At 39.1% G+C, this 72,089-nt stretch overlaps 2 protein-coding genes across 2 annotated transcripts; both read right to left on the bottom strand.

Annotated features, from left to right (window-relative positions):
• Positions 1-26,137: 26,137 nt before the first annotated feature.
• Positions 26,138-50,069, bottom strand: LOC134667717 (outer dynein arm-docking complex subunit 4-like). The gene is made up of 13 exons (XM_063525139.1): positions 49,992-50,069; positions 48,550-48,619; positions 46,737-46,830; positions 46,191-46,348; positions 42,717-42,866; positions 41,983-42,189; positions 37,912-38,090; positions 37,387-37,510; positions 36,689-36,825; positions 33,635-33,780; positions 33,055-33,221; positions 30,459-30,610; positions 26,138-26,288 (listed from the first exon to the last, which is right to left on the bottom strand). The coding sequence occupies exons 1-13, from the start codon at positions 50,066-50,068 to the stop codon at positions 26,138-26,140; spliced, it is 1,812 nt and encodes a 603-aa protein (XP_063381209.1). The 5' UTR covers position 50,069.
• A 5,420-nt stretch (positions 50,070-55,489) lies between these two features.
• On the bottom strand, positions 55,490-69,975 carry LOC134667716 (uncharacterized). Its single transcript, XM_063525138.1, has 2 exons — positions 69,226-69,975; positions 55,490-55,666 (listed from the first exon to the last, which is right to left on the bottom strand). Exons 1-2 carry the CDS (start codon positions 69,973-69,975, stop codon positions 55,490-55,492), a joined length of 927 nt encoding a protein of 308 aa, XP_063381208.1.
• Between the last annotated feature and the right edge of the window lie 2,114 nt (positions 69,976-72,089).

The raw sequence follows: 72,089 nt of genomic DNA, 5'->3' as shown, positions 1-72,089 counted from the left end.
TTGTGCGCGAATCTGACCGAAAATATCAACACATTTTATATCGGTCGTCCGTTGACGAGCCGATAAAAGTCTATGAGTTGAAAACAATAACATATGGCGTGAGTGCGAGTCCATTTCTGGCCATACGCACTTTACTACAATTAGCCAGTGATGAAGGTGAACGTTTCCCTTCTGCTGCTGAATATCTATCTCTATATGGATGATATCCTGTGGTCATGCGCCACCTTCTCTCAGGCATGTGCATTACAGGACGAGTTGATTAATATGCTGCAGTGCGGAGGACTTGTGCTTAAGAAGTGGTCGCCGAGCAACTCTGAACAATTGTTTGAGCGCGTCCCGGCTGAACATCGTGAAACTACTGTCACTTTTCAGAAGGACAGGGATGACGTTTCAATTAAGCTTTTAGGCTTGAAATGGTCTCCGGTGTTTGACGCGTTCAGCTTCTCATTGAACAAACAAGATACCGTCAATACTAAGCGATCTGTACTGAAGACTCTTGCGTCAATTTATGATCCTGTTGGATACATTGCTCCATGCACATTTGTTGCAAAGTGCATTCTTCAGGACCTTTGGAAGGTGGGTCTCGGTTGGGATGATCCACTTCCTCAAGACGTATGCGAGCAGTGGTTGACGTTCATTGACGAACTACCCCGAGTATCCGAGTTGCAGATTCAACGGCATATCTTGCTTCCAAATGTAACTGAATGCGAACTTGTTGGATTTAGCGACGCGTCTTCTCGTGGGTACGCCGCCTGCATCTACGTCATCTCACGACATCTGTCTAACGTTAAGTGCAGATTGTTGATGGCAAGGTCAAAGGTAGCACCTGTCAAAGTTCAGACTATCCCGAAAATGGAACTTATGGCCGCAGCACTTCTTGCAAAACTAATGAAGTACGCGTGTGAATGCTTAATTCGGGTTAATGTGACAAAAATCACAGCTTTGACAGATTCGTCTATTGTCTTGGCGTGGCTACAAACTGATGCTTATAAATTAAAAAACATTTGTGTGTAACCGTGTTACACAAATAACAGAGTCAATACCTCCTCATGCGTGGCGTCATGTGAACAGCGAAAACAACATGGCAGACGTCGCCTCGCGAGGTGTTTCTCCGTCGCAGTTCATGGCTGGTAGCTCTCAGTGGTTTGAAGGGCCTGCCTGGATGTATGACGATTGTGAGAATTGGCCTGTTTCCACTTTCATAAACAAATGTGATACACAAATCCCAGAGATGAAATTAAATACAAATACATTTAATTTACTATCTCAACAAACGGGAGAAGAAGGTAAACTGGAATTCGTTGATCGTGTTTGCAACCAGTTCTCTTCTTATTCTAGAATGCAAAGAAGCATCGCCTGGATCTTACGTTTACTGCGACGATTCCGTGGTGACGTTTCGATTTGCGACCAAGTTTTAACGACTAAAGACTTGAATCAAGCCCATGATAGCTTGGTTAAATTAGTACAAGCAGCTTATTTCAAAGAGCAAATTGAAACTTTGAAAAAGGGCGTAACGTACATCCCTTCGTTAAGGAAGCTTGCACCCTTTCTTGACGATCGAGGCTTCCTCAGGGTAGGGGGTCGTATCCCGCACTCTGACTTGCCTTACAATGCGAAGCATCCTATATTGTTGCCGAAGCAAAGTAGGTTTACAAAGCTCTTGGTGGAATATTTTCATAAGAAATATTTACACACAGGTCCGCAGACCTTGCAGAATATTCTCAACCAGAGATATTGGATCTTGTCGGCTCGTAGCCTAATTCGTTCCATTCATTCAAAGTGCAAGAGCTGCTACAAATGTAGACCCACTCTGCTGCAGCCTAAAATGGGTGACCTTCCATCAACTCGTCTGTTACCTAATAAGGTGTTTGAGCATGTAGGTGTGGACCTGGCCGGACCCTTTTATATAAAGGAAAGCTTACGGCGCAATGCGAAGATAGAGAAGGCTTATTTAGCGGTCTTCGTTTGCTTTTCAACTAAAGCCGTGCATTTGGAAACGCTCTCCTCTCTATCTGCCGATTGCTTTTTGGCTACTCTAGACAGATTCGTATCCCGTCGCGGTCTTTCGGCATGCTTTTATTCCGATTGCGGGACGAATTTCACAGCAGCCAGTAAACATCTTGCTGATCTTCAGAAATTCATGTCTGACAAGAGCACTCAACAGGATATTTTTAACGGCTGCGCTCAGCGCTTGATTAACTGGCAGTTCAATCCTCCTAGCGCCCCTCACATGGGTGGTTTATGGGAGAGTTGCGTTCGCATTGCGAAATACCATCTTGTGCGTGCTGTCGGTGACAAAGCCTTGACTTTTGAGGAGCTGACAACAATTTTCTGTAAAATTGAAGCCATAATGAATTCACGGCCATTATGCGCTCTGCCAGCTAGTGATAATCCTCATGAGTTTAATGTCCTAACTCCTGGACACTTCTTGATAGGCAAGAGTCTGACAGCTGTACCAGAGTATGATTTGCAGTCTGTACCTGTAAATCATCTATCACGTTGGCAATATTTGCAAAATTGCTCTCAACTGTTTTGGAAGAAATGGAGCCAAGATTATTTACATACCTTACAGCAAAGGTCAAAATGGTTCACCTCGCCTCCCAATATTAATGTAGGAGACTTAGTGTTGGTCAAGGACGACCGAGTTTCTCCTTGCAGTTGGCCACTTGCAATTGTCCAACAAACACATCCCGGTTTAGACGGCATTGTGCGCAAGGTTACTCTGCGCACAAGAGCTAACAATTCCTTTTTGAGACCTGTTAATAAACTGTGTCCTCTGCCTTATACTCACTAAATCCCCTTCTTTTATCGCATTAATTGCATATATTTTATTTTTTTTCGCGCCTATACATGCGCAAGTTCTGTTCTCTCTTTTTTCATATTATGAGAAAGCCACATAGTGCTTTCGGTGGGGGGTGTTTAGTATTCAACGGGTCCATATTGGGTCGCATAATAATTGATTGTCCTAATGTAATGTTACGCATAAAACTCATTTCGCATAATTGTTATTGTGCTGGAAATATTAACATTTCTGAAAAATTATAACACAAACCTAACCTAACCTACCCTATTCTACACCACCTATGCAAAATATTTTCGAAAATACTTTCTGTTTCAGCCGGAGAAAAAATATGCGAAAAGAGATTTATGCGTAACATTACATTATGAGTATTATGACAATCAATTATTATGCGATGAGATAGGATCCCGTATTCAACCTACTGCTATACTGATTTATTTGAGGTAGCGAGGCTACTGGCCGGCGACACATTCGCAATGGTCTAAAAAGTAATAACTAACGGTGTCAGTGTCATCAAAACATCGTAACAGAAAGAATATCTGAATTAGGATTGTTCATTTTTTTTGGACCTCCATTTTTATTTTATTTTCTGAAAATATAGGTTAATTTAAGATATCAATTTGAATAATTCGTGGCCCGGTTGAATATTTATAATTTATTGAAAATATGAGATACGACTTCTCGTAAATTACATGTCGTCGGCTGATTAGGATAATGCACAAGCAACAACAAGCATTAAAAAAATAGTTGTCATTGTCAATTGATTGTAATGTCACCTGTCGACAATGTCAGTGTCACGTGTTTCTATAAATAACAATCGTCTGGAACTCGTCTGGAATGGAAAACTCGTTTATTTTGAATCATTAATTTCAAAATACCTACGCTATAAATTTGAGAAAGCTGATTCCAGAAATCTGCCTAAGTTATATAATATAACTTAGTTTTATTGGAGTATGATGATGGCCAATTCAAGCACGACGATGCCTGGTTTTCCTCTTTAAAAGAAAAACGCTTGAGGCGCCACGAGCAGGCCTCCAACCCTCACCCATCTGGGGGAGCATACACCTGCCGCGTGTGTGGACGAGGAATCCTCTCCCGCATAGGGCTATACAGCCACGAACGCAAGTGTCGTTACCGGGATGCTGCTTAAAACATCTGACACAGATGAAAAGGCCTATTATAATTTGAGTATGTATCCATATAGCATCCAACTCCAACCATAACTTGGCTGAAATCAAGGAGCAAAGATACAAATGTAAGTTACCTACATCATATATATTTTAACTGATTCGATTTGTAAGAAGATTGGATTCATAAAATAGTTACAAGCGTCAGGCGTAAAGGTAGCTTAGCCCAGTGGGTACTTTATACCGGCTTGTCACCATAGTTTGGATATTGTACTACTTATACTACTATATTAGGAACAAGCCAATTTTGCTAATTATATCCTATTATTTCAGGTCATCGTGATTCCTATTTAGATACAGCTGTGGGATATGTAATGTACAAATGAGGTTGATTTTGTTAAGGCACTTGGGCCCAGAACAAAGTTGAGCATTTTGTATTGAAACGAACGTCATATTAATTATTAATCGTCGTAATATTTTACGACCGTAAATAATGCCTGGGAACAGAGTAAATAACAAACCATACACTTCTCTTCTGGATGGTCAACAAGAAGCCATCATTATCAGATGCTCGTGCAGAACTTGATAAACATACATATATGTAAAGTTACTATTTTTTTACATATATGCATATATTTCCTAAATTAATACAAAAGTAGGTAAACAAAAACATGTTTTATTATTCACAACTCTTTATTAACTTAAGTGTTGTCCACCATGATATCAGCAGCTTGAACTGCAACATGTACCTGGAGATCAGAAATTATATCTTTTTAAAGCAGTTTCAGGCTGAATTTTGAGTATGGCTATGTATTCTTGTATATATTCTTTCTTTCTAGTAGGCACCATCTCTGTTTAACTCTTTTACCTTTAGATACTCTGGCTACATTACCACAGAAAAAAAATAGATACCACGACCCTACCAATAAAGTGAGCTTTTAAATAATTGTAGTAAAATAATATTAATTTTATACTTACATCGACGTGATCCTACAGCAATACCGCCCACAATCTCTTTGCTTTGCCTTAAGGTTGACTGGTAGAGAATGCTTTTGGCATTAAGTCCGCCTTTTGTACGATAAGTTTTTCTTTTGTGCAATAAAGTTTAAACAAATAAATACTGTGTGTAACACTTGAAGTAGGTAGGTATTCCAAGTTTAATTCACGGCACCATCTTTCACGTCGTAGGTCTTCGTGGATTCGAACTATTATTTTTGTGAATCATTCCCACACGTAGGAACAAGGTTTTTGATATATTATTAAGCAATGAAATCTATTCTTTAGGTATTAATTATAAATCAAATCGTAACAAACAAGCGCAACTGTTTAACTGAAAGTTTTTATTATGACAATCGATGACAATGATAACTTTGACAATTACGCGAGTGACGGATTTATTTACTATGGTTCGATAACTTTTATTATGCGACGACTTTACATTCAGCCTAGGAGAAGGTCAAACTAAGGTCATAAGGATATTTGTTGAAATATCTTCAATCCTCAATTATTATATCGCAGCAAATGTCGGAAATTGTTTAGAAACCTTATATCTCGAAATGGTTTTCGAAATAGAACATTTAAAAAAAAATGAACAATCCTAATTCGCGAAATATACCAGAAAACAGTGTGCAGTGCCTTGAAATAACGAGGAAGCCACCAGCGAGCAATCCACCCGCAGAGGCCTCTGCCAGCTGCAGACCACAAAATACCGGTAAGCCCTTCTACCATCAGATAAAGCAGTATAGTGTCGAATGAACTAACTTAAAAAACTACAGTCCACTGGCTTTACGCCACAGTAGGTATCTCTCTCAATTACTTAAAGGTTAGCTAGAAGAGAACCCTTAAGGGTCTAAGTTCGCCTTTGTATATCTCTGTTATTATGTACTTGTTTTGTGCAATAAACTGATTACTACTACTAATAATTAACCTTCCATATATCTGTGGTGGTCAAAAATCGTGAAAAAGATAAATAAATAATAATAAATAAATAAATATTATAGGACATTTTTACACAAATTGACTAAGTCCCACGGTAAGCTCAAGAAGGCTTGTGTTGTGGGTACTTAGACAACGATATATGTAATATATAAATACTTAAATACATAGAAAACAACCATGACTCAGGAACAAATATCTGTATCATCATACAAATAAATGCCCTTACCAGGATTCGAACCCGGGACCATCGACTTCATAGGCAGGGTCACTACCCACTAGGCCAGACCGGTCGTCAAAGATATCTTTGAAGTCGACTGTACCTAAAGTAAATTTAATATTCCTTCAATATTTTCGGCCCTAAATCTTTTTTGTAAAACGTGAAGTGGCGTATATTTCACAGACAAGAACATTACATAACTGTAAAATTATGATCATAAACTTCGTTCTGCCAGACAAGAGATGCTTATCATCTGCAGCTATAAAAGCGACCATTAAAGCCTGTCTAGATTCTAGACTAAATTATTCCTAACTACAGCGTTTTCCCATTTTTCAATCCGATATCGGATGGAAGTAAAATGTATAAAGTACTTATGTGTTTTCTGTCTTTCTGAGGTATTCAATAAGAAATCATACTTGCTAAAAACGTTAGGCAACGCAAAAAGGCGGCCTTCATGGCACAGGGCATTCTCTGCTGTCTTTCTCATGTTAGCGGCATCCGATATACGATATTGGATACTTCCGATAATTTCAGATATGTCGGAGCCCCCGTCGGACCGATAATTTTTATTTTTGTGCGTATACAGGGTGGCTAAAAAATGACTGCATTCCCGTTGCCTGGGAGGTTTTGGAATTATACTGAGCAACTTTTACTACGGGACCAACCCCAAAATCGCGAAAAGAAAATTTGGCTGTTTCATACATTTTGGCTGGTCCATTTTCTATGGGAGGGTAAATTTTTTTTCGTGATTTCGGGGTTGGTCCCATAGTAAAAGTTGCTCAGTATAATCCCAAAACCTCCCTGGCCACAGGAAAGCACTTATTTTTTAGCTACCGCGTATACGCATTATGTTTCATGTAAATCATGTACGTAGTGGGTGGTGTGTCGTTCCTAGTACACCCCACGGCATTGCGGCTGTAGGATCCTTAATACCTAGATATACATTGCCGTGATACATACATACGGTGTACGATTATGCTAGTACCTATCGCGTTACGTCGCATCATGAAGAATTTATACAACCGCGACGCAGAACCTCATACCTATGCGGCAGATTATATAAACACTCACAGATACACCAGAAAAAAATCACCCATAAATTGTAGTCTGTCTGGCGGCTTAGGGGTAAAGAGCCAGCCAGAGAAAAGTTAATCGGTCATCTATTGTAAGAGCGTAAGTGATTTTTTACCCGACTACGGCAACGCAAAAGGAGGGTTATGATTTTGCCCGGTATGTATGTGGGTATGTATGTATGTATGTATGTTCATCTGTTCCCTCATAACTTCTAAAGTACTTATTATAATTTAACAAACGATGTGTCATTCGAATCGTCTTAATCGTCCGCTGGTTATAGGCTATATGGCGTCCCAAAAAAATGAACACTGCGCTCTCTAGAGGTCATAAAGTCACGAACCAAAAAACCAAAATTAAGTAATGATGATGTGTTATACATCATTGGAAAGAGCTCGATTAGCACATTTCAAATATGTAAATATTGTTAGCGTTTGCACCCGGCTTTGCTTGCATGCGCCAAATAAAACATTAAATTTTCGGTTAGCTACAAGCGCTCTGGTTTCTATCCGCGTGTACGCGACTACGGCGATACAAGAAGGTTTTTGCAAAAGAAATTTGTTTGGCCGCTATACATGGTGTTTTTTTAATGTCCTGCAACATTTTATAATGTGAATATGTAAAGAAGTCTTGATCAGCCAAAATGTATGAAACAGTCAATTTTTTTTACAAGATACGTACGCGTTCCGAAGCCGGGCGCCTTCGGCACCCTCATACTAAAAGAGTCGGGCGGAGCCCGACGTACGCGTTGCAAAGCCGGGCGCCTTCGGCGCCCTCATACTAAAAGTGTCGGGCGTAGTCCGACGTACGCGTTCCAAAGCCGGGCGCCTTCGGCGCCCTCATACGAAAAGAGTCGGGCGTAGCCCGACATACGCGTTCCAAAGCCGGGCGCCTTCGGCGCCCTCATACTAAAAGAGTCGGGCGGAGCCCGACATACGCGTTCCAAAGCCGGGCGAATTCGGCGCCCTCATACTAAAAGAGTCGGGCGTAGCCCGACATACGCGTTCGAAAGCCGGGCGCCTTCGGCGCCCTCTTACTAAATGTGTCGGGCGTAGCCCGACGTACGCGTTCCAAAGCCGGGCGCCTTCGGCGCCCTCATACTAAAAGAGTCGGGCGTACGCGTTCCAAAACCGGGCGCCTTCGGCGCCCTCATACTAAAAGTATCGAGCGTAACCCGACGTACGCGTTGCAAAGCCGGGCGCCTTCGGCGCCCTCATACTAAAAGTGTCGGGCGTAGCCCGACGTACGCGTTCCAAAGCCGGGCGCCTTCGGCGCCCTCATACTAAAAGAGTCGGGCGTAGCCGACATACGCGTTCCAAAGCCAGGTGCCTTCGGCGCCCTCATACCAAAAGAGTCGGGCGTAGCCCGACGCACGCGTTCCAAAGCCGGGCGCCTTCGGCGCCCTCATACTAAAAGTGTCGAGCGTAACCCGACGTACGCGTTCCAAAGCCGGGCGCCTTCGGCGCCCTCATACTAAAAGAGTCGGGCGTAGCCCGACGTACGCGTTCCAAATCCGGGCGCCTTCGGCGCCCTCATACTGAAAGAGTCGGGCGTAGCCCGACGTACGCGTTCCAAAGACGGCCGCCATCGGCGCCCTCATAGGCACTAAAGGAGTCGGGCGTAGCCCGATATAGGCGGCGCTCTGCGTGCATTTCTGTACTGAGGACGCCCTCGCAAAAGTAATATAAAGTGACTTCAAAAAGTTAGTAACGAAATCATGACCCCAAAATTAATTAAATAAAAAATAAGTTTAAAAACTAAAACCCGACTACTGCAAATCGCGCTCTAAAAAGTATGAAACAAGATAGAATTCTTATCTAAAATTATCAAGCAGGAAATATTATAAATGTTACCATATTTTTTTTATAAAAATATAACGTAATATAATTTACTGAATTTTTTATATATTTACAGAGATTCAGAGGATCGCCGTGGTCGTATGCAACGATTATAAACTTAAAAGTAATGGGGCATACGACCACGGCGATCCTCTGAATCTCTGTAAATATATAAAAAATTCAGTAAATTATATTACGTTATATTTTTATAAAAAAATGCTTGATAATTTTAGATAAGAATTCTATCTTGTTTCATACTTTTTAGAGCGCGATTTGCAGTAGTCGGGTTTTAGTTTTTAAACTTATTTTTTTACATATATAAAAGCTAAATATTATCACTAAATTTGCAAAATGCAGTAAACAACATTGGACTAAAAACTAAAATATATCTATTATTTTTAAAATATTGGCTGTATAATATAAATGCAATACCTACATATCTATTTGAAATATCAGCGGAATTTCTATTTTGACCCTATCCGCCCTGTGCAAACAATTTGTATAATTGGCATGGTTGCCTTTACACATTCGCGGACACGAATGTTTTTGTTTCATTTGGCCTATGACACAATCATGACGTTACTTAGGTACCGTCCACGAACATGTTGCTGGAAAAACAGCCGGCCTAGCCGAGGTTACAATCGCTATCGCTTCGACAACGAAAAGCATCATGTCTCTCTATCACTCTTCCGTATTAGTCTGACAGTGACAGTTGCGTTTCGATCGCTACGGAGCGTAAGCGATGTGCATCTTGGCTACGCGGCCAGGGTCTCCTGATAAAAGTATGACCTATACTCTATCCTATAGTATTTACCAGGAGGTTTCCTTTGACCAATGTTTTTGATTCTTTAATTGTTATTTTTCGTGTAGCGTATCTGTAATTATTTTTCTGTGTGTTTACATACGTAACACCGTACTTTATGCAAATTTGCGCCGGCATGTAATTGCAGTAGCAAGCAGGAGACAGTTTTAGTGCTGAAATAGGCATAATTCCTGAAATACCGGGAGGCTAAACAACTGGTTGGATTCGTTGTTTGAAACTGCGAACAGGAGTTTTAGGCTGAATTTAATTGGTTTAGCTTTGTCTGTACAGTCAACAACAGATATATTGGAGTGGCCGAGGTGCACAAAAATATCTGGACACGCACTCTAACGCTTTAACAATAGAGGTGTGTTCAGATATTTGTGACCACCTTGACCGCTCCGATATATCTGATGGCGGCTGTCAAACATCAAACATCATCAAACATCAACATTTATTCAGCAAATAGGCCACAAGGGCACTTTTACACGTCAACATTGAATTTACATAAAAGCAAAAATAATAACATCAACAATTTTATAAAATAAAACTAACAATTCAATCTAACGTATTACAATTACTAAGAGATGTATATGGTCTCTTAATGTCGAATTACATACAAAATACAGATAAAAAAACACACACAAAAAAAATCTATAATATTTAGAGGTGTAAATGTCTCTAGGTGTCAGAACTATAAGATTATATAGTTTATCAAGTTATCCTTAGAGATGTATAGGGTCTCCAAGAGTCAATATCCTGTATAATTAATACATTCATTAAAAGAAAAGAAACATACGAGAACAGAATGAGGCGTCTCACTGTAATTAATTAATAAAAGTTACTAAGTATAATAGCTCGTGTTAGCTTAACAGACCAGTCTCCACAAACAGCACCCGTACACGAGTATGACGCGTATCTCAGCCATCGCCTCCCTCAACCTTCATTCGGGAAAGTGGCGACCCGATCAACAACGCCACCGTAAGCAAAGACTTTTAAGCGAGCATGACATGTTCAAGCTACCGGCCTATATTAATATTAAAATAGTAATAACATGTAGCTGTAAGACACGGCATTTTGTGCTCATATGTTACATAAAAAGACAGTAATATAGCTTCACATAATTACTAGCCTAAGTTGACTTAGAGATGTAAAGGTCTCTAAGTGTCAGAAACATTAAAAATATAGGTAAGTATGTACAATCAAAAATAATAATCAAATAAATAAATATGTACTTAGAGATGTATAAGGTCTCCAAGTGTCCAAAACTAAAATTAAATTAAACAATATAATCAAGCGAGAACATCATTGTCTCATGTGTCAATTCTACTGGACACTAGCATATTTAATTCACAATGTAAAAAAAAAAAACAATATGTATTTAATTCTTATTATACTAATGAAATCAAGCTACCGGCTTAAAAGCATCTCTATCGTTTATAAAATCATTTACAGTGTAGTACGCCTTACGTAACAAGGAGTGCTTAATGTGCGACTTAAATTTGTGAAGTGGTAAATTCACTACATCAGTGGGGACTTTGTTATAAAAACGTGTACAGTTCCCGACGAAAGACGTACTAACCTTACGGAGGCGGTGGGCGGGCACAGCAAGTTTATGTTTGTTTCTAGTGTTATAGTTATGGATATCACTGTTAACCTTGAATTCGTGGATGTTTTTCCGAACATACATAATATTCTCTAGTATGTATTGAGATGCAACGGTAAGAATGTTAACTTCTTTGAATTTCTCTCTTAGGGATACTCGAGCGCCCAGTCCATAGATGGAACGTACAGCTCGTTTTTGCAGCACAAATATTGTCTGAATATCTGCCGCTTTTCCCCACAACAGAATTCCATAAGACATAACACTATGGAAGTAACTAAAGTATACCAGCCTGGCCGTCTCTACGTTTGTCAGCTGTTTGATTCTCCTCACTGCATAGGCTGCTGAACTAAGTTTTCCGGCTAGAGTGCCTATATGTGCATGCCATTGCAGTTTGGAGTCTAGAGTGACTCCCAGGAAAACAGTTCGGTCCTCAAATTCCAGCGTATCACCTTTTATTTTAATCTTGCTGTTATTTACCTGCTTGACGTTAGGTAGCGTAAACTTGATGCATTTGGTTTTCTTGGCGTTCAAAAGCAAATTGTTTGCCGTAAACCAGTTTACAATGGTAGATAGCGCTTCATTAATGCTCTCGAAGCTATTTTCCTTTCTGTCCACTTTAAATATAAGGGAAGTGTCATCTGCAAATAACACTATATCATGTCTATCTTGCACAACTTTTGGTAAGTCATTAATGTATACCAAAAATAGGAAGGGACCAAGAATTGAACCTTGAGGCACTCCGAGGGCTACCGGGGACCCCGCCGATTGAGTTCCATTAATAACTACTCGCTGAGTTCTATCCGAAAGGTACGATGAGACCAGGTCAAGGGCACTAGCTTTTATCCCATAGCGGCTTAATTTTCTCTTTAAATTTTCGTGATCAACGCAATCAAATGCCTTTGACAGATCACAGAAAATTCCAACAGCATCTTGAGCTTTTTCCCAAGCATCAAAGATGTGTTTTAGAAGTACCGCACCGGCGTCAGTAGTCGATCGACCTTTGGTGAAACCAAATTGATTGCTATCAAGCAGTTTGTTTCTGTTGAAATGTGACAATAGTTGATTCAGAATAAGTTTCTCGAACACTTTGCTTAATGCCGGTAGTATTGAAATCGGTCTAAAGTTCGTGGGATCTGTTCTCGTTCCTGATTTAAACAGAGGGATAATTTTGCTATGCTTCATAATATCTGGAAAAATTCCAGCATCAATGCATCTGTTGAAAATCTCAGCTAAGTATGGTGTAATTGACTCAATGATGGAATCTAATACTTTGACAGACAGGCCCCAAAGATCTTCTGTTTTCTTTAAATTTAAAGACCTAAAAGTCTTAAGAACTATATTCGATGAGACATACGAAAATTTGAGGATTTCTGTACATTCTGCCACATTTGTCTTCAAAATTTCTTCAGCGACGTCTGGCGATGAATTAAGGGATCTTGTTGTTTCTACCGGGATATTCGAGAAAAACCGCTTGATCTGCCACTTCACGGTCGGAACTTACTAAAGTGTCAGCAATTCGTAGGTTGTAGTGCGGATCCTTCAGTTTACGTTTTCCAGTTTCATTACTGATAACTTGCCATACAGTTTTGACTTTATCGCTGGAATTTAGGATCTTTTTCGACAAATAATCAGCTTTAGCGGCGACACACAACATTTTAAAAGATTTAGAATAATTTTTGACGTACTCCAGAAATTCCGGTCTTTTATCAATTGCCTTTAAATCATATAAGTCGTAGAGCCGGCGTCTTTTCTCGTGAATATCCGGTGTAGCCCAGTCGCTAAATTTAGTCTTAGCCTTGCCTTGCACCTTTTTCTGAATGAAACAGGCATCAAATTCCTTTTTAATACAATTAAACAACTCGGAACTCAAACAGTCAGGGTTTTCCTGGGTACATGAAAGACAACATAATTGTTTAGTAATATTACGATTGAATAAACCTAGGCGACTGTTGGAAATCGGCCTGCACAAAGTGTCTTGAGGAATTTCTTCAGTTTTCCCGCTGAAAGAAGCTTTTAGTCCACAGTGGTCAGAACTTAGGTTGTTAATAACAGATTTACTAATCGCGTCATTATTACTAAAGATGTTATCTATACATGTAGCACTGGTTGCTGTGACTCGAGTGGGTTCACAAAATAAATTGACTAAATTGAAGGATTTAAAAGTATTTAGTAACCTTCCACATAATGGCGAATTTTCTAGCAAATTAATATTGAAATCACCACATACAATTATATTTTTATGACTTCCAAAAACACTACTAAGTACTTCATCTATGACCGATTCGAATAAGTTATAGTCTGCCGATGGGGGCCTGTACACGCATATAATTATAAATCGTTCCAATTCAACACAAGAAAGTTCTATAAGGCGTTCCACAGACATGTCAACAATGTCTTTACGCTCCTTACTTTTTAAATTATGTTTTACCATTATCAATGACCCGCCGCGATTGCAAGATCTCCTAAAAAATGAACTTACTATACTATGATTATTGAAATTAAACATAAATTCATGACCTTTAAGCCAGTGCTCAGTTATACAGAGAATGTCAATATTCGAGTACTGTATAAACAAATCAATTTCGTGTTCCTTACAGGTAAATCCTTGGATATTTTGATGAACTAAGTTCAATAAATTGGTTTTACCAAACATACTAGCATCACAGTGATCAATATGAACGGAGCCGGCTGGTGCACACGTTGTCGTAGCGATTAGTTTAAATTCAAATCACCAGGCGGCTCCATCTCAAACCCTACGCTACCGAGGCGTAAAATACTACGCGACTTAAGGCTATTAGACGCCGTGCTAGCCACGACGGGGTCTTCAATATTATATGCTAACAGGTTAGCACACTCTACAAGACATCTTCTCGGTAGGTAGGTCCTCTTATGGGGCATAACAAAATCTTCTATAAATTTATTCGTATCAAAATACGAAATCGTACTACTGTACAAGGAAAGGTTATACAATAAAGAATTGTAATGAAATACCCTCTTATTGACCTTGCTCGACATTCTATAAGGGAGCGCACAGATAATTATTTTAGCAACCTCTCCCCGGTCAATCGCCGACAGCGTAGCGGATAATTTTAAGATATCTCGCTTAGTACAGTCTAAACTATTCCCTAATAAAACTACAAGCGTCGAGTCGCGGTCAAACTCGCCCGCAGAAATAGATTCGATTAAACGATCGACAGAGATAGCTGTATATGGATAGTTGAGCAGTTTAATCAATCGTTTTACTTGGTTGTTGTATTCATGATACTGTAAAATGCGCCTACTTTGCTTCAAAATTTAAAATATAATTTAAATTTTAAAATTATTATATTGTACCGTGGTACAGTCGACGTCAAAGATATGTTTACACATTTGCACCTTACTCCTTTGTAATTAGGCGACAAATGTAGACATATCTTTGACGTCGACGACGACGTCACACTACAACTACTCTTTGACGTACATCACACTACAACTACTCTGACAAGAGTGTACGATAGACGAAGTTCGGATACGTCTGCGGTTTTAGTAGCCTAGTATTTTCTTACATTTTACGTTCATCTTCGAGTATGGCCGAAAAGTTATACCAACCGCTAGTACCTATAAACATTTTGCGGTTTAAGATTTTGAATTATTTTGATTATCACATTAACTACACGGCCGTCACTATCAGCATAAAATTTCATCTGTCAGTAGGTAAAAAATTAAATTCTTGTTTTTTTTTTCATTTAAATCCATCCAAATCATTTTTTACCTACACTTGAAACACAAAAAGCGTCCTTTTATAATATCTGAGAATATATTAATCTCAGATCTCTATGATCATTCACCAAATACATTTCTGATATCTAATAAAAAATGGCTGAAAAGCTGTCATTTACAAAATACTTTGAAATATATTTGAAATTAATAAACGCCTTTTAACTTTACAAAACTACGAATGTAATAAAAAATGAAGAAGGCACGTGTTTTCATCAACCTTTAACTTTGAAAGGTCAATAATAAATACTTCAGAAAGTTAATCAGTGTTTCGATTTTTCCAAGAACGACCACACGTCTGGTTCTATTTCTAATGTTCACACACTCTTTAAAGCATAATTATGTGTTCGAAACACGTTTATAGCTTACGATAGTAGTTTATGTGACTAGTTGAAATGGAGTTTATTAACCAATGACCTTTTATTTATGTAGACGTGTGACGTTCATAGTTGACAAAACTAAAATTTGATCCAACGATTTTGACAACTTGACAGGTTGGCGTCACCCATATAGCGGAGTCAGTTATGAAGTTGACCCAAAAAATTTTTATTAAGCTATGAGCTTCATCACATATGATCTCTGAGTAATTCGAAGCATTTCAAGCCTGGGAAGCAATAAGGGGAGGGGGGGTACAAAGATGTCCGCCACCCGTCATCATTCAAAAAAATCTGTTCTAGTCCTGGTGGCTGCTAGGGCAAGTTTGGTATCATTTTCGTATAAACCGGAGACGTAGAATTCATTGCTAATATTTGTTTTTTTCAGCTTCATAGTAATTTTACAAGATAAACGTAAAAATATGAAAATTTAGGATGGAGGTTTTTGCTTTGAGAGCTAATAACTTTTGTATAGTGGCCAAAAATATCATATAAAAAATACTATAATAAAGCGTAATTCATGCAAATTCTAAACATATACACCTTGAGTAATATCCTACTGCAAAAAGATGGTGAAAAAATTATTAAATGACCGCAGCGCGGGTAGTTGGACTTTCGTTTATCTTGCGGACCGTCGTTTATCTTACAAAATGATCGAATACGAGTATCTACGTAGGTATGCTTACTTTGCTAGATTTTATGATGACGAATAAAATACTTTCATGCAGACATAATTCATCATACATACATAATTTTATGCACTTTAATTTTAATGCACTTGCAACGATTTGAGTGGGGCCTAGTGTTATTTGACCGGTGTTTTCTGTAAGGTGGAGGTAAGTACGTACTTCCCCAGTTGGGCTCTGCTCGGATAGATCTGGAATGACATCCGCTGTGCTGTGCCCTACCACACAAAGCGAGATGACATTCACAGTGCCCATACCTCTCTTTTGAACGTAGTTTAAGGATATACCCGGGTCCAAAATTGGGTCCGAGAAATAACTATTATAAATGAAATTATTCTAATAAAATAGCGCTCTTATTTTTGCTGATAATATTAAAACACTATTTATGAGAGAAATTGTACTATTTAGGAAGAGGCAAAATATTTATTTTCACGATAATTTTCATGCTATAACTCACTTTAAGTAATTTTATAGGTACTTACTTGTTGTTTTTAATAAATAACTTCAACCTGCACATAACATTCATTTGGATTTGATTTGGTTTGATTTTGTTTGATATTTTACATTTAATATTTGCTTCAGGTTGGTGTGGCGAAAAATTCTGTGTTTCACTCGGCGGCAAATTTTGTTTAACCCTCGTTCTTTGAAACCCTTACAACGCTCAAGATTCCATTTTTCGAACCACTCACTACGCTCGTGGTTCAATTTTGAAATCTTTCGCTTGATCGGGTATCAATATTAGCACGAGCGGTTAAACAACAACTTTGCCCCCTTGGAAAACAAATAACTATTATGCGGAGAGCTTACATTTAGAAATCATAACAGCTATGTATATTTGTCATACTAATATAGGTTATGCAAGTATGACTTGGTGACAAACCAACGAAACCCCGCCTCGCGGGGCTTCTATTTTCTGCTCTGAGGGATAAAAGGTAACTAACGAACCTAACCTAACCCAACCTGAAATTGCGGTTGTACATGATCTTATTTGTTAAGCGAGACGCCCTCCTCTTTAGACATGGGGATACCTGTGTGTATTTTTTTAATCTATACCAGAATTATGTCTGTGTACTGGAAACTGCGGACATTAAATATACAGAAAGCATTTTATTCGTCATCATAAAATCTAGCAAAGTAAGCATAGTTACCTATGTAGATACTCGTACTCGACCATTTTGTAAGATAAACGCCGCCTAGCGAGAGTCCAACTACCCGCGCTGCGGTCATTTAATAATTTTTTCACCATCTTTTTGCAGTAGGATATTACTAAACATGTATATGTTTAGAAGCTGCATGAATTGCGCTTTATTATAGTATTTTTTGTATGATACTTTTGGCCACTATACAAAAGTAATTAGCTCTCGAAGCAAAAACCTCCATCCCAAATTTTTATCTTTTTTACGTTTTTCTTGCAAAATGACTATGAAACTGAAAAAAGCAAATATCAGCAATGAATTCCACGTCTTTAGTTTATATGAAAATGATACCAAACTTGCCCTAGTAGCCACCAAGACCAGAACAGATTTTTTTGAATGATGACGGGTGGCGGCCATCTTTGTACTCCGCCCTCCTCGACTAGACGCACGCTTCTTATCGCCTCCGAGGCTAGAAATGCTTAGAATTACTCAGAGATCATTTGTGATGAAGCTCATAGCTTAATAAAAAAAATTTGGGTCATATATGGCAGCGATCCGTAACTGACTCCAGTAAAGTGTGGCTGCGCTACTCGTCATCAGCCGCCATGATCGCCTCACTACTTGTGGCCGCGCCAAAACGAATCGCAAGTAATACTTAAATACCTGGTGATTGTGATGAACCCTAACAAGCAGAATAAAATTAATAAATAACTAGAGTGCGAAATGATATCATTACAAATAGCGACATTATTTAGTGAATTGTTCTTTAAAGTTATTATTTAATAAAGAAATATAAGTACTGATATTTCTTACCGTATTAATACCGGTATTCCAAGAAGTCCCGGATTTGAAAGCCCTACTCTGACCTATTAAATTAGTCTTATAAATAACTAGCCGCGACGGTGGTTCTATTTGACATCTGAAGGTGTCAGGAACACTGGGCGACGGCTATTTATGGCGTACGTCACACAAACGACCGATTACGTCGCTCCACGTCACGCGACTTCCGCATTGATATTATCCCTTTAGTCCGTAGCGGCAATATACTTGCCATCATACTTAAAACAAAAAAGCATCTCTACTAATTTGTTTGAAATCGAATGACTAGAAAGGAATGTCAAATGGTTAAAGGGTTATAGGAATAAACGTACCCTCAATCAAACCTGCTCTTATAAGGCTTTAGGTTTTTTATTTTATTAATTTTGACTTGTATAATAAAGTTCCTATCTGGGAAGTGACCATTAAGTTATAATATTAAGCACATAAAGCCGTATAAAGCACAACTATAAATAGCAGCAGCAGCCTAGAGCATAAAATAATTACTAGAGCACAGAATAACTAATAGTACTTACTACCCTAGAGGCAGAGGCTATATTTGACGTCTGAAGGTGTCACGAGCACGGGGCTACGGATATTTATTGCGTATGTCACACAAGCGACCAATTACGTCGCGCTCCACGTCACGATGTCACACTCAGGGACATTGTTCTCTTTGATATTATAGGAATAAACATTATTATCAATCGATCATATAAATTAGCCTTTTGTACCTTTATTTCTGTAAATATTATGTAAACCCGTTGCAATAAAGCTATTACTACTACTACTACTACTACTTAGGTACTTAGGCACAAGGCTTTAGGTATGTTTAAGTGAGACTCACCTACACATTTGAGGTGACCGTTAATGAATGTACACTTTAGCAGCCAAGACAGAGGCTATATTTGAATCCTGAAGGTGTCACGAGCACGAGGCGACGGCTATTTATTGTGTACGTCACACAAACGACCAATTACGTCGCGATCCACGTCACGCTTGACACGCTTAGGGACAGTTACCGTGCTGTTACTGTATACAGGGTGATCAATCCAAATGGGTCAATATGGAAAAGTCAGAAACTATATGAGATAGCGAAATCTGTTGTTAGGAACCATGGCTTCGATTTTTGATTTAATAATAATTCATTCAATTTTTTTTAATCTATCATACATAACCGGGATTCGAACCTGGTCAATATTCTTTATGTAATCGCGTGTAATATTTGTTTGTATGGCAACTTTTAAACGATGCGTGATAGGTGGAGGGTGCGCGACCAAATATCATAGAGGGCCCCGAGACAAAACAAAGGCAAATCAATGTTTGACCGCTATGATAAACAAAATTAAATTCAAACAAAATAATTTAATCAAGCATAATTTTAGTCTCCTTCATTACCTATAAAGCCATTTTCGGATGTAGCAGGGCTCGGAAACCATTTAATTTTTCAAACCGGTTTCGTTCATTCACCCGCGAACGAAAAGGATTTCGTTTCCGTTTGCGGTTACCGGTTAAAGAACTGGGGTGGTATTCGACAAGCGACGTTTGACGTATCGTGTTGATCTCCCGTTGATGTGGGAAAAATCATAAGTTCTCGAATACGTACAATGTCAAAATTTGACATTAACAATCCACAGTTAGGGTGACAAGCAAACCAAACCGAACCACCCTTAGTTTAGAGTTGAGTTTTGGATGGTTTTGGTTGTACCAAATGATATTATCCACCGTTGATGAAATCAACACTCAGTATGCAATAAAATCAACTGTTGATTTGACATGGATGCGAAATCTGACAGTTGTACGTGTCGAATTTGGCCCCTGTTCTATTAAGATATTGATTTATGCCTAATTCGTTCGGCTTCCGTTTTTGTGGAACGAAATTTACCGGTTCAATTGAAAATATAGAAGCGATATAGAACGAGTATGTATTGCTATCTGTTTCACGTATGACAACGAATTTAACGGAGAGTCTCCGAAAGCCAAAAGTACCAGTATTATAATTATGGTTCCCTACGAACCATAAAGTTCCGTTCCCTCTTCTTACCGGTTAGGAGAGCGAAAGTATTTTTTTACTTCGCGTTCCATCAACTAACCGGTTTTTGATTAACGAAATAATATAACGTTTTGGAATGATATTAACAGGAATTTCAATACCTTTCCGAGCCCTGGGATGTAGGTTTATTTTGGGAACATCACGAATAAATTTAATTAACGTTTTCCCTAAATAGCTTAAAAATAAATAACCTGTCCCGTATATCTAGAGTAAAATTATTAAACAAAGGATTAAATATTTATTTACACTTGGTGCAAAATTTTCCGTACCTTTATCAATTGAATTTAAGAAACTATCCCATTCAATAGTTTAGTATCAATAAATTGTCCGAATTGCCCCTAAAATTGTCTCCTAGCTCGTAAAATTAGCCCCGCACGGAAGCGGAATTCCAACTTAAGAAAATTTGTTATTGACTTGTTATTTATATTGTGCATTTCTCGAGTCATTACGTTCTCCGTTTACTAAGGGAATTATTCGCGTGCGAAAAAAAATTAGGCTGAAAAAGTTACTAAGTATAACGCCAAAACCTCCCTCGCAATGGGAATGCAGTTGTATTTTAGCCACAGTTTATAATATATGTACAAGAGTCGTTAAAACTTTATTGTATTGTTTACAGAAGTGACCTTTCTCTAAAATGCGTTTGACCCATCTCTCCAAATTAGCCATGGGCCCTTTTAAACAATATCCGTTACACGTATTTCAACTAGAACCGGGGTAAACAAAACAATCCAACAACCCGTCCTAATGAACGTCACGATAAACAGAACGAATGGAATAAAATAACTTACGGAACACACGTAAACAACAGTGTCCATTCATTTGTAGGGAGACTGTGGAATGGCAACGACATCAGATATATGGACATGGGGCCCGATTTGGATTTTGAAATAGATATCTATTAGATATCTTTTAGACATCACCAAGATACGATAACGATATGTTTAAGACCTAACCTGTCCAATTTGACATTTGCGCGATTCTGGAGATACTCTTGAACGATTTCCACAGGATATGACTTAGAGTACCAATTCACATCTAATAGATATCTGACTCTATCTAACGTAAAAGTGACATTGGTTGCCCGAATTGCGCTGCAAAAGAGAACTAGTTGATATCTAAACTATAACGTATCTAGAACGGATCTAGTACGTGTCGTCTCTTGTGAATATCTTGAAGTTCGAATACGGCAGATGATCAGCATCAATAGGTGCAGCTCAGACTACGTGTCAAAATTAGTCATTCTCAAATAGCTCTTTAAAATAAAATATATATTTTTAAAGTGTCGTTCTATGGAACTTGCTAACTATGTAAACAAACCGCCATACTGAAATCATATTTTAGTGACAGTTTCAATATGGCGATTTTTACATAGTTAGCAAATTCTATAGAATGATACTTTATGTAGAACAATAATAGCATGTGACAGATACTTTTTCACGCGAACTGTAGAGATTTATTTCTATTTTAAAAAGTTTCGGCTAGATAGGTCGAACTGCGTAAAGGATGACGATCACTTTATACCGGGCCGGGTCCGGGCCGCAGCTTCCGGCGGCGGCGCTTACTTTTCTATGCCTATGATAGGCGATCTCGTGATGCTTTCCATAGAAAACGATGCTCTGGAAGCTCCAACCCGGACACCGTCCGGTCTATCGTGAGTCATCCTTAAGATTGTTTCCCAATATTGAATTACTTTTTTTTTCTGAGCTTAAATCGGGCTACTGTTCTTGCCAAGTAACAAACAATATGACGCATTGCGTAGCATTATGTAAAATATTTTGTCACCCTTGCCCCACGTTATCGCGTACATATCAGTTTGCATACATAATAATAGCCCCAGCCTATCCACCACTTTTGTTTCCCTTAGTGTAAGGCCTGAGTGGACGTTCGAAGCGGAGCGTTCGGCGGGGCGTGCAGCGTGGCGTCGGGCTCACAAGTGATTTGAGCAGCGTGCACTAAGGGCCCCCCCACATCTAGCGTCTTTCGAGCGTCGGCGTCTGTCGACGTCTGGTCAGCGCTATGGAAAATGACGTCGCTGCGCAGTTGCGTCGACGTTGCGTCGAGCAGCGGCCATAGCAGGCATAGAATTGTAGACGCCGACACTCGAAAGACGCCAGATGTGGGGGGGCCCTAAGGCCGCTCCTATACGTTTGCATTTGTTTAACATGCACGCCGCACGCCCCGCCCCGCTGCACGCCCAACTCGAGCGTCCACTCAGGCCTTACACTTGTAGAAAGTATTTACAAGGATATTTACAATATTATTTACATAAATTTACAAATTCTACTGATGAAGGTAGAGAGGCAATAGAGAGTACTCTCTCCAGGCGGGTGTTATGCCTGGGGACCGAAGTCCACTGAGAGTTGGTCGGAAGTAATATATATGGAAACTGACATTATAACTCCGTCAGCGCGATGTAGGTCTTACATACTAATTGCCTTCTAGACGTACTATCTTCTTAGTAGTTTGTGCGTTCTTAGCTTCCTAACGCCATCTCTTAGAATATTGTGGCACGGCGTTGGCAGTGACAGCTAGAGGAGCCGCCACATCAGCCCCCCTTTGAGCGGAGGGGTCAGCGACGACGTATGAAGTGTGCAGCGAAACCAAGTGTGGCGAGTGAAGATGCTCAGAGTCACAGGCGAGCAGAGCGGCTCAGAGCCAGTGTGACGAGCTTAATTGCTCAGAGCCAGAGAGGCGAGCGGAGAGAGAGAGAGAGAGAGAGAAATGGCTTGCTGCGAGGCGGCGTTATCAGGATCTTGAGGTCTTCATGGCTGTCCGATGTCGGAAGGTCACCAATGTAGACGAGATATGTACAAGTATATTTACAACAATTATTTTACATTAATTTACAAATTCTACTGAAGAAGGTAGAGAGGCAATAGAGAGTACTCTCTCCAGGCGGGTGTTATGCCTGGGGACCGAAGTCCACTGAGAGTTGGTCGGAAGTAATATATATGGAAACTGACATTATAACTCCGTCAGCGCGATGTAGGTCTTACATACTAATTGCCTTCTAGACGTACTATCTTCTTAGTAGTTTGTGCGTTCTTAGCTTCCTAACGCCATCTGTTAGAATATTGTGGCACGGCGTTGGCAGTGACAGCTAGAGGAGCCGCCACACACTTACTGCCCTATTCGAACTTTAAGATACGTCAGCTAATAGATCTTGAAACGATATGGATTAGATATATCAGTGTCAAAAGTGACATTTTTCTTTGAAGAAACGTCACATTTGACACTGACATATCTAATCCATATCGTTTCTAGATCTATTAGCTGACGTATGTTAAAGTTTGAATAGGGCCGTTAGCCTGACTAGCGGCGTATGCGTATTCGCGTTCATTACGCACTGTAAACAAGTCTGAGGCCGACCATTGATTTTGAGAATCCTGAGCGCTTTTTTGCTTTGCGTTGGCGTCATTAGATATTTTCGAAGAATCTTCAAATCTTTGCTTCTTCAAAGAAACAAAGCCGTCTTAAAGCCATTCCATCTGTAGCAAAAAATACAGTACATTTTTAACCGACGAAAAAACACGGAGGAGGTTCTTAAGTCAATACCTTTGATAAGTGACGGAAAAAGGACAATACCTTTGATAAGTGACGGAATGGACGTCATAACCGCGGCGCGGCAGTAATGCAGCATCGAACGTTAATCGTTTTACAGTACATCAATCGACGTAGTTACGTAATGTGCTTTTAGCACAGGGTGTCATAATGGAGCACCATATGTACTGTAATTAAACTAAACTGTCCAATAGCCTATCCCTTTTAAACATTGGTTCTGGGCCATAAGAGAATATAATTTAGGTAGATCCATACATTCTGTTTGTCTCCGTTATGCTAGGTTAATTGCTCGTTCCTCGTCAAGCATAGGGATCGGGTATGATTTAGGACACTTCCAACGCCGCGGCGGTTAATTCCGCATTTAGCGTTCCAATTTCAAATTGGTTGCGGCTGCCCTGTTATTGTGAGGTATGACGCCAAAAGGGTATGGAATTGCTACACAGATTAGGAAACTAATGTGACTTTAATTGAGGTTAGGTGGGGTTAGTGCAATAACGGGGCATAAAGAACACTAATTTTCTAGTGTTCCGTTTTGTAGAGAAAAAGGACAGAGAGTGATTCTGATTTGAAATTTGTTTTGTTATTACCTATACCGGGTGTGCCCTGTAATATGAGCAAAAAATTGTAACTGCAGACTGTACTCCTCATACTGACCAACATTTGTTTGTTCAGCTTGTGGTTTTGATTTTTAATACACTTTAAAATTTATTCTAACACGCAATGTATTGCGAATTTTGTTACCTATGTTTAAGGCGTGACAAGCAACATCAATCACAATGATATGGCGCGGCGATGGCGTCCATTGAAGATAATATTTATTTTGTATGAAAAATATGGAGTCTAAATACCTTATAATTTTTAATAATTGTTGAACAAAAGTGTCGCCGTTTGAGGAGTACAATATATGTTTTAATTGTTTGCTCGTGTTATACAGGCCACACCCGGTATATTATTTTGATACGACCTCGAAGATCACTGGAGCTGACTGGTGCATGCGAAATGAATTGAAAGTCTTATTGCGTGTGATGCAACAATAACCAAGACGATCATCAAGGTCGTATCATAACCAGTTCAAAAATATAACATTTTTAAATATTCGAATCGCCCTCCTGCTTTTCTTACCACACTTGACTTTTGGTCAAATCCGGACGATTTCAAAAAGCTGTCTGTTAAAGTTGACAATGACATTTCTGTCAATAAAAGACTCGTTAAGTTTACCTTTTTATAAAATTTACAAATTCTACAAATCTTGAAGAAAATTGTAGCATTAGTAATTTTGACTTTTACACGGATTGTTGACTATAGGGCTATAGTCAACAACTGAATTCAAAATAAATCAAATGCCAATTTTATTTAAATGAAGGAACCTTTTCCCTCCAAGGGTTTGCATAGGCGACGACATAGAATTTGCTAAGATTCGCAATAAATTTCGTCTAATAGGTATCGACTATTTTGCAATGAAAGAAAATTGCAAAAAATTCAAATACGGCCCCAACACTATCATGAATAATGACATGACTTGTCATGATAATCCAGCGTTTGGTCCAGTTGGGTCATGACATTCAATCTTGACGTGTTATTTTTAGACTTGTCAATATCAGTATAAAAACAACACGCAATAGTTATTTACGATACAAGTGCGTAAAAGAGAAGAGAATTATCTATTCGCACGTGTATCGTACAACGTTTTACAGTACATATGGCCCTTTAAACTTTTGACATCGCACGAAAAGTGCTATTTTACGCACAAGTGCGGAAAAATAGGACCATATGTACTGTAAAAATATTTTTCTCAAAAATGGACGGCAAAGTCGACTTTGCCGTCTAAAAACTAGGTCGCGAAGCGCGTAGTTTATGGTCAGTCAAAAATTAAAAAGTTAAAAACATTGCAGTCTCGATTTTGGGACTGCAATGTTGTATACAAATTCCATTATTTGTCGAGTTCCAAACTTTTTAAAAGTTGAAATGACCATATCAAATGAAGGCACAGGCCCATTAAACAGCCAAACAGATGATTAGTACCGCGACTATTTAGATGTCTCAAATAGGTTGGCGTATTTTTGGCAGAAAAATACACTTCAATTTTTTTATTAAAAAAAATAAAATGGCGGCATGGGCTTATTACTGTCAAAATATATATGTAAGAACGTTGCTTTTGTAAAATATTTCTATGATATTTATATTTCTTGCACCATTTTTGAGAAAAGCACTATATATGACTCGGCTGGAAGGCTACTTGCTGGCTTCGGATTCAATTAAACGGACTCCCAAGGTCGTCCGTTTAAAACGAATCCTCAGCCTGCAAGTAGCTACTTCCGAGCCTCGACAATAATGTACTATTTTAGACAAAACAAAATTAATTGTCGAAGTCTTGGAAACCGAGCGGTGTTGAGGTCTTGTAGTGACGCACGGCGGGCTGCGCGCGCGGCAGGATCGACGCGCGCCGCCCGCCCGGCGTCGGCGCCGGCGCAGCCTCCATGCGCGCTCCGGGCATTATTGAGAAGCGCCTGGAACCATATATAATAGGACTACCGAACAGAAAGGACACTTCCTACAAACCCGAGGTTTGACAGCGGTTCAGGGTCGAATCATGCTATCCCTTTCTATAGTTCGTAGCATTAGAAAGAACTTGCAAGAAGGTAAGCGATCTTGACATGTCTTTTAATTGAAAAACGCTTTTTAAAAATCAATAACTATTACTTATGAAAGCAGAAGAGTATAAATGATCGTATTAGATTCATAATTGTTACATAATTGCCGTAATTTATTTTTAAAATGTGTTTTTCAATTAAAAGACACATCAAGATTGTTTACCTTATTTCTAATGCTAAAAAAACGAACTATAACACATGGCACTATCCCTTTCGGCTATTTAGGGTTGTCAAAATTCAATTCATATATAGTGATAATCTTATCTGTGGTTGTGCAAAAGGAAGTCAAGTGGTGCCAATCCTAATAATTGCTCGGAGCAATGCTGAGCCGAACGGAGCCGAGTTAGACCAAAGTGAGGAGTGTCTCCCCACTGCTAGAACCATAATTAAGAGGGTCACGCTGAATTTTTTTGGATTATAATATTTTGTGAAATTGATCGGACAATGAATATGTCGTGCGCGGGTAATTTTCTATGTAAGAGTTTCTGCAGCTTTATGGCGTATTTTTTGTATAAATGTCTAATTATTTTTTACTAATTACGGCAAAGGAAAGACTGACTAAAGTAAACAATAATATCTTATAGCAGCGCAAGGTTTTAAAAGAATATTTATTTATTTATTATAACTTTGTCATTGTTAGATATTAGGTAGTGATTTATTTGTAGAGAAATCCAAACCTGTATTGGTATAAATCCTGTTTGAAATTGATTTAAAATATTTCCATTTTGTAGCGTGCATGTTTTAATATTTACCTACCCATATATAAATATCCACGTTTGAATAATTAACATCAATCTATCGAATAAAAAGAAAATCCAGAAAAATATTTCATGCTAGAATGCTAGAATTCCAATGATGATCGGAAATGCAATACCTATTGAGTTTTGATCGTGGAAACTGTTTGTTTTGCTGTACACAGTAAAGTGACATAAAAAGTTACAGATTTTTTTGTGTAATACACACACTTCAAATAGCGTTATGTTCACTAACATTTTCAGCGCGATTTTCATACTTTTTTTAGCCTTCCCGCTCAATTCCTTAAGAGGAAAAGGTACGAAGTCACATGAAGGTGTCACCATGACCACAGAATAAATAATAGTACTAGGTACAGAAGACTCACTCTGTAACAAAACGCGTCTGTCATGATCAGCACAGATTATATGGCCGCTAGGTGGCGACAGCGCCACGCGCGGCTTATGGCAAACACCAAAATTGGGGTCGAACGGACGGACTATTTTTTTTTTTGTTTAATTTATCGTTTGTGTGAGTCAATCGGTCCTCGCTAGAAATACGGGCGGCCGGTTGCTCTTTGTCGGATAGAAGCTATATGTGATGTGTCTAGTAGGTGCAGTTAGGTCTTGTTAAAAGTTTTTAAGGTGTCAATTTTATATTTTGTATATTTGATAAAGGAATTGAGTGTGTCTTCTTTTCCGATAATATGTTGTATAGTGTACGGTTCTATGTCCTGGTATTTTCCACAGATAGATTCGTGGTCACATCTGGCATATGCATATTTGGGACAATATTTAATTAAGCTTAGAATAAATTTAAAAGTGGAAAAATTACTGTCTTGGGTGAGACTTGAACTCACGACCCCTGGATGTTCAAGTCTCACCCAAGACAGTAATTTTTCCACTTTTAAATTTATTCTAAGCTTAATAGCATCGTTCGCAGACGTTTCTGCTTGTTAAAAATTAAAATATTTAATTAGATGTTCAATGGTTTGTATGGTGTCGTAATCGCATGGGCAGGTGGCGTTATTAATTATATGAAAGCGCTTTAAATAATATTTTGTGTAACCATGGCCTGTAAGTATCTGTGTTAACTGAAATGTGATATTGGTGTGCTTACGGAGAAGTTTGACGTCATCTAAAGTAGGTAGCCATTGTTTTACATGTTTCCCTGTTGTGCTATCTGTATATGATTTATTATGTGTGGCATATGTGTTGGATCTCATTTGTAATTTATGATACGACAAGGGAAAATAGTCAAAATCAGGTGGTTTTCGCAGTGTGGCCGCATGCTTGGCCGCGAGATCTGCCCTCGACTATTAGCTACCTGTAGCAAAGCGACGAAATCGCGGAGTGAGGCGTGGCGTGGGCCTGCCATGTCCGATGTCTCGAACAATGGCAGCATACGCTCGGTGTACCTCTTATAGATAAGATGTAAAATGAGATCAATTAAGTGTCACAAAAGTTCGGCTCCGCGCACACCTCCCAATACTCCATCGTTTCGTGATGGGCAAAAAATTATATGTAATGATATAATTTTGCTTAAGCTTGTTTAACGTGATGATATATAATGATTTCGACGACCGGTCTGGCCTAGTGGGTAGTGACCCTGACTGTGAAGCCGATGGTCCTGGGTTCAAATCCCGGTAATATAATCCCAGATATTTATTCCTGAGTCATGGATGTTTTCTATGTATTTTAGCATTTGTATGTTACATAGGTATATCGTAGTCTGGGTACCCACAACACAAGCCTTATTGAGCTTACCGTGGCGCGTCGTGGAGTCAATTTGTGTAAGAATATCCCTATAATATATTTATTTGTATCTCCTTGGATTTCACGGGTCTATAAATCCCGGTCTTTTGATAGGCTTGCGTGGGGATATAGATCCAACACGTGGAGGCCCCTTGGAGAGCTTTAATGTAAAACGCCTGCTGGAACCCGTTCACAGACGCAACAGTAGACAACAATAATATTTATTGTTATTTTTAACGTCCAATGCTGATAAGATTTTGCAGTCCAGTATAAATTCCGTAACTTTGTATAAAGTTTCATCCCAGTGGAACAAACTCTGCATGCAATAAACTGGATTTTAAAGTTCCTCGTAAATGCTTGATTGTAAAGATATTGGTTTTCTTCAATAATTTTACGGAAAAGGCTTCCTATAAAACTTTGAAGCCATAACTTTTCAAACTTACCAAGCGATCATTAGGTACGAACCAGGGATTTTTAATTTTTTTTTTATTTCACTACAGAGTTGGTAAAGTATTAAAATAGTTTGTGAAACTGTTTTTTTTTAAGGAATGCACAGCGGGCAAACATACCTAGGTTAAAAGTTAGCTTCTTAAGTCTTTAAACGTGTACATCTCGCAATGTTAGTATCAAACTACCCTTCCTGATCATAAATCGTACCTACTGCATAATTATGTTGCACTAAATTTCATTATCCTACACTGTTCGAGTAATTTGTTTATTTTAGAAGTTTGCAATTTAGAAAATCACCGCGCCATATTTTTCCGCTCCGTTTATACCAACGCTTTTTATAGAAAGCTATACAGTAATTGTTTCGTTAATAATTTATTCATCGTGCAGCCGATAATATGCACGTTGTTCCCTATATTGTCGGTATAAATTACAGCTCAAACAGATTCGATAATTTGCGGTGTTTTACTCGGTTGCTGTGTCTGCTTTACTTTATAGCTGACTGGCAGAAATAATCAAGTCATTACCTTTGTGTATTATTATCTTCTATCGCACAAACAATTAAAAAATAGTTCAAGTGCGAGTCGGACTCGCCCATCGAGGCTTCCGTACTTTTTAGTATCTGTTGTTATAGCGGCAACAGAAATACATCATCTGTGAAATTTTCAGCTATCACGGTTCATGAGACAGACAGATGGACAGACGGAGAGACGGACAGACGGACAGACGGATAGGCGGACAGATGGACAGACGGATAGGCGGACAGATGGACAGACGGACAGACGGACAGACGGACAGAGTTTTGTTAGGAGCGTTTCGCGAGTGAAGTAGGTACGACTGTACTATCATGACTATAATTTCTAACTTTTGTATTGCTTTAATGCAATGGGTCCCATACAGACATTCGATCCTAATAACAAACCTAACCGATTGATACCTACCATAAATGAAAATTTGTCATCTAGCCTATTAGGGCTCCCACTGATTAACAATCCGCCGGTATCGGCCTGTCTTTGTTAGGAACTGTCAAAATTTTATTCTAACTGACAGGCCGATACCGTTCAGCGGACTGTTAATCAGTGGACCCCTTTACCTGGCGACAGGAACTGTAGACATCCTCCTGAACAGGTGTTCGGCGGCGGACCTCAAGTCGTCATCCTGCATCAGGCTCACCATGTCTCTCTCTCTTTTCGTCAATGGCTCCTCGGCGAGCAAGATTTCTCCTTCACTCGACACGTTGGCACACTACAAATAAACTATTATTAGAACTCGTACAGACAGGACATTAGAAGGGGCAAAACATATGGCGCGCCGCGCGAATTAACAGGATAAACGGTAAATAAATGCAACCAGGGATGTTGCGAACATCCGCATCCGCTTCCGCAACCGCGGAACTTCCGCATTATTTTCAACATCCGCATCTACATCCGCATCCGCATAAAATCGATGCGGAGCTTATGCGGATGCGGATGTCGAACAAGTCGGTACAGGAACGTCTTAGCGGCGGCGTAAGTGCTAGGTTATTTCATCATTACCTATAACGAAATCGTCTAGATCCAGAGAAGTCGGCCAAGTTACTATTAAATATAACGCACCTATATTCTTGCTCAAATACTAAACGTTTCGTATTTTTTTAATAAAAAAAATACTAAAAATTTAAAATTTTACGTTTTTAAGTACTTGATCTTGACATCCGCATCCGCATCCGCATCCGCGGATGTCAAAAAATCTGCATCCGCAACATTTCTGAATGCAACTATCATATCGATCCCTCCCTACTGACCGCGTCTCCGGACCATTTCCGCTAGTTAGTAACAAAAATCTCTAGCTAACATATTTTTCTTATTAAACTAGTACAATTTGCGGACTAAATACTGTCATTCAGGGATTCAATTAAAAGTAATCAACTCCAGCACAGTAAAGGAGTAATCACGACTTCATTCCCGGCCTTAATTATTCTCCCAGTGTACTTAGCCTACTTGCTTTAATAAGGTCACTGCGAAGAAATTCAACTACGAAACTACACTTAGGAGCAATTCAAACGAGTGACTTTGGAAGGTTTCTTTGTTAAGCTAAGGTACTTCAGCCCATTCAGCGCTAATCACGACACGTTCTCGTTTTGCTTCTAATGCGAAGCATTTCCGCTACATACCGGGAAAGCCATGTTATCGGCTACGGTGTAGCAGAAAATGTAGGATATAATAGGTTATTTCCACCGGTTATTGCCAAGTTGTTACGTCTATGGACTAACTACTATTTATTTTAATGTTACCACGGGAAACCACTTGGTGGTAACTAGTGGATATAACCTGATACGATGGTAGACTTAAAATGCCTTTAAAATGGAAGAATGTAATTTTTGAAGGAAGAAATAGAAGATAGAAAAGAGCCTTCCAGTAATGCAGTCGGGCACCTGAGCGCCTACCGCGAACCACGTTTGACGTGTTGCCTCTCAGTCACACCTGTAAATTCGTTCGTAAGTGTGACAGGGCAACACGTCGTATGTGGTTCGCGGTATCTCTGTTATTTTGTAGGACGTGGCATTTTCCCAGAAGAAAGCATGTATTTGTAGATTTAATAATCATAACTTAAATCTCTCATTAGATTCATTAGGTACTATTAAGAAACATAATACGTCCTGTGTTGAAGGACTGGGAAACATCGCCATATCCAAAGGCTCGAGTCAAAGACGATCGTTTTAGTAGTGCAGCCTGGGCGTCAGGTCAGTTACTTATTTTGTAATACATACGTATAAGTAGTAAGCAGTAAGACTACTTTTAAGAAGCATAATACGTACTGTGTCGTACAAGAAAGTGGCATCTTACCAGAAGAAATTATTTGCTATTATGAAACATAATACATAATTACGTATCGTGTCAAAGAACTCCGAAATATCGCCATATCCAAAGGCTAGAGCCATAGACGAGCCTTCCAGTAGCGCGGCCCGGGCGTCAGGTCTGTTAATTTGTATTACGTATCATCTTTCCAACAGAAAGTAGTAAGCACTAAAAGTACTTAAGAAGCATAATACGTACTGTGTCAAAGAACTCAAAAACATCGCCATATCCAAAGGCTCGAGGCATAGACGAGCCTTCCAGTAGCGCGGCCCGGGCATCAGGTCTGTTATTTTGTATTACGTATCATCTTTCCAGAAGAAAGTGGTAAACAGTAAAAGTACTTAAGAAGCATAATACGTACTGTGTCAAAGAACTCCGAAACATCGCCATATCCAAATGCTCGAGCTATAGACGAGCCTTCAAGTAACGCGGCCCGGGCGTCAGGTCTGTTAATTTGTATTACGTATCATCTTTCCAACAGAAAGTAGTAAGCACTAAAAGTACTTAAGAAGCATAATACGTACTGTGTCAAAGAACTCAAAAACATCGCCATATCCAAAGGCTCGAGCCATAGACGAGCCTTCCAGTAGCGCGGCCCGGGCGTCAGGTCTGTTATTTTGTATTACGTATCATCTTTCCAGAAGAAAGTATAGTAAGCAATAAGAGTACTTAAGAAGCATAATACGTACTGTGTCAAAGAACTCGGAAACATCGCCATATCCAAAGGCTAAAGCCATAGACGAGCTTTCCATTAGCGCGGCCCGGGCATCAGGTCTATTATTTTGTAATACGTATCATCTTTCCAGAAGAAAGTGGTAAACAGTAAGAGTACTTAAGAAGCGTAATACGTACTGTGTCAAAGAACTCGGAAACATCGCCATATCCAAAGGCTCGAGCCATAGACGAGCCTTCCAGTAGCGCGGCCCGGGCATCAGGTCTGTTATTTTGTAGTACGTGGCATCGTGCCAGTAGGAAGGTAGCGTTAAGAAGCCACACACTCTGGCCTGATGATCGAGCTTCTAAATTAAACAAATTTATTTTAGTAACTAAGATTTTAGTGAGTTCTTTCTTGATACGAGGATATACGGCCAGCCTTCGGGCACCTTGCCCGTTGACGGCGATTTATGCCAAGTTTTTACCAAGTATTTAGTAAGTTGTTGTTTATTTCATTTAGTTTTAATAAAAACTTTTTTTTTCGATATGTACCTACATACTCGTACTATATAATATTTTGTCGCAATTATCTTTGTATATTTTTACATCTACATACTGCGATTTGATGATACTATTCTTCTTCTAAGTCGGTTCCTCACTGCTGAGGATCGTGACTCCGCTTGCTAATTTTTCCTATGGCAGCTCTCCACTTCTGGAGGATTAGTCCTGCTCACTTCTCCTAAATCAGTTTGTATAATTATTTGTTATAGTGCCAAACCTGCTTGGCACTTGGTAGAATAATATCTAGCTTTCTGAGCCTTCTTGGTATCAGCGTATAGGCGCGCTAGTTCGTGCAGGATGTAACAACGTTCGGACGCGCGCTCGGCGAGCGCTACGGAGCGCTCAAGGGTGCGCAAGCGATTCCTGCAAAATATCGATACATATCATTGAGTCATTACTATTATAGAGAAGCCATACCAAACAATGAAATTGTCACAATTTTTGCACTTTATGGAATAACCCCTAAATTATATGAAAATGATATACAACTTGCCCTAGTTGCTAAGAGCAGGAAGAAATACCTATAGCAATAGATTGGGCCTGGAGATCCGACTCTCTCCCCTCCCTTTTTGGGGGGTAGGCACGGTACGATCTCCTGGCTATCGAGTCAAATCAGCTTTGTCTAACCTTCGGAACAGTATTGCCAAGCGGCATCGCATGAGACAAAAGTGCATACTCACTTAGCATAGCTACCAATTCAATTTAAAAAAAATTAAAGGCTTTATCTCGGAAACTCCTAAATCTACACAGACAACACTGGTCTCGTATTGTAAAGTATGGAGCCTTGCCCCAAAACCAACAGAGTTGAGAGTTAGGTCATTAGATAGGTATTTCTCTGTACTTCATTTCGTTATATGGGTACCTACCAAGCGGAATTCCATTCCACACATCCACACAAAAAATCCTAAATAAAAATGAAGTAAATCAAATGATCATGAGATATTTTGATAATGTGTGATAAGTTAATAATTTGCAATAACACTACTATATAAATTATAAACTAAAAAAAAAATGTTGTTAGTAAAATCTAGCTGATATTTGAGTCTCTTTGTGGCACTGATCTGTAAGTATCTGTACGAAATGGTCGGCTGTTCGTAAAAGGAAATACGTACCTCGTTTCCACTGGTATCCAACGTTGGTTTCGTTTCACGCTAGAACCACTGAGGGCAGGGAATGCGGGGCATGCCTCCAAGTTATAGATGACCACAGATAGACTATGCTTCGTAAAGTACTATCTCAAACTAACTTACTTTACAATGCTATGCAGTTTGGCAGATAAGTAACAATAATTAATGTAACTTCTCTTTTAATAATATATACATAAAAAAAAACAGTAAATTTTTGTTGATATTTTTAAGTTACAAAACTAAGTCCCTTTATTCATAAAATTTCCAAGCCTCAATAATTAGTTAAGTAAGTAATTTATGATTTATACTTTTGTAACAAATACATAATAATAATATTTAAAATACAGATGTATCATCTGATCTTAACTTTTGCTCCGTTTATAGTTTGACAAATTTGTACGTGACTCGATTCAGGAAATTAATTAGAGATTCACTAGATATGAAATAGTAAAGTTATGTGACTTTCCACGGAAAAGGTACCGTATGGTGGTTGGCGCTTACGCTATTATTAACATCGCTCCAATATTATTGCGGCGCTATGCGCTATGGTGGTATGATGTATGGTGGTGGCTACTTATGAGTAGGTTCACGTTTGTATGGGAAAAATTCAAACTCTAGCTAGAAGAAGCGGCACCCTCTCATTTTGTTACATTTGTTCTGTTAACTAAATATGCCAGGTTTTGTAATCTTATCTCAACTACAAGGGGGTGCTCAAACACTGAAATTTTTCAAAGATGTATGAAATCCAAAAAAATCAAGTTGTTAATTTTTTGAGTTTTATGTAAGTAGTAGTTTTCACATTATTTGAAAGTCTGATTTAAAAGTTATTTGGTGAAAAACCATTTTAATTTCCATTTTTTATGATTTTTTTAGGTGAAATCCTAAAAATCTTACTTTTGAAAAATTATAAAAAATAGAAATAAATATGTTTTTCTACTTAAAAACTTATAAATCACATGTGCAAATAATGTGAAAACAGATACCTACTTAAATAAAATTCTGAATAATAATTACTTGTTTTTTTTTTGTTTCATACAACATACAAAATTTTCAAAGTGGTTGAGCACCCCCTTGTAGTTGAGATAAAATTACGAAACTTGGTGTATTTTATCAGCATAATAAGGGTAACAAAAAAAGGGGGTGCCCCGTCCGAAAATAAAAAAAAATGTTTTTTGAACCACCCGAGCCATAAGGTACCTTTTCTAATTCATTTCCCGAAATTCGGCCTGTCCCCTGACTGACAGCCCAGCCCACTTCATACCGCCCCCCCACCCCCCAGTCTTTCATGCCCTGTCGCCCGCGGACCATGAGATTATCACGTATGAATTTGTCAAGCTATAGTAGGTAAAGTGATCTACGACCAATGCTTTGCGGGCTTCCATTGCGATGGGGAACCATGCCAGTTAATCGTATATATGGATTAACCAGGCTTAATCGGTTTAAAGGAACTCTCGTGTATCTAATTATCATAGTAGTATAGTATATCTAATTATAGTTTGTCAAAGGACTGTCTCATTTCAAACATAGATAGAGAGAATCATACTATCTTTGTGTTACACTAGTACTCTATTAGGAAAATAGATTTTTTCATATAATTATGTTCAGGAAAATCTGTTTACTGCACACATGTACGACTCTAGACTTCAGACTCTCAAGACTCTTATAGACCCTTTAGATTAGATTCTATAGACTCTTTAGACCATTTAAACTACTACTAGCACCCAAAAGAAAAGGATGAGTATAGTTTTCCCGGTTCTTACTGACTGACGAATTGGTTTGACCAAATATGTAATGTTCTGGTTAGTTGATTGAACTATCGTTTTGTTGAATGTTGCTTGTCACATAAAACATGAACTTATTTGGGACGCTACCTGTGTAGATACCCTGGCGCCGTCCCGTCCCATGGTCATCATCAAAAGAGACACAAGAAGAGAGAGAGAGAGAGAGAAATCGAGAGAGACTGACTTGACATCAGTATGAGGCGTCATAGGCCTGCCCGCCACAGCGAATCCCTGCACGGTTCCCTCGACAATGCGATACACATGCGTGAGGAATGCTTTCTTCCAAATCTTCATGGATTAATATCTGAGAGAGAAAGACAGAGAGAGAGAGAGAGAGAGAGAGAGATATCGAGAGAGGCTGACTTGACATCAGTATGAGGCGCCATAGGTCTAGCCCGCCACAGCGAATCCCTGCTCGGTTCTCTCGACAACGCGATGCCAAGCATGAGGAATGCTTTCTTTTCGCGGTCCGCCTCGCTCATACTCTCTGCGACTCGTTTCTGAAATGAATTTATCGTTTAACACCTGGAAATTTCAACAGGCGTTACTCACTTATAAATAACCAGTCACAAGAATGATATTTTCCAGTAACCTCTATTATTATAAATTAAGGGTGTAAAATAAGAGTGACAGCTGGCAACTACAGTTGCCAACAGCATGAGAGTGGATAAGTACGTTAAATTTTGAAGCCACAAACTTTAATTGAAACATTATTATGATTTCACTCACTTGAATATTTTGTCACTATTGGCGACATGTTTCGTGCCTGTCGGGGGTCCTTCCTCAGGCTTGAGTGCTCGCGGCGATTGCAAGTCGTACAATAGCGACTAAAAATTCAAGTGAGTGAAACCGTTGTCGTTTAAACAGTTTAAAATATGTCTCACGAAAGTTTAATATCGAAATATATTATCTAGTATAAAGGTGACAGTTCATTTCCAACGACAGCTGCATTACTGTTCATTTTGCTATGGAAATTGACAATGACAGCGACGCGTTCAGTACCGGTAGTGCAGCTGCGGTTAGAAATGGAATGTTATCATTAAATAAACGTTAACAATCACCTGGTCCAGAAAAGCCAGGGCAACGGTCTTATACAACTCCTGCAGGAACTTTTCTTTATTTGGCAGCAGGTGCGCAGGCTTGCGTGCTATTTGCTGCATGGCGAACTCGGCCAACTCCAAACATCTGGACAATAAAATAAATAAATATTTGGACAGTCTCACATAGATCTACCAAGCCCCAAACTAAGCAAAGCTTATACTATGGGTCTAGACGACATAGAAAACATCCATAACGCAGGGACAAATATTTGTGATAAGGACACAAATAAATACCCTTCCCAAGTTTCGAATCCGGGACCTCGAGATTAAAGAGAGACAAAAGTACTTGTTAGTATCATGTTGTTCCTGCATAGCCACAGCAGCTGACAGAAGCCGTGTCGCATCTGTCACGCTCTGACGGCGCGCCTTCTCCCGCTGTTCTTTTCTGGCTTGTCGGAGACGCGCGCGTGCTGCGCTCTCAGCAGGCGAAGTCGCGTACATGGGTTACTTCTTGTATTTACTTAGTTAATATTTAACAGTAAGTACTTGATAGTATCATGTTGTTCCTGCACAGCCACTGCAGCGGACAGAAGCCGTGTCGCATCCGTCACGTTCTGACGCCGCGCCTTCTCTCGCTGTTCTTTTCTGGCTTGTCGGAGACGCGCGCGTGCAGCGCTCTCGGCGGGAGACGTGGCGTACATGGGTCGACGTTCCCGTAGAACAGCCTGTGGAGTTAGCAGGGTTAAAGCTTGCCTGGGAGCCTCGCCAAGGTGACAATCGTTGATAGAAAACGCCGATCAAAACTTTAATTTCAATAATAGAGGGTAACATGACTTTTATAAAATTTTCGTTAATCGTTTTAGGATTGCCATGTTTTCTAGGTTCCTGGTGGGGTCAAATTGTGTCATATTTTGTTAAATAGATAAAGGACTACCAAGATTCGTTAAGTACAAAATGAATTTTAACATTTAATACAACGTCAGTGGCAAATAAGCAAGCATACAGCCTGAATGATATTGATAACAGCTTGCAGTAGACTATGGACGCTTGGAACTCCAGGGCCGTGTTGCATAATAAATTACAACTAATATTACAAGCGGAACTCCTTTACTAATAAGTGAAATTAGAGCAGGCTGTGCAAACGATACTGTATTGTCCCACCTATACATTTCTAGTTTGTGTATAATGTTTATTCAGGTAATTATAAAAATCACCGATAATACCATAACGTTAGAGTGCCTATATTTTTTGGAATAACCCGACAATCTGAAGTATATCGAATTACTCAAATACAACTTACCTTCAATAATTTACACAACTTTATGCATGTCAGTCTTCATTTGTTTAAGCTAGTAATGAATATTTTAACGTTGTTACTGCACACTGCTGTGCTTATTCAGGAAATTTTACGAGACATACAAAATGCAACACATAAATAAGAGCACCGGCTGCGTACAAATAAAGCCTGGGCCTGCATTCTTCTTATCTTAATCTAATCCAAAGGACCATGGGCAACTTTGTATGGAGCCTGGACCCAACGCCAACAGAAATGAGATTAACTAAGGTCATTAGATAGGTATTTCTATGTACTTCATATTGTTCTATGTGCACCAAGCGGAATTCCATTGCAGAACTGAGATATTGGCAGTTTAGCCAAAATGTCGTCACCCTTATTACCTAGGCAATAGAGACTCGAGTAAGTAAATTAATTGCTGCAGGGTAGATGTTCGCGCACCGCGGGGCGAGCACACCGAATGATTTGCCGCGCTCGCCCGGCGGTGGACTCTATTGCTTAGGTAATAAGGGTGACGACATTTTGACTAAAATACCAATTACTCAGTTCTGCAATGGAATTCCGCTTGGTGCCCATAGAAGGAAATAAAGTACAGAGAAATACCTATCTAATGACCTAACTCTCAACTCTGTTGGTTTTGGGGCAATTTTGACGCATAGTCCTTTAAATCGAATTCAACTAGAGGTCGAATCTGACTCGCGAAACTGATTGATGGCGACATTGTCATCGTATCGCTACATGGCTACCATACATAGTATCTCTAGCTAATCAGCTATGCTCATATATCATCATTATCGTCAATGCACTTGTAAATTCCGACTAAAGCTCGATTTCTGAAAACCGAAATGAAACCTCTTTTCTTTCCGGAAAAATTGCCAGCTAAAATTTGTATCACATAGCTGTATATTTATTTATTTATCTACAAACCATACAAGTATATAGGTATGTCAAAAATAAACTTCACTCTTGTCACCAAAGCAGTGATATTGTAGCCATATAATTAATATGCGCAATACAATAACACTCAGTTACTTAAACTACTATAGTCACGTCACGTCACATTATACCAGTTTTTAAGTCAAATTGGATCCCTGGAGGCATCGCACGAACCCGTTACACTTTAGCGAAAAAAAAATTGGTCACGTTACACGTAGGTAAGTATCAAAATAATTTCAATCCAAAAATCTAACGGCTCTTTTTATTTCGAGAATCGACCTCCAAATAAAGCCAGTATTAAGTAAACTCGGCCAGCAGAAACGGATGTCTTTCCGTGCCAAAATGTTTTTGATTTTGCATCTATTCTATTGAGATAGCTTGGCTCCGTGCCTTCTGATTTAAGTCTCTGCAGATTTACCCCATTTACATACAAACTTAACATAATCATTTTGTTATTGCCGCCAGCGTTTTCCGGATTTTATTCGAGATTTATTTTCCTTTGAAATTTTTATGATAAAGATCTGAGTTAGACCAAGAAAAGTCTGGAACGATTTTAGATAGCATACGCAGTGCAAATGTTATTTATACGTCATAATCTCACAAAAAAATCACGTTTAAAATAACACTTGCACTGTGTGTGCTATCAAAATTGCTGCAGAATTTTCTTGCTCTAACTACCTGTATAGTGTAGGTCATCATCATCATCATCTCAGCCATAAGACGTCCACTGCTGAACATAGGCCTCCCCCTTGGACCTCCATACGTGCCGGTTGGAAGCGACCCGCATCCAGCGTCTTCCGGCGACCTTAACAAGATCGTCTGTCCATCTTGTGGGTGGACGTCCTACGCTGCGCTTGCTAGTCCGTGGTCTCCACTCGAGCACTTTTCGACCCCATCGGCCATCTTCTCTGCGTGCAATGTGGCCTGCCCATTGCCACTTCAGCTTGCTAATCCGGTGGGCTATGTCGGTGACTTTAGTTCGTCTACGGATCTCCTCATTTCTGATTCGATCACGTAGAGAAACTCCGAGCATAGCCCTCTCCATAGCTTGTTGAGCGACTTTGAGTTTTGAGATGAGGCCGATAGTGAAAGACCACGTTTCGGAGCCGTAAGTCATCACTGGTAACACACATTGATTAAAGACTTTCGTCTTGAGTGTAGGTACTAGTATTAAACATTCAGGAATTTCCTGTTATGTACCTATGGCAAAGTTATAAAGTATGTAAGAACTTTTTATCAAAAGAACGCATTGAAATCCATTAGGAGCAGGTTTCTATAGTTTTAACTTAAACTATTAGCTCTAGGATTCTTCGCCAGCTAGGCTAATGAGGCATCAAGCCATTGCATGCCGTTAGCGGTTCGCCTAGCTCGATAAATTGATGCTATCTGCAAAGCCGGAGTGCGATTGGATCCAATTAGAATTAGGAAACTTTATTCCTAAAGGTAGATAGATAGTGAGCTCTATAGACTGTTCTATTAACTAAACTACTGGAATCAAAATTTATTAAAACAGATAATAAATAACAAAATAAATTAATTATAAATCTAGCCCTAAATTAGCCTGAGGCATTGTTCCCAGGATGCTGGCCGCGTTCCCCCTCTGCACAGCGAGGCTGAGTTTTTGTGCAAAAAACGGGGCAGCTCGTAGGTCGCCAGACACCCAGACCAGTTTGGTAGAAATTTCTTTGACTAGTTTTTTGGTGTCTGATTAACTAAACTGGCAAACTGTTTACTAACGAAATAACTATTGTATCAAAAGAGGTAAATATCAACCTTAAAATCGTTATTAAAAAAAAGCATTCCACGAGATTAAAAGATGTTTGTCGTTATAAATGGACTTAACCAGAGGCTTTTGATTTGGTACATATGACGTATCGTTGCTCTTGGACAAAATGGAATTGAATTGTATACGTTGTTTAGCTCTAATCATATTAAAATATTATTTAAGCGAACAAAAACATGTGTTGCTTTGGGTGGTATGGTAAGTGGTGACCTACCCGTTATTTATGGAATATCTCAAGGAAGTACTTTGGGTCCTACCTTATTCCTCAATTTTTCAAAATTATCTCTACAATTTGGACATATTGAGATTAAGTTAGCAAAGTAGTAAATTAAAATCTCCTTGATGCTCAACTACCCAAATGATTCTGCCAGTTTGAAAAAATGGGAAAACACGTACAAAATTTTATGTGTCTTTTCAGCGCACAATTTTTTCATTGAATTACTGTACTAATTGTCTAATAAAACTTGTAAGTGCGAGTAAGTTTGGCACACTGGTAAGTGTGACTGTCCTTTGGGTACATTTGCAACTTGCGTTTAGTGAAAAATTTATGAACTCGCAAAAAATACACTTATTTTGCAACCGCACTTATCCGTATTGACCTTACCTGTCTGTTTTCTACGTCCATGAGCGCATTAGTAGCTAACTCCTGTAGTTTCACGGATCCCTTCTTGTTAGCTGACACCAGTCGCTCATCCTTACACAAACTTGTAAGAAAGTATTTATCGTGGGCCATCCTTTCTAAATACTTCGATGCCATCAGACGTGTCATTTGATTTTTTTTCTGCTGTTCAATACGTGACATGTCTTGGACCTAAAATATTACTTTATATAAAAATCGTTCAAATCATTATTAACACGTCATTTTCTATAACGGTTGATAGGTGGTCTCGTGGTGGTTTCAATAGAAAACGAAGCGCCCGGTCTAGCATGAGTCATCCTTTAGCCAGTAAAGTCCTATTGTCTAACTGGATTCCTACTAATGTCTCTAATTAAAATCTGCCCCCTAGAACCCTCAAAATGACTAGCATGACGTCTTTCAATAAAAAGTGCATGGCCGCCATGATAAAATGCCTAGGTACACACTTACAAAGTGAAGTCGATATTTGAACGGATTATTTAATTTTTCGCAAATAATTATCCCCGGGTATCGCTGGTGCGACATGGTGGAGGCAGATCTGCGCGAACTTCGAGTCAACAATTGGCGAGAGGTCACACAGGACCGAGAAAAGTGGTGCTGTCTTGTGTCGGAAGCCAAGTCTCATTTTGGGTTGCTTAGCCAACGGAGTAAGTATTAAATTTCAAACTTAGGTACCTATCTGTTATTATTTTCAACATTACCTTATGTGCTGCCTGATTTGACATTCGACTCTGATGTTTAATGACAATAGGCGTGAATTCGTCGTTGGTCATTTCCTCAAAAGCCTCCGAACGTAGTAGATTGACCGACTGCAGCACCTTTCCTGCACTTTCTCCAGTGCATACTCTGATCTAGAAGAATAAATTATTATTATTATTATTGCTGCCACTGCTGGGCAAAGGTCTCCACCCCCGCCCCCCCTCTTCCTCCACTCGTCTGTCTCTATTTAGTGCAATATCTGACCAGCCTCTCAAGGAGTCCAAGTTATCCCGCCATCGCCGTCGAGACCTGCCGGCTCCCCGGTTAGACTCGTGTGGGGCTCCCACTATGTACGGCAGACATGACCAGCCCAGTCCCATTTTAACTTGGCCGCTTTCCGAACTACGTCTATTATTCGAGTCTTAAACATCATCATCTTCCTCGCGTTGTCCCGGCATTTTTGCCGCGGCTCATTGAGCCTGGGGTCCGCTTGACAACTAATCCCAAGAATTGGCGTAGGCACTAGTCTTTACGAAAGCGACTGCCATCTGACCTTCCAACCCAGAGGGTAAACTAGGCCTTATTGGGATTAGTCCGGTTTCCTCACGATGTTTTCCTTCACCGAAAAGCGACTGGTAAATATCAAATGATATTTTGTACATAAGTTCCGAAAAACTCATTGGTACAAGCCAGGGTTCGAACCCGCGACCTCCAGATTGAAAGTCGCACGCTCTTACCGCTAGGCCACCAGCGCTCTATTCGAGTCTTAAACATATAATAACTGAATATTTCTAGTTTCCTTTTATGCATAGTCGTCGAGTCTTAAACATAACTGAATAGTTCTATTTTCCTTTTATTCTTCTACCACCACGGTGCGCTCTAAGACTCGAATAATAGACGTAGCATAACATAACAATGTTGGGCTGATTCCAAGTCTTTTCGTCACCACAGCTGGTGCAACTCAGCTGAAACGTCGGAATTTCAGGTAAAACAATGAAATTATATCGCGGTAGACAGGTTCGTGTAATTTAATATGTGATTCCAAGTATTCGTACAAGATAGCCTTCGAACGAGCCTGATAAAGTTAACTGCTGGTTCTCAAATTACGCCGATATAGCGCCGAGTAGTTCAAGTTGATGGTAAAGTGGAGTAGCTATCAGGATGGCTCACTTTTTTTATAACAGAAATTGCTATTCGCGGCTACTAATAAACCTTATGCCAAAATGCAATTAGTCAAAATGATTATGATTTTTTTAATGTACAATGTAATTTTATTGCGAGATTAGACGAAATCTGATTGTTCATCATCATTCGCAAGCGAATAAAGCCCTTATCCCATTCATTTGAGGTCGGCGTAGCATGTCTTTTTCTGCAATACCTCTCTCCCGACATCTCATCTCTTCATAACGAAATGGGCTTGATACTTAATACAAAATAATTCCGAAGTAGGTAACAAAAGAAATGCTTGTACTATGGTGGACTAGGTCGATTTGTGTAAGTTTGACCCATAACATTTATTTATTGTAATGCACCTCAAAATCTCCATTTCAACGAAAGTTGCAAAAAGACGTGACTTGCAAAGAAGTGACGAGGTAGTTACCTATAACTATTCTACTGCTTTAAAGGACTTTAGTGCGTATCCGCCATATGTATTATCAATGAAGGTTAACAAAAGAAAAAAGTGAAAAAGGTGAAAGTTGCAGTAGGAAACCCGTTAAAAGGTACGGGTTCGACTTCGATTAGTGTTTAATGATTTAATCCCTATTAAGCTAGGTACGCATAACTGTAAATATAGATTTAGTGGGGGGGTGTGACATATGTGGGTAGATTAAGTAATCAGGCGCCGACTGAATGTGGGTAGGTTTATTTTTCTCTCTTTTAATAAATCCTATGCCGAACGGACGTGTTTCCTTGGTGTCATCAGCTCACTCCCTATCCTGGCCTGGAGGCATATTTTTCAGATTTTACTTGTATTACAAGTCCATTCGAAAATGTTTCCAAGGTGAAAATACTTTTTTAATGCCAAGCGTGAACTCCGCAATTCCCCCGGGCCTCGCTCGCGAGTTCACGTTTGTTGTCGTTCTAACTTTATTACAAGTTGCACAAACTCGCTGATTGCCAGCCTATGTTGCGCTGTTATATTTATTGATGACGCAGAGTATCTTGTTAACATTGAAATAGAAAAATAAACTGCCTTAAAAACAGGTACGGTTCTGAAAATATACCTATAGATTTTTTTTTTCATCAATACAAATAGGTAGCTTTTATCAAAACGTTTTAAAATATTTTTTTTAAATTCATCATCATCTCAGCCATAAGACGTCCACTGCTGAACATAGGCCTCCCCCTTGGACCTCCATACGTGCCGGTTGGAAGCGACCCGCATCCAGCGTCTTCCGGCGACCTTAACAAGATTTTCAAAATGGCGTTACAATTCAAGTAACGCCAATTTGAAGGCCATCGGCCGTTGTCAACTCTTTAGAATATAAATGCAGTTCTATCTCTAAAAGTGTTTGGTACGAGTACATACTCCTCGACGTTCTAGGGGGTCTAGCCACGATGACAATCTTACGTTGACAAACGCCAAATAAGTCACGTGACTGTTTTCATACATTATTTAAGTTTGGCTTGGCGTTTTCTATTAACGATTGTCAAACCCCTGCACTGGCACACTCTCCAGTCTGACGGCAGTCTCATATATCTGAACCCTGATAGTTCCATTACATCGCTATGTAGCGGTCTTTTTGGCGGTCAAAAAGTTTTGCATACTTATATTTTAATATATTTTTAGTCTTAGAGGATATAACCAACGGAGACGCCATGTCTAAAATTTTCGGTACAAAATAGTCTGCCGTTTTTTGCGGGGGAGGGGCACATCAAATGTATAGGTACTTACGTCATGTCAGATAAACGTCAGTCCATACATATGGTTGACATGTGGTTGACCATTGGCCGCCTATTTTCGACAGAGGGGAACGCCCGTTCATGGCGGCTCCATTGTTAATTACTCCGAGTTTTTAGTATGTCAAAAAGATACACACAAAGAATTAAAAAAATCAAACCCCGTCTTTGTGGGAATTATTTTGACCCTCACCAGGCGTGGCTCACACCGCGAATTCGTCGCTTTGCTACAGATAGCTAATAAGTACATCCATTCCACACCAATTTTGGTGACTAGCCATAAGCCGCGCGTGGCGCTGTCGCTACCTAGCGGCCATATCTGTCCTGCCGGCCTAGCCAAGGTTACAATCGCTATTGCTTCGACAACGAAAAGCATTATCTCTATCACTCTTCCATATTAGCGCGACAGTGACAGTTGCGTTTCGATCGCAACGGAGCGTAAGCGATTGGCATTTTGGCTACGCGGCCTGATTGTAACGGACGCGTTTTGTAAGAGAGTATGTCTTCTGTACCTATATTTATTCTGTCCTTCACCTACAAATATTCATACGACTCCTCTTCTAATCGGTACATACGGTCTCCTCGGCGTTCCTGGCACACTCCGCGAAGTTAGGCGGCAGTTTCCTCATCAACTGCCCGCGATGTGACAACACCAGGGAACGCTCAAAGGCACAGGTTTCATACGCCGTTTGAGCTCTGATGTGTAACGCTGATACATTTTGCGGTTCTATTTCTGAAATAAAGATAAAAGTAAAATAAAAAACCGGACAAGTGCGAGTCGGACTCGCCCACCGAGGGTTCCGTACTTTTTAGTATTGTTGTTATAGCGGCAACAGAAATACATCATCTGTGAAAATTTCAACTGTCTAGCTATCACGGTTCGTGAGATACAGCTTGGTGACAGACGGACGGACGGAGTAGTAATAAGGGTCCCGTTTTACCCTTTGGGTACGGAACCCTAATAAAAGGAAAATAAAAATTTGTTTGCTAAGTTGTATCGATGACAGCACTATCTCTCTCGCTATATCGTAATCTTGCTTCTCATTTGCAATATTTGCTTGGTTTTGGTCAAACTTTGCAAGTATAAACTCGGGACCTAAGTATTAAGTATAGACAAGTACCGGTAGCTCGGATGGCGTCCGCTAAAGCACCGTTGTAATACGTCGCCTTCGCTCTCGCCACGCTGCGACCGAGCAGTGAATGGACGTCATCTTTCTGTAATATTTACACCACATTATTCTTTTAGAGAGACCCCTAACTACTAGAGTTTTCAAGCGTCGGCGGCTAGTCAGCGCTATGAAAAATGTCGTCGTGCGCAGGTGCGCCAACGTTGTTTTAACCAGGTACCTACTCGGAAGCGTATCGCCCCCAAGTATATGTGTGTAAAACTATATTTCGATATTTAGTCCTTTTCCATTTATAGGGCATGAATATCGGAATCATGGAATCCAGATATGTAATACCGAAATATCGGACCGATATTTGTGATACTGCAATGCGATATTGGAATTTGTAAAATAGTAAAATGTAACTATGCGTAAAACTAAAATTACAGCCAGAAATATAATACACCAATGCATTTGTTTTAAAACAAAAGACTTCACGGATTAATGTTAAAGCTTTTCAGCAAAAACAACAATGCGTTTTGAAATTCTGAATATAACTGCTACAGGAATTATTTACATTTAAACTTTCATCTCAAATAACTGGCTGCTAGTTCTATTCAGTCATTTGACTAAAATACCGCCCATTTAGCAATAAAAGTAGTAACAACCATCGGAAATCTCATTCAAATGTTAACCTTACCGTCATGCAACAAAGTCTACATTCAATCTGGTTTTCCAATGCCTGTTACAAGTGTTATGCGTGTTAAGTAAATAATTTAAACATGTAACGGAGCTACTTTAATTAGTAAATAGTTTGCTCCTGTCATTAATGTGCTTAATACTAGTACCGTCAGAAGTAGATGTTGCTACGCGAGCAAAGTGTTCGAAATGATCTTGACGCAACTTCATTAATGGTCGATTGCACCAAACCGTTTGTCACCGTTAAAGCGTTAGCAAAAATTTTTTGTATGGGAAATTTCATACTTCACTGCTGCTAGACGTTAATCCGTCTGTCAAATGTAGTTGGTGCAACTAGGCCTAACAGAATAAGAGCGTGACAAGGTAAATTTTGAACAGCTCGCCCGCTTAGCAACTTCTGCTGCTGAGTGTACATCTAGATTCTAGACGGACTTGCACTTGCAAAAGGGGGCTGGGGTCCATTGAACCATTAATTTTCCAAGCGGTCTGAGTTTTCCGTTTCACGAAAAAACCTATGTATCGAATATGTATGTGCTCCTAACTGTACATCGGTGGACCTCATTACAAAATGCATAAGATACCGGGTGTGGCCTGTAACATGAGCAAATAATTAAAACATAGATTACTCCTCAAACGGTGACACTTTTGTTCAACAACTTTTAAATATTATGAAGTATTTATACTCCCTATTTTCATACAAAATAAATATTATTTTCAATGGACGCCATCGCCACGTCATATCATTGTGATTGAAGTTGCTTGTCAAGCCTTAAACATAATAAAATTCGCAATACATTGCGTCTTTGAGTATATTAAAAATCAAACTACAAGTTATTTTTAAAAGTCGCTGAACAAATGTTGATCAGTATGAGGAGTACAGCCTACAGTTAATTTTTTTGCTCATATTATAAGCCACACCCGGTATACCGATGGACGATGGTAAATAGACGCTTATTTAGTATAATTAGAGTTAGATCAAGCTAAGTTAATAGCAGCGATTTTGATAGGACAGACTATGGAAGTGTTATTTTAAACGTCAAACTTCTATGAAATTCTGACGTGTAAATAACACTTGCACAGACGATGCTATCAAAATCGTTGCCATCTTAGCTTCGTCGAGTCTACTTACATTCCACCGGAGTGCTTCATTGTACGCTTGTATCGCTTTGTCGAACAACTCCAGACGCTGCAAATAATGTCTGCGAACGGTACGGGCTAATTAGAGTTTAACCTCTGTGAAGGGGGAGGCCTATGTAAGGGGGAGGCCTATGTTCAGCAGTGGACGTCTTATGGCTGAGATGATGATGATGATGATAAGGATTCTGAAGGAATTACCTATTACTCATTATTTAACAAAAAAAATTTTTTTTAAGAAAAATAATATTCACGTTAGAAAAAATATATTATGTCAGTATTGTCAGTGTCCAGCTCGTAGTAGGTCTATAGGTAGTAGAAGCTTTATATGTAGATCATCACTTTTTTGTAATAGAAAGCAGCGAAAACTAGTACAGTCAGCTGCAATAATATGTGACGCTCTTATGGCTCTACAAATAAGATCGTGTCAGATGTTTTCGCGGCATTCATTGTGTAACACATTATTGCAGGTGGCTGTACCAAACATAGATACAAGTTACATGACAATAAGGGCGTAACTTAAATTGTATGGCGACGGTATGTTCGTGTGGTTAAAGGATGACACGCTAGACCGGACCGGGGCCGAGCCGGAGCTTCCGGCGCTTCGTTTTCATTGGAAAGCACCACGTGATCACCGATCAGCCGTCATAAAAAAAAACCGGGCAAGTGCGAGTCGGACTCGCGCACGAAGGGTTCCGTACCATAATGAAAAAAAACAAAAACAAAAAAAAGCAAAAAAAAACGGTCACCCATCCAAGTACTGACCCCTCCCGACGTTGCTTAACTTTGGTCCAAAATCACGTTTGTTGTATGGGAGCCCCATTTAAATCTTTATTTTATTCTGTTTTTAGTATTTGTTGTTATAGCGGCAACAGAAATACATCATCTATCACGGTTCGTGAGATACAGCCTGGTGACAGACGGACGGACGGACAGCGAAGTCTTAGTAATAGGGTCCCGTTTTACCCTTTGGGTACGGAACCCTAATTACCTGTCGGACACCCCGGCCCGGTCTATAGACCGACCGCTTAAATGAGTCCTCACCTGCGGGGTACGGGGGCGACGGGGTAGGACGACTAAGGGCGGCGGGAAAGCTACGGGCGGGTGTACGCCTGCTGCCCGTACCTTCCCCGCCGACTACCCCGTCGCCCCCGTACCGCGCAGGCGAGGACTCATTTAAGCGATCGGTCTATAGCAGCAGTCGGCAACCTTTTAGCAGCCAAGGGCCACATAGTAGTTAACGGAGGTGACGCGTAGATACTTTGTTAATATTTATGACTTTATGAGACATTGTCGTTTGTCACTATTACATACAAAATAGCCAAAGCGGCACTCGGGCCGCAAGTGACCGGTTCACGAGCCGCATGCGGCCCGCGGGCCGCAGGTTGCCGATCGCTGGTCTATAGCGTGAGTCATCGTTAATGTATACGTACGTACCCTCTTGTTCGGTAAACTGTAACCACGTTACATATTGGTCTCTCCTCTAATTCTAATTTCTTGCGAACCATTTTCATCGTGACTTGACTCTTTCGTTTTTTATATGCAGTGATTAGGGATGGGACATGATATGTATCGATAGTAATGAATTGATTAAGTCGTTTTTGTATAGAAATTTATTGAAATTTTATTGTCGTTTGAACTTAACAATTATTAGATTTTTATTCTATTCGTCGACATCGATTGGCCTCGGCCCTTCCGGGCGTCCCAGGTATGCCCTCTTAGCGCCGCGATCCTCCTCCATTCTCAAAACGTGGCCGAGCCAGCAAAGACGGTGAGCCTTAGTCTCGCCTATAATAGGTATTGGGTGCCGCCACAAGCTCTTCAATTTCGATGTTTTTGCGAAGTCTAAAACTGCCATCTTCTCTCCTCACAGGGCCCAGGATCTTTCTCAAGATTCTCCTTTCTGCCACCAGGAGATTTGGTTAGTATTAAAAAAGACAAACTATAAACTACAAACAATAATCTGTCCTATAATTAATTGTAGTGAGATATGGGCAGATTTATTTCAACACCATTCCAAGAGACAGAATAGACAATCGCCAGTTAACGTGTTAATTTCCACTACATTATACCAAAGTCAATGACACCCGCCCGTACTACTAGCCAGGACCAATTTATCCTCATCCAATTTCAATTGTACCTACAAAAAAAATTAGAAAAAAAAAACTGTTCTTTAAAAAAAGCAACTAGAAAAGAATAGACACCAATTTTTTAAGTAATAAGATATGTAGGTGAATTTTTCTCTTATGCAAGAAGTTGATAATTTTATTAATTGTATTTACCTTCTAACCTAATTGGTATGTAAGGGTATTTATTTGTGTGTTGATCAAAAATACTTGTTTCTCAGTTACGGATGGCTGTATGTATAGGTATAAGTAATAATGTATATCTAATCTAAATACCTAATCAATAATATAATAAAATACTTATAATCTATAATCGATACAGATTCGATATCGAAGTGTCGACATCACTAAAGTACTCACCGTAATAGGTTTGTCAGTCACCCGGTCGTCATTTTCAAGTGTAATCCAGTTGACCACGATTTATTCCAATTCCAAATACGGAAATTGCAAAATTTGCCAAGTTTTATAGCGGGGATACAGATTCTGTTTTGACAATTTGATTGGGTTTTCATCTTATTTTCATACGACCTTGAGTGTTGTCAGCATTCATCTCACTCGCACCAATAAATGCGAGTGATATTGCGAACCAACTCTTAGTTGTATTAAGTGAAGATCAATCAATTGCTAAGAGCGTTTTCACATTGTCGGCGTAAGCCGTTTTCTAGCACCTGAGTGCCTACTACAGTGAACCACGTTCGACGCGTTGCCTCCCTGTCAAACTTACGTACGAATTTATAAGTGCGACAGAGAGGCAACATTCCAAACGATATGACCTTGAGTGTTGTCAGCAGGCATCTCACTTGCACCAATATATGCGAGTAAGATGCCTTATGAGCCAACTCTTAGTTGCATTTAGTGAAGATCAATCAATTGCTAAGAGTTTTCACATTGTCGGCGTAAGCCGTTTTCTAGCACCTGAGTGCCTACCGCGAACCCCGTTCGTCGTGTTGCCTCCCTGTCACACTTACGTACGAATTTATAAGTGCGATAGAGAGGCAACAATCCGAACATGGTTCGCGGTAGGCCTTCTGTTTTTCCCCAAGAGTCAGTCGACATCCAATATGTGGAAACGCACATATACCGGGTGTGGCCTGTAATACGAGCAAAAAATTTTACTGTAGGCTGTACTCCTCAACATTTGTTCAGCAACTTTTAAAAATAACTTGTGATTTGATTTTTAATACACATTAAAGTTTATTCTAAGACGCAATGTATTGCAAATTTTGTCATGTTTAAGGCGTGACAAGCAACGTCAATCACAATGATATGGCGTGGTGATGGCGTCCATTGAAGATAATATTTATTTTGTATGAAAAATAGGGACTCAAAATACTTCATAATTTTTAAAAGTTGTTGAAAAAAAGTGTAATCGTTTGAGGAGCACAATCTATGTTTTAATTAATTGCTCGTATTACAGGCCCCACCCGGTATATTGGCAAGTGTGCAATATTCGAGGTTGTACCTAAATAATATAAAAACCATATAAAATTTTTAAAATACAATCTGCCCCTGTGGAAAACGGAATCGCCGAAAGGCTGAATTCAAGTTATAAATCTCGAATGCTGACTAAGTTTGTAAACTTCTTGACTTTAAACGCTGATAGAGGAAATTTGTTCTTAGTCTACCAGTTTTACTATTGGCACCTACTACTACTTTAGGTACCTATACAAGAATAACTTAAGAACAGTTTCAATAATTTGACTAAGCGTGGGCGGTATTATTAAGCTCCTGAGCCACAAGCAAGCAAACAAACCAAGTAGTCGATAAAAATCAACAAATTCCGGATCATCATCATCATAACAACCTTTTATCGCCCACTGCTGAGCACAGGCCTCTCTTCGAGTACGCCACTTATCCCGGTCCTGAGCCAATCTCATGCAGAAGTGATCAGCAATCTTCCGGATGATTTGATTATAGGGAGTGCACCCTGCGAAAAAATTATCTATTGTTTCGTATCCTATGTCAGCCGCAGAAGTAGCTAAGCAGGCGAGGCGAGGTGTTAAAATGATATTTACGCGACGTTATTGTTAAGAGAATAAGAGTGTGTCAATGTCATTTTGAACACCTCGCCCGCGTAGCAACTTCTGCTGCTGACGTATTATATTGATGATTATATCGTGTATTGTGTAACTTTACTTTCCACTCCACTTATTTTCAATTAATTGCAACTTCTATAACATCGGTTTTTGGTATTTGCTATGTCGACCGGTCTAGCCTAGTGGTTAGTGACCATGGCTATGAAGCCGATGGTCCTGGGTTCGAAGCCCAGTAAGGACATTTATTTGTGCGATCACACAGATATTTATTCCTGAGTCATGGATGTTTTCTATTGTACCGTAAAACGGGGTGAGTAGGTTTCGCGGGGAGAGGTGGGTTATGAATGGGGAGAGAAGGTTTGAGAGGGGGGTGAGAAGGGTATTTAAGGCTACTGCTACAAAAATAATGTATTCCAATTTAAAATGGGGCTATAGTAATACGCATAATAAAAAAAAATCGATCCAACAATCTTACAAAATCACCTTTGTATGAAAAACCCTCTCACCCCAAATACGAGGCACTACGGGGTGAGGTGGGTTTTCCTCTTTATCGTCAAAGTTATGAAATGGAACTACCCAAAATAAAATACAAACGTCCGAATCACTTATTATATACACCATTCAGTTTTCACATGTAAAAATAAAATTTTATCGAGGTTTGAAAGTCAAATTTCACCCAACTGGGGTGAGTTGGGTGAAATTTTACGGTATTTAAGTATTTATATATTATACCTATACATCTTTGTCTGAGTACCGTACCCACAACACAAGCCTTCTTGAGCTTACTGTGGGACTTAGTCAATCTGTGTAAGAATGTCCTATAATATTTATTTATTATTTATTCAGGTGCTCATTCATCGCGTCAACAAAGAAGCAATATTTCTTGCAATCTCCCCCATGCCCTTAAAATGGGTATCTAATGAATGCCGGGTAACGACCTCCTTGATCTAATATCATACAGAATTCAATAAAAAGGGTGTCTGGTAAATCTTTAACAGAATTTATAGCATATGTCTTAGAGTTAAGGTTTATTTTCGATTGAAGAAGATAGACAGGTATGTAACATAATGGAAAACGTAAATAAGTGTTCGCTGCGTGCGGTCCATTTCGCACCCGAGTGTCATTATGCTGCCTTTATCACGGAATAACCGTCGGTGGACGAAAACCTAATCAGGGACCGTCATCGTGTAAGAGGATTGTGTGGTGCATTGTGGTAATTGTAGTACTTTTGGAGCTCATTATGGTCAAGTTGGTTGGCCAAGACTGCCAAGAGTGCTGGTGGCCTAGCGGTAAGAGCGTGCGACTTTCAATCCGGCCGCGCGGTCGCGAGTTCAAAACATGTCTAACCAGTAACCAATGAGTTTTCGGAACTTATGTACGAAATATCATTTGATATTTACCAGTTGCTTTTCGGTGAAGGAATACGTCGTGAGGAAACCGGACTAATCCCAATAAGGCCTAGTTTCCCCTCTGGGTTGGAAAGCAGATAACAGTCGCTTTCGTAAAAACTAGTGCCTATGTCAAATCATAGGATTAGTTGCCAAGCGGACCCCAGGCTCCCATGAGCCATGGCAAAATGCCGGGATAACGCGAGGAAGAAAAAGATAAGGGGCAAGTTGGTGACCAAGTAAAAGAAACTTTTTGCTAACTTTGTCATTATTTAGGGTTTCGTAGACAACTAGGATGGGAACCAGTAGTTTCACCACGTCGACGTCTCATGCACTGTTTGTCTACGATTTTACTTCGTGATCGTTATAGTGCTTCGATTTGGCATGGGAATATAAAATCAATGCTTAACCCTTAACACGGCAAGACATGAAATAATGTATCCACCTATCTCATGGAATGTTTTTGGGGATAGTAATGAGTAAAAAAGTACTATATTTAAGGAAAAAAAAATAAAATCATTCTGAAAGTAGGGTTTTCAGGACGTCCGTTAAAACGGACATTGCCACGAACCTTATAGATTGATTACTCCCAAGGTTGTCCTAAAAACCGGACAATGCCGTTATACAGTTCAAAACATAAAAATTATCAAAGAAATATAGAGCAAGAAAATATAAAATTATTTCAACAACATAGGGTACATCGCCAATTACTAGCCACCCCCCAATTACTGGCCACTTAATTTGATTTCTATTTATAGGTGAACAAAGTTCATTTTAGTATATAAGGTACGAAAATCCAATTATTAGCCAGTTTTCAATTACTGGCCACCTATTCCAAAAATGAATTCTATTTACAGATAAATAAAACTCATTTTCAGTATAAGGAAAATGGCCAGTAACTGAAATTTATCCACAACCCACTCGTTCAATAACTGGCCGCCTCTTACAAAAATGAGTTCTATTCACCTATACACAGAATTCATTTTAGTATAGGTGGCCAGTAATTGAAAACTGGCTAATAATTGGCGATGTACCCTACTAGTGAATGTTTGGAAAAAATGTTTAATTGGATTATTAAGAAGAAAAAAAGTTATGAGAAACATAATAATACTATATTTACTTCTAGTGTTGATATGTAAAACCACCCACGTACAGATATATTAAACAAAAAATATACATTTTAAAGCTACGTATACATGCAAAATAGGCTCATAAAGCTAGTAACACATTACAATGATTGTAAGTAATATTACTTTACTTAAATGACCACACCATTTATCACTATGGTATGGTCTCACAGTTCTATGTCTTGCTTGTTTACTTATTACCCGGACTATCTGGAACCTAAGCTGGTAGTAGAGAATAGCTCTAGTTCCTGTAAAAGTTTAGATATTTTCAGTCTCAATGGCCTCTGGCAACATTCTGGGAATATATGGCTCCTCCTTGGCGAGAACCAGAGTCTTATCCATGTCATGCTCCCAGACCGCAGACTTTAGTTGGCGGTGCTTGTCATCAGCTATAATAATATGTTCTTGTACCCGAGTACAAATGCTTTGCTTCGTCTGCCTGACATATGAAAGATTAGATTCGAAATTAGCTATTTACTCTCCTGAATTTCGTAGAGATTATATTTTACAGGCCTCAGGAATTGTACCATCTTCATCATCGATTTGAAATAGGGTTCCAACTGTAGGGCATTTCAAGACGTGCCAATAATTTGGATACTGAAGCGAGTTATGCGTTTAATGGAGAGGAATTAAGTTTTGTAGATGGAGTACTAGAGGACAGGTCGTGTTCACGTCATCAGGTCGAGTATTATGAACAACTTTTTTCCCACAAGGACTCCGTTAGACTTCGAAATGATATTTAAATACAGATAGTACCATTCACAATGAGGCGCACTAAACTTTAATAGCATGACAATAAGAATAAAAGCACGCGTGTTCGTAAATGAACATATAATTGTCCATCATATTTGACATCCTCATAGAAAGTGACCTGGCTGAAAAAGAGTCAGATTGGGGCAATGCAGATGTACAATCTGTCTCTAGTAAAATTTCGTCATCGTCGTCTTTTTTGTTATCTCACTCTTCTGAGTCAGATGGTGGAACCACCTGAAACTAAAATATAAAAAAATATATAGGGTACATCGCCAATTATTAGCCAGTTTTCAATTACTGGCCACCTATACTAAAATGAATTCTGTGTATAGGTGAATAGAACTCATTTTTGTAAGAGGCGGCCAGTTATTGAACGAGTGGGTTGTGGATAAATTTCAGTTACTGGCCATTTTCCTTATACTGAAAATGAGTTTTATTTATCTGTAAATAGAATTCATTTTTGGAATAGGTGGCCAGTAATTGAAAACTGGCTAATAATTGGATTTTCGTACCTTATATACTAAAATGAACTTTGTTCACCTATAAATAGAAATCAAATTAAGTGGCCAGTAATTGGGGGGTGGCTAGTAATTGGCGATGTACCCTACATATACGAATGTATAACATAACCCCAACGCAACAATAGCCTATAAAATGACGATAAATGAAAAAAAAAAGTATATACCCTAAGTATGGCAATGTCCGTTTTCTGTCACAATCTTGTCTCCGCACAAGTCGGCACTGTCCGTTTTTTAGGACGTGCTAAATGGTACTTTGTTACCAGTACTATCGACAATGTCACAAAAATGGGACAAGATTTATTTCGCAATTTTTGACTTAGAATAAATCTACGATTTAATGAGCTTTATATAGAATAACAATATCTAACTCATCTAGTAATAATATCAACACAAAGAAAATACTTTGGCTATTTACTTTATATTCTATGACGTCAGGAACACACTCCGTCGCAAATTCAGCGAATTTCAAATTTCAACTGCCGCCTGCGCATAAACGGAATTATGTCTGATATTGTCTTAAAGTAGGAAAAAAAGTACAATTCTCGCACTTTATTTAACGTACTTCCTTTTCTAGCCTGCACTTAGTGTTTAAACTTGGCGCCACATTTAGTACCTGTACTAAAAAAGTGACATAAACGTTTTAAGGGTTAACGCCGACAATGTGCTAAAATACATAGTCTGTTCGGACAGAGAAGAGTCCTGGAAATTATTGGGCCCCATACATGGTATAATAATATGCTGCGCCTGGTACTCTCTTCCCGTCTTTTCTAGGTCACCTGACTGACACAAGCCTACGTCATCATGCGACAGCGCTATATGATAATATGCGATAGCGCTATATATAGCGGCCATGTTATTGTGACATAGGCTTGTGTCACTCTGGGAAGAGAAGACCATGTTTTATTAGACTATGGGTCCCATACATTCCACGACTCTTCTCTTTCCGAACAGACTCTATATAGGGATTTTAAAATACCATTTTCGATAAAGTAAATATTTACAGAAATTACTCGCTCCGAAAGGAAAAGAAAATATGCCAATAGATAAAAAATTGTAATAATAGTAATAAAAAAGAGTGTTATCCATTTAATTTTAATGTCAAAATTGTGTAGGCCGCACGTAAAAAATACAGGTTCTAAATAAAGATTATTTTATTATATAAAGCCATAAAATACTTTCGGTTGACAGTGAAAACAAATTCTGTATTATGAATTTACCCCAACGCACCCTACCCCTTCCGTACTCAGGGGACTCCACTGCTCAATTCCTTCTTTCTAACATAACAAACTTCGCCGGGACTATTTTCCCCCAAGTTTAATTAAAAAGGTTTTTTACCTCCGGCTGCTGAAAGAGTAAAATTACCTGAAGGAAACTTTACACTCTAATCTCATTTATTTACCGTTGGCATAAAAAAATGATCAAGTTACTGGAGATTAAAAAAGAATTGAACTGGTAGTTTTTTTTCTAAACTTACCTAAAGTTAGACCAAGAAAAGTCTGCAGCGACTTTTATAGTCCACGCAGCGTAAGTGTTATTTATACGTCATAATTTCATAGAAGTTTGACGTTAAAATGACACTTGCACTGCGTGAGCTATCAAAATCGCTGCATGCCTTTTTTGGTCTAACTATACCTATGTACTGTTTGAATAATAATATTCATTAAAGCAAATAAAATTGTTTTAGGTGAAAATTTAACAGCAGTATATAGCCATTATCAAAAAAAAAACATCTTTCAAATGAAAAACAGGAAAGGAAAAATAAAATGTTGTAACTATGTTTAGACCATAGACTAGGAATCCTCTAGACCGAGTTTAGAGCAATTATTTCATGCAACCGATGATGCCAAAAATGCGGGGGTGCGCGGGACGAGGGGAGCGAAGTCCCGTGCCGTGATTGATCCGTTCAAAGACACGGACGTCACACAAAGACAGTTTCGACTCGAACATGGAGTAAAATTACCGTATGCGTGGCAGAGGGGGTAGCGCACTATGCTCAGTCTGGAGGATGTTTTGTCTGTGGTTTGGACATATTATAACGCTGAGTACTCCACGTTATATATCTTTTCTATGTGCGATAATGTTTCAAAGAAACATATAAAACTTGTCTTATAAATACAAAACTATACACATCAACTAGACCCATCATCATCATTATTAAAAGAGTTATTCTCTAGTCGGTGGAGTATATTCCATCTTTCCCTATCTTGCGCCAGCTCTTTGACTTTCTGATACAATTTAAATTTTTCAATTATTTATTTAATTCAAGATAACAGAGATCCCATTGTGTTAGTATTACATATAATAAGGCTTAAAAACTTGTATATTAATACTTAAAAGTTATATTAGACTTAATTAATTTAATTTAATTTATCATTATGGGACAACAAACGTGATCAGCAATCATCCTTAGAATGCTGTTTGTGCTATCCCTGGTTCTACGCAGAAATGAGGCCGCTTTCTTGCGCATGATTGCTGCAAACGCATCAGTTCGCGCCTCCGCAAACATGGCGGAAGCGCTGCAGAACCTAGGCAGCCCAACCAGCACTCTAAAGGCGTTGTTGTACACCACTCGCAGAGCATTATAGGCTTTCTGGGTATAGCTGACCCAAAGGCTACCTGTGTAAAAGGATGAACAAAATGCCCCCTACACAATACGATACGACACGACCCCTACTTTTTCTTTCACTTGCTCCAAAAAGCTGCGTCTGGGTTTTCCTCTTCCCCGCTTGCGTCCAACCAATTAGAACCATATATGTAGTAAATAGGTTAGTACCTAGTTCACTATTCTATACCTACTACGTTAGGTACGTATTAAATAGATACTAAACGTTATAATCTTGAGATGCTAATACTGCCTCCATCTTATAGTTTCGGAGCTCAGACATTTTAATTAATCCGAGTATAGATAGATGTATCAACTCCTTGTACTAAACTAACAGGCCAATTCGAGCGTAGTACAATACACTGATATCGGAATGATATTTGAATCCTTATATGGAAGAGTAATAGATAAACTTGATGTTTCCTTCGCTACAGTAAAACGAAACGCTATTATTAGTCATATGCCTTATGGGAATATAGTTCAGAGCCGGAAACTGCTACCAACTTTTAGTATGTTGTTGGGCATGGCATTGGGTCTCCAAAACTGCCGGGAGACGGCGGCGCCGGCTATCTACTTCAGCGGAATGACGTCATCAAAATGACTCCCGCTTCGTTGCGAATATTGCATACTGCACCCAAATTATGCATAGCACATGCACGTGTGGGGTATTAAATGAAAGCCAATTAAATAAACTATATTTTATTCATACAAAGTGTATCAAAAAATGCAACAGTTTAAGAGAAATTTACAAAATAATAAAAATCACGTAAAAAAATATTCGTTTATTTGGGTTTTACAACCAAACCAAAAGTCGGACGATAAAGTAATGTACTACAACATTAAAGATGACGTCTCAAGCCATACATTGATATCAATAAAATCAAAATTGGACCAAATATGTGGAAATTATGCATTAAAATGTAGATATTCGCCCATACAAAGGCATAAAAGTTAACAAAATCAAAATTGGTCATTTTCAGGATAATCCGCATAAGCTTCTAGTATGTTATTAGCAATATGACCTGGAGTCTAAAACTGCCGGAAGACCATCTCTGTTGTTCCTCAGTTACAAATAATGACGTCATATAAATAATCGGAAAAAGTAGATATGTATCAATTTTATAGCTAAACTAAAACCGTCAAAAAAATTTTGCGTATAACATTTGAAAAACTTGTTATTCAACTATATATCACAATTTAAATTTTACATTTCCGACAAAAACTGTGGAAGTTGTGGAAAAAAAACTAAAGCACCCCAACAATTCTACCTTAATGCGCTCATATTATGCAAATAATAGTTCTATTTATCGAGTATTAAATGAATGAACATTACATAAAATACATGAAAACGACATTTTAAAATGGAACCTTAATTAAAAAAATAATAATTTAGTTGATAAGTAAGCAAAATACTGTTTCTTTAAGTACCTAATCTCCTCCTTTCAAAGTCGGTTAAAATGTGGCTTTTGTGACCTGGGCTACAAAGACAAATAAATTGACACCTCATTTATCAAAATCAGTTCAGTTGTTTCATGTAAAAAATACATAATTACATACGTAGATAGCAGTTCCTGCTGTAGTTGCGGTAAATATTAATATGAAATAGACTCTTATTGTCATGGCCTAACGCTACATTATTAGAGAAATGTAAAGTTACATGCCAGTAAGTAGGTACATGCCTAATACAAAATGCCTTATCGAGGTAAATGCCCTATCAGTTCACTTATACATAATTATATATTTAAGCCTCGATTAGCCTTGTACATACATACATCACTGGCTCAGTGACCCAAAGCAAAGAGGATCTTCTTATAAAAGTGGAATCTTGAGTGGTGCAAGGGTTTCAAGGCTGAGCTGAGAAGGCTGGCAGAATTTTCCCTCTGATCCTCCCTCTGATCATTCGAATCCTCCATAAGGCATCTTGCTAACTCATCGAGGCGACGCCCGCTAGGCCTGCTAACATCTACGGCCTGAGAGTTTCAACGTTAGATGCCAAGCCACGCCAGGCCATAATAGTAAAGGTCTAATTATTGAATTTTTATTTTTTGTCCGACTACGGCAGAATTTGCTATCTATGCGTGCATGTGTAGGTACCGTTTGCATGAAACTACTGAACTGATTTTGATAAATGAGGTGTCAATTTATTTGTCTTTGTAGCCCAGGTCACAAAAGCTACATTTTAACCGACTTTGAAAGGAGGAGATTAGGTACTTAAAGAAACAATATTTTGCTTACTTATCAAGTAAATTATTATTTTTTTAATTATGGTTCCATTCGAAAATGTCGTTTTCATGTATTTTATGTAATGTTCATTCATTTAATACTCGATAAATAGAACTATTCTTTGCATAATATGAGCGTATTAAGGTAGAATTGTTGGGGCGCTTTAGTTTTTTTTCCACAACTTCCACAGTTTTTGTCGGAAATGTAAAATTTAAATTGTGATATATAGTTGAATAATAAGTTTTTTAAATGTTATACGCAAAATTTTTTTGACGGTTTTAGTTTAGCTATAAAATTGATACATATCTACTTTTTCCATAAAAAGTGGTATTTCGTTGTTTCTAGCTCTGAAACCGTACATTTTTTTTACAAACAATGTTTAGGTGAATCATAATACATTTAATAACCTTTCGTTACATGTAACTCACGTGTATGTGAGACTCGTGGTATAGCTATAATTTACATTTTACGAAATTCGGCAGTGATTATTTATATGACGTCATTATTTGTAACTGAGGAACAACAGCAATGGTCTCCCGGCAGTTTTAGACTCCAGGTCATATTGCTAATAACATACTAGAAGCTTATGTGGATTATCCTGAAAATGACCAATTTTGATTTTTTTAACTTTTATGCATTTGTATGGGCAAATATCTACATTTTGATACATAATTTCCACATATTTGGTCCAATTTTGATTTTATTGATATCAGTGTATGGCTTGAGACGTCATCTTTAATGTTGTAGTACATTGCTTTATCGTCCGACTTTTGGTTTGGTTGTAAAACCCAAATAATCGAATATTTTTTTACGTAATTTTTATTATTTTGTAAATTTCTCTTAAACTGTTGCATATTTTGATACACTTTGTATGAATAAAATATAGTTTATTTAATTGGCTTTCATTTAATACCCCACACGTGTATGTGCTATGCATAATTTGGGTGCAGTATGCAATATTCGCAACGAAGCGGGAGTCATTTTGATGACGTCATTCCGCTGAAGTAGGTGGCCGGCGCCGCCGTCTCTCGGCAGTTTTGGAGACCCAATGCCATGCCTAACAACATACTAAAAGTTGGTAGCGGTTTCCGGCTCTGAACTATCTCTGCGACCGTTTCCCATAAGGCATGGCACTATATTTCCATACATTATTTACATTTCTATTAGCGTTTCGTTTCGGTTTCTGCAAACGATTGTCATCTAGGCCACAGAATATATAATAGTAATAGGTACAGAAGGTTCACTCTAACAAAACGCGTTTATTACGACAGATATGACCGTAAGGTGGCGCAAGCGCGAGCAGGCGTCCTTTTTTTTTAATTGAAAATTTTACAGAAAATGTACAATATTTAGTACCTTAATCTAATGTTTCGCCAAACTGTGAGACAGTTTGTTGGCGGTGCGCTCTATACTAAACTTAAGCTAAATAGGTACACTAATTATTAAGTAACAAGCTGTCTTCAAGAACATATAAATTTAGCTATATGTATGTATCCTAAATCTATCTTTCGAGACAGTATCACACTATACTGACCAGGCGTGGATCTTATCTCGTTGAGATAAGGTCCACGCACGGCCAGCCAACCACACTAAATTGTATTAAGCGTTGCTAATGACTTATATGTATTATGTATTCAAATGTCTTTGCTACTGCTAGACACCAAAATAGATGTGGGCCGCATGTACTTGTAGCGACGCGACGAAATCGCGGAGTGAGCCACGCCTGTCTTGGCTAGGACCCGATTTACGAGTAAATGTCAGTCTGATATCAGTGTTCGAATTGTCCTGTTAGAGGTAGTCAAACACGTCGAACCAAGTTTGGAGGAGTCAAAACAGAAGTTTCAACACCTAATTTAAAGGAGACTGAGTCCTCTTTGGTAAAGCCAGCAGCCAAAGTAGCTAATCGTGACATAAGCGAATATATACAAAACGTTATGCACACTATACCATCGAGAAATAAGCTTTAGAGAGCTCACTCCATAATATATAGGTAGATAGAAAACCAATTAAAATAAGTTTTAAGTAGTTTTAAACTTATTCAGGGAACTCTTCAACTTTTATATGCTTACTTAAATATACTCCTCTGTCGCAACGACCCAAAATGTGTCTTGGCCTCCAACGTGACTGTTCACCACCGATACCGGTCCTGCCGGCCTAGCCAAGGTTACAATCGCTATCGCTTCGACAACGAAAAGCATTATGTCTCTCTATCACTCTTCCATATTAGCGCGACCGTGACAGTTGCTTTTCGATCGCTACGGAGCGTAAGCGATTGGCATTTTGGCTACGCGGCCTGTGCAATTTCTCGCCATAAGCTAACTATAGCACAGAATAAATAATAGTACTAGGTACAGAAGACTCACTCTCTAACAAAACGCGTCTGTTACGATCAGCACAGATATGGCCGCTAGGTGGCGACAGCGCCACGCGCGCCTTATGGCTTTCCCCAAAATTGGGGTCGGAACGGATGTACTTTTAGCTACCTGTAGCAAAGCGACGAAATCGCGGAGTGAGCCACGCCTGACTATAGTAATTTAAATGGCATGTCAAACTGTTTCGCAAAGTCGTTTTTTCTACAAATAGTTATTTACGTTACAAATGCGAAAAATAGGAGCCATAAAACGTTGTACGATACACGTGCGAATAGGTAAATCGCAACTCGTGTCGATTTGAAACACTCCCTTCAGTCGTGTTTTAAAATTCGCCACTCGTTGCGATTTACCTATTCGCACGTGTATCGTACAACGTTTTATGGCTCCTCTACACGATAGGCCAACGCCGGCCACTCCAAGGGACGCATTTATGCGTTAGAGGGAGCAAGTGATATTGCTATCTCATTCTACCGCAGGCGCTGGCCCATCGTGTAGAGGAGTCATTATGGTATCTATGTACATGGTAGCTGGGTGAGGTATTATAGAACTTGCCTTGGCATAAATCTGATCCCCGAGACTCCGTTCCTCACACCACATTAAACAATAGCCTTACACCACCTTGCTTAAACTACTTCGGTTACACTAATGTAGCGCATGCGGTTCCCCGGCGATAAAATATGACCCACTTTGAGGTATTCCGTTACGTATAAATTTACAAGAAGCGGTTTCACAGTCGGAGCTGCGCCGTTTTCAGTTGTTTTGACTAATGGCTGTCACTTTGTGGAAATACTAGACGGAGAGCTAGCCTCGGAATAGGGAATATTACCACAGAATAAATAATATTACTAGGTACAGAAGACTCACTCTCTAACAAAACGCGTCTGTCACGATCAGCACGGATGTGGCCGCTAGGTGGCGACAACGCCACACGCGGCTTATGGCAAACCCCAAAATTGGGGTCGAACGGATGTACTTTTAGCTACCTGTAGCAAAGCGACGAAATCGCGGAGTGAGCCACGCCTGATATTACGCAAAACTCTGCGTAGAGGGCGTCACTAGGACAATCGCATGGAAAATATTGTCTACCATACAAGAAAATGAGAAATTTTCAAAATATTAACATGTGGAATTTTCATGATTTATGAAGCTTCACGAAGCACAGCAGTACCCGCAGAATAATGGTTCAATATTTCGAGAGCAACGAAACTGGACAGTTTGACAGACTATCCCTATTAAAGGATCAAGACGTCTGGCAGCTGCTCATAGGTGGAAGCTGTTAGAGAAAGTATATACATGAGGATGGTTGTAGAGTTCTGATTTTAGTATAATATTATGGACAGATATAACTACTGCGGATTTATTGTTCCCTTTAAAATGTACCATATTCCGGGGATGGCTCTTAGTTTATAATACACGTGTGTTTGTAACCGGAGCTCTTCAACAGCGTTTGAAAACGAGTAGGTACGCAAGTTATTTGTTACTTTCCCTAAAGCGATAAATCGAGGATTTCACGCAAATTTTATTTGGGCGTCTCTTTATTATAAAATACTAGCGAGTTAATGACCCGCCCCGGCTTCGCACGGGTTACACAAAATCTGAACAAATTATAGACCTTCCTCAAGAATCGATAGGTGAAAACGGCATGAAAATCCGTTCAGTAGTCTTTGAGTTTATCATACAAACACACAAACACACAGACGCGGCGGTGGACTTTGTTTTATAAGGTGTAGTGATGATATTTTGTTGCGGCAGTAATGCAGTCGGTATCGGAAAGGTACCTTTAATCATGCTAAGCGGTCAGTTTTGAATAGTGAAGTAACGAGGCTAAAGGTAAGCTTGCTTACAAAGTACATTGCTTGCACACTATCTTTACTTTAGAGCTTGTAACAAGATGGGAGCATATTCTCGAGCGAGTCTTGAGAATTATATTGAAAACGATTCACTGCATTTATACAATCCGCAAACCTAAATGCCGATGTAGATCATACTACCATTGTGCACAAATAGTACATGATTTGTACGTTACGTACAAATAGCCATGTCAGGTAAACGTCAGTCCATACAAAAGTTTGCACACTAGTGCAAGGTTTTCGACAGAAGGGTTAATCTCTTAAAGGCGACTCCGGTTATTACCCACTGTACCTACTTGGTTGCAAATAAACATTGAAATTGAAATTGAAATTAAAATGCTCTAAGGTCCCAAATGATGGTTCTTTTTAACCGACGTAGAAAACGAAGGAGGTTCTCAAGTCGACGCGTATATTTTTTATTAAAATGACGGTCATTATTCCAAGCCCTGCATAATAGTATCAGAATAAGGCTTCTAGCACGTGAGTCTCACACACGCCGGACAAAATGCTCCATTAAAAGCCGGCCTTTCCACCTAATTGTGATGCCTGTGTGCTCTCCGTCAAAGCTTTGATGCCTGATGGCCGCACTGATAAAGCACGAGTGTGTACACGTCTCTTTCGTGATTGTGGGCTTGCTCAGGGAACATATCACTGACCATGTTTGTACCTAATAACTATGTCATTCATATAAGAAACTCGCCGAATACAAAGTTGCCATTTTGGCGTTTTTTATGTGCCATTTATCGTCATTTACCGTGTGGGCACTATAAATGACTAAGTGTCGTATAAAACAAAACGATTAAATGATAGAGTCGGACCAAGAAAAATCTGCAGCGGATTTGATAGCTCCAAGCAGTGCAAGTGTTATTAATACTTCATAGTTTCATAGAAGTTTGACGTTTAAAATGACACTTGCACTGCATGGACTATAAAATCCGCGGCAGACTTTTATTGGTCTGACTCTAATGTAGGTAACGTAAAGTAAGGCTCACATATATATGACGGTTAAAGTGACTAGCTCCACTCACAGAAGTCACCGATCGATATAGTCGCACCAATAAAAGTCTGCTGCGGATTTGATACGCAGAGTACCTAAGTGTTATTTATACGTCATAATTTCATAGAAGTTTGACATTTAAAATGACACTTGCACTGCGTGGGCTATCAAAGTCGCTGCAGACTTTTTACGGTTTACTCTATGAATACTTACCTATTAAATCATATTAGTCACATATTTTTGAAATCTGAATAAACTTCCTGTATTGCAGTAAACCAGGTAATGTCATGCGTAAAATTTTAATGAAAAGCTTGTAGTAACATAGATTTACAAACTATGAATACAGTAAAATACGAATAAAGAAAATTGCAGAGTAACATTCTTTATTCAGGTGCGACCATGGTAACGAGATTTAAATTTTCCCAAGCATTATTTTTCACGAGTATTATTTTATCACGCAATTTTCCGACCTTAAAGGTAAATTAGGCCTTGTTGGGGTCAGTCCGGATTCTTTATTAGGTACATTTTTCTTTACTGAAAAGCAACTGAAAATTAATAAACAATTTTGGCACCTAACCTCCTTATTCATAAATTTTACGGGTCTGATTTAGTTAAATTATGTTTTATCCCTTTCTCACAAATACATAAGTCAAAATGACAGATAAAGACAAACGATTATTACCTTAATTGAGGTGTGTAGCGCGATTATGAATAAGGGGGTTAAGGTTTAAAATATGAAAATCGTTGATCATCAGAGTCCGTCTCAGCTAACTCTGCACCGTATTTGATAGATATCTACCTATAAAAAAAACATTTTCTTTATAATTTTAGTTGTATTCAAAACAAAAAAGAAAATTACATAATTAGTAGTTTTTCAACCAAAAATATCCGGTTGCGCGGAACTTTATAATCTCGAATTCCCAACCCGATATTATTTTTTAAATGATCAGATAGCCTACCGCAAATCACGTTCGACGTGTTGCCTCCCTGTCACACTTACGTACGAATTTACAAGTGCGACAGAGAGGCAACACGTTGAACGTGATTTGCTTGTATCGGGCGGCACGCTTCACGTAATTCGATAACTTGATAAGATAATGAGACTCGAAATTTTGAGGATAACTTTTGGCCGAAGCTCATAAATTATGAGTTATCTATTTTCGAAGGAAACAAGGGAATTTTTGGGATTAGGTGCGAATATTGTGTTCAGCAAGGAAGATTTATTTATGTTAACTTTATTGCGCAAACTGGCATTCTCTGGCAATCAACTACCGGGTTACTTTAGCCCTGGAGAGTAACTTTGGCCATTGAGATTTACTCTGTCCAGGTTATACAGGGTGTTTGGTACATCGTTTGCCAAATTAAAACGGCAGATAGGTTGAGTCATTTGCTATCTTCTCAGGCCTAGAATTTTTTAATTTGGCGCACATTTTTTTCACTTCTATGCCAGTTTTTCGTCGTTAGTCAAAAAAACCATGGCCAATTTTGTTTTTCTAGGCATGAGAAGATAGCAAATGACTCAACATATCTGCCGTTTTAATTTGGCAAACGATGTACCAAACACCCTGTATTATTGCACTGCAATTATAGAAATATGACATGAGGTTGGTTTTAGCTAACCTCTGACGTTTTTATGTTTTTTATTAGACCCTTTAAAATAAGGTTTTCATGTGGGTCAAATTAAGTAACCCGAGTTTACAGTATCTTCTTCTTTTGGGATGTCGTCACTTTTATATATCTTTTAGGATTTTTATATAAGTGCCGATATCTAGAAACAAGACATTTTCATTACGGATAAATTTACTTATTCTTGTAGCGCATCAGCTGTTCTGTAAGCCTTATAAGTCTTGGTGTTGTTTTCAGGTACAGCCTGTATAACTGTACAGTAATTAACTAGCACGTATCGAGGACATATCAACAGTGAAACACCTGGGTGGGACACAATTGAGCCCTGATTGCGTACGGTCACTCAAAGCACTTTGATAAATTGGTGGTATAGCGATATGGGTCCATTAGTTAACATGAAATCAAGTGGTTGCCATTTGTATGATAAATGCTGTTACGTGAAGCTAATCACACAACCAATACCATATCTTATACTAGTTTTTGAACTATCCGATGACGGCGATCATTGATATCCTTTCGTAGTTTTAACAAAATCATTTTTTTTTATTTTGCATCTAGAAACTCATGCTCAATTTTTGAGTGTGTTTACAGTAGGTAGGTAGGTTATAGGTTTTCGCGGGCTTGGTTTCCGCAACTCGACGTCCTAATATTGCGCCTATTTTGCGTAATGGGTTGGCGGCACTATTCCTGCCAACCCAACTCTACCAAGAAGCCTAGCAGACCCTTGACGTTGCCGACGACTTCTGGGAGAGACCCCGGTGAGCCGAGGTGTTGTGCCCGGTATTTTGCCACCCCTGGGCATTCGAGAATGACGTGGGCGGCTGTCTCCTCTGCCTCCATGCATGCTCTGCAGAGGGGGCTATCTGTAACACGTAGGGTTAGTAGGTGCTTGTTAAATGAGGCGTGTCCAGTTATTGCCCCAGCTATAAGCCGGAGCTGTGGTCTCTTCAGCTGTCGAAGCCTCCGCGACAGATTGGGGTTGAGTGTCGGGAGGGCTTCCTTCGCCTGCCTGCAGGTGCCTAGGTTAGACCAGTATTGTTGGTGTTTTACCTTGGTGTTGTGTCGCAGCGTGTTCCGGAGCCAGGCATATGGCAGAGGTAGGATTGGCTCAGGTCCTGCCACCTTCAGTTCCGAGCCACCTCTCGCCAAGATGTCGGCTGCATCGTTACCTCGTGAGTTGCTGTGTCCTTTGATCCACTGCAGAGTTACGCCATTGGTGGTACATACCTCTGACAGAGCTTTGTGACATTCGTAAATTAGCCCTGAAGTGAAAGTATAACTTTGTAGAGTTTGTAGTACTGATCGACTATCAGAGAGTATGCGGATGGGGTAGTCCATTACTTCCCTTGAGACGATTGCGTGTGCTGCCATTATAATGCCCATACATTCCGCCTGGAAGACTGTGTTATGGGCACCAAGTGGTGTCGAGATGTTTATGTTTAGGTCCTCTGAGAAAACCCCAGCGCCTGACCTTGTTTTTGATCCGTCCGTGAAGATTCTCAGCTCCCTTGGGTTGAGTCCTTCATGGGGTTCTTCGTGTAATTGTATTTTGTATTTCTTGTCGAAGACGAACTGCTTGGGTATCCTGTCAGTCACCGCTTCTATAAGCGGTTCCTTACCTATGGCCTCGTAGAGGATTTCGGTGTGTGGCACCCTAGGCGGTCTCCAGAGATTAGATTTTTTGAGACGTACCGCCGCAGCCAGCGCTTCTTGTTGTATAAAGAGGTGCAGCGGCGGGAGGCCCAGTAAGGCTTCCAGGGCCGCGGTTGGTTTTGTCCTCATGCAGCCCGTTGTCGCCATACAGGCCAACCTCTGGAGTCGTTGTAGTCTAGCCTCCACAATGGATAGTTTGGTGCGTGGCCAAGGGAGTAGGCGTTGTAAGCCCAGCGTCGCACACCTGAACTACGTACCTACCCCCCCTACACCCCCTACAGTAGGTAGGTATTATCACATGTGCATAATTTGATATTTTTATTTAATTTCGCAATGAAACTGAGCCTAGCCTGCTTTAGGCTCCCCTCCCCTACATTTGTTAAAAATGAAGAAATCATCATTGGGTGGATCCCTTCTCAATTGAGAAGAGAAAGAATTCCTGGTTACGATTTTGCTGCCACCAAGAATAAATCACGCGATTGTCAAGTCAACATTGTCTCGGATAAACAACTGACCATGTCAAACAACGATGTTGCCTCGGCATTCGAAGATTATTTTTCTAAAATAGCTATTAATACCACGAAATGTCTACATTTATCTTCGTCTCGAGCTCATTCCTTACTTTGTGCTAATGTTAAGAAATGTAATATTAACTTTGAGTTTAGTCTAGTAGATTCAGCAATTATTGTTAAAACATTCAAGTCACTCAATTTAAAGAAAACGGAAGACTTATGGGGAACATCTGTTAGAGTCATTAGTCATGTGTTGGACGTAATAGCGCCTTACTTAGCCGTAATTTATAATATTTCAATTTCACAAGGCGTCTTTCCAGATCTTATGAAATATAGCAAAGTCATACCTCTTTTTAAATCGGGTGATTCGAGTGATATGGCTAATTACCGTCCAATATCAATACTTCCTGTACTAAGTAAAGTTTTTGAAAAGTTAATGTTAAATGATCTACTGGGTCACTTCAACAGACATACTTTACTTACAAGCAATCAGTTTGGTTTCACAAAGGGCCGTTCCACGACCGATGCTGCTTCGGTACTTATTAAACATATTTATGATATTTGGGAAAATTCTTGTGATGCAATTGGCATATTTTGTGATCTTTCTAAAGCATTTGATTGTGTGGATCATGGAACGCTCATTTTGAAATTAGAACACTATGGTCTGTCAGTAAATGCCCTAAACTTTATGTCTTCTTACCTTAGCAACAGAACACAAACAGTTGTTGTAAACAAAACCCGGTCTAGCGGTACTGTAGTCCAATTAGGAGTGCCACAAGGTTCTATTTTGGGTCCATTCCTGTTTTTGGTTTATATAAATGATTTGCCATGTGTAGTAGAAAATCTTTGTGAAATTGTTCTTTTTGCTGATGACACATCATTACTTTTTAAGGTTGATCGTAAATCTACCGATTACAGTGTAATTAACAGCACACTCGTTAATGTACTAAACTGGTTTACTATGAACAATTTGCTTCTTAATGCTAAGAAAACTAAATGCATTCGATTTTCTTTGCCGAATGTTAAACCAGTCGATACTAAGATACTTTTGAATAATGAATGCTTAGATATGGTAGATAAAGCACTGTTTCTTGGTTTAACATTGGACAAAAATCTACAATGGAGTCCTCATATAAGAACACTAGCAAACAAATTAAGTTCGGCCGCTTACGCTGTGAGGAGAATTAGACAATTGACTAATGTTGAGACAGCTCGCCTTGTTTATTATAGTTATTTTCATAGTGTAATGTCATATGGTATTCTGGTTTGGGGCAAAGCAGCTGACATACAGACTATATTTGTCTTACAAAAGAGAGCCATTCGTTCTATATATAATTTAAGGGTGCGTGAATCATTAAGAGAACTTTTTAAAGAAATTAATATTTTAACTGTAGCTTCCCAATACATATATGATAGTATTATTTATGTTGTTAAGAATCTAGACTCCTTCACTAAGAATTCTGATGTCCATAACTATAATACTAGAAATAAAAATAAGCTTGCTATCAGAAAGTTTCGTGTTCGTAAAGTACAGAAGTCATTCGTTGGGCAATGCATTCATTTTTATAACAAGTTACCTGAGGATGCTTTAAGATTACCCTTTCCAGCTCTTAAGAATTACTTAAAAAAGTCATTGATGTTGAAGGCTTATTACAGAGTCGAGGACTACTTGACAGACAAACATGCATGGTCCAAACCAGAAACTGTAACAACGACAAGTAGCAATTAAAAATATTGTATTATGTGTAG

Source organism: Cydia fagiglandana, chromosome 9, assembly GCF_963556715.1.
Source record: "Cydia fagiglandana chromosome 9, ilCydFagi1.1, whole genome shotgun sequence".
Lineage (NCBI taxonomy): Eukaryota > Metazoa > Arthropoda > Insecta > Lepidoptera > Tortricidae > Cydia > Cydia fagiglandana.
The sequence above is the reverse complement of the archived record's forward strand: the minus strand, read 5'-3'. Positions and strand labels throughout refer to the sequence as shown.

Bases quoted from the DNA above. Each gene is read 5' to 3' on its own strand.
- LOC134667717 (XM_063525139.1), bottom strand. From the start codon at position 50,068: ATGAAAATGGTTCGCAAGAAATTAGAATTAGAGGAGAGACCAATATGT. The intron at 42,867-46,190 runs GTATGTACCGAT...TTATTCTTCTAG, and splicing joins CCAGGAACGCCGAGGAGACC to ATCAGAGTATGCACTGGAGA. The intron at 33,222-33,634 runs GTTTGGCACTAT...TGTTTAATTTAG, and splicing joins TTCTACCAAGTGCCAAGCAG to AAGCTCGATCATCAGGCCAG.
- LOC134667716 (XM_063525138.1), bottom strand. From the start codon at position 69,975: ATGGCGACAACGGGCTGCATGAGGACAAAACCAACCGCGGCCCTGGAA. The intron at 55,667-69,225 runs GTAAAACACCAA...TATGTCAGGCAG, and splicing joins CGCTGCGACACAACACCAAG to ACGAAGCAAAGCATTTGTAC.